The sequence below is a fragment of the Nicotiana tomentosiformis genome, chromosome 2 (assembly GCF_000390325.3).
Source record: "Nicotiana tomentosiformis chromosome 2, ASM39032v3, whole genome shotgun sequence".
In the NCBI taxonomy this organism is placed as follows: Eukaryota; Viridiplantae; Streptophyta; class Magnoliopsida; order Solanales; family Solanaceae; genus Nicotiana; species Nicotiana tomentosiformis.
The window spans coordinates 30,241,417-30,313,262 of record NC_090813.1 but is presented as its reverse complement, the minus strand read 5'-3'; the positions used below and the strand labels follow the sequence as shown (position 1 = coordinate 30,313,262).

The window sequence follows — 71,846 nt, the reverse complement described above, 5'->3', positions numbered from 1 at the left end:
AAGTGAATATATCATGTCCCCTATTATTATCTCTCTTTCTATTTATAGAGAACATGTTCCTAGAAACCCTAATAGATCTATGTGCTATTTATCGTAATAGATCTATTGCTATTCATCGTAACCTTCGGAATAGATCTATGTGCTATTTATCATAATACCGAGAATTTCGTCTTTAGAATATTATTATTAACCAAGATTAACCCTTATTTGCATAAATTTAATTAGTTGAACCAAGATCTATATTTTTGGTCAAACAATTTGGCGTCGTCTGTGGGGATCTCTTAGTTAATATTTTAGTTTCCTTTAGATCTACAGCTAACGCAAGTTACTAACCTCACAAACCCCAAGATATTCTTCTTTTTTCGTACGTACAAAAACCTACATGGCAGGTAACCAAGGAGAGAGGACCAACCTCATGAATGCTATCAACGAGAGCTGTGAAACCCTAGGCGAAGACGTGACACCCACTGCCTCCCCTAGGCGCGAGAGGTCGCCTCCTCCCCATTGTAGCATAACAAAACCCGACGGAAAAGGGGCATCCACATCCACAGAAGAAGGGACGCCGCCAGCTGTGCATGGCTGACCGATATGCTAGTAAGCGTACTCAACAAGCCCGTTCCATGCACAACTGCAGAAATAGCAAGAACTTGCATAGTAAAACAAGCAGACGAACAGAGCGACCGACCAGACCCTCCAACACCAGGTATAACTCACAATGTTACTAACCATGCAGATGATAGCGCCCTCGCCGATGTTCTAAAGAGCATGGAGGAAGCGGAGAATGAAAATAAAGCACTCAGAGATCAAATAAAAAACACCAAGAGCGAGTCGACAAGATACAAGGAGATCCTAAGCTATTGCCAAAGAGGGACGCATGCAGATTCGTAGAACAGCTGTATAGCGAAGAAGCAGCCCTGCATGCCATACCAAAGACCTTCAAAGTGCCGCCTTACCTTAGAATATACGACGGAACGACTGATCCTAAAGATCATGTGACTCATTACGTCACCACTGTAAAAAGCAATGACCTCACCAAGGAACAATTGTCCTCTATTTTGCTGAAGAAATTTGGCGAAACCCTCATAGGAGGGGCATTAATATGGCACTCGCAGCTACCAGCCCGCTCCATAGAAACTTCTAAAAATATGGCCGATAAGTTTGTAAAGGCACATGTCGGAGCCAAGAAGGCCGAAACAAGGGTAAATGATATATTCGCCATCAAGAAGTCCTTAGGAGAAGGACTGAGGGCCTTCCTCGTCCGATTCAACATGGTAAGAATGACTCTACCGAACGTATCCGAGAGGATGGCGGTCGCGGCCTTTCAAAACGGGTTCAGTAGTGATGGTTCGAGAGCAACTAGAAAATTATTGAGCCGATTGATGAGGATGACCTTGACGGAATGACCCATCGGTTCATCTCGCCACAAGCTGATCCTAGAAAAGAACGAAGAGAAAACATCAGGAGAGATCACCCGGTCTCACGACCTGACAGAGAACGACACCAGCCATATGTCAGGGCCCACGCCCCACCTTCCCTCCCCTATGAGGAAGGCCCATCCAAGCCGAGGACATGGACTCACCGGAACGAGAGAGGTATGCCCCTTTATTATAAGCTCACAATTTTTGCGTATCACCTACAAAAATAGTCTACGCTCTGGAAAAGCTCGGAACAAAGGTAAAGTGGCTGCCAAAGATGAGGTCCCACCCGAGCACCATAAAATCTGACGCCCTATGTGAGTTTCACCAAGAACGAGGGCACAAAATAGAAGATTGCATCGCCCTCAGATAAGATGTTGTGAACATGTTGCGGCAGGGACACATCAAAGAGCTACTAAGCGACAAGGGGAGAAATAATTTTGCCACAGGTTGTGAACACCAAGGTCCGCCGAAGCCGCTATCACCAGCTCATACTATCAACATGATCATCGGAGGCAGTGACGATGCCTTTATCAAAGGTGTGAAATTCACCACCACTCACAAGCTCAAGCGATCTATCACCCATGAACGACACGACGGACTCGAATAAAGTATCATCTTCGACGAGTCAAATGCCAACGGTTTGACTTTCCCTCATAATGATGCCCTCGTCATTACTTTACGCATTTTATATATTGATGCCAAACGTATCATGGTGGACGATGGAAGCGGAGCGTGCATTATCCATCCCCGAGTCCTCACCAAAATGAGACTCGAGGACAAGATAGTGCCATACTGCATCACGCTAACCGGTTTTAATAATGCAGTTGAGCGGATATCAGGAGAAATTACATTCCCCGTCTTGGCCGGTGGAGTGACGCTGGAGATGACATTCTACATCATGGACCAGGCTACCGCATACAATGCCATAGTGGGACGACCGTAGATACATCCCATAAGAGCCATCCCCTCCAGCCTATACCGAGTAATCAAATTCCCAACACCTTGGGGAATATTCAGCATACGCGGAGAACAACGTACATCCCGGGAGTGCTACCGCATTGCCTTAGATTGCACGACAACCCAATAGAAAAAAGACAAAGCAAATGAGGCATAACAATCAATAGGGCCGAGGTCGACACAAGATAAGACCGAGGACGTCATCATGGATCCCGAAATGGTCGAGGCTGCGGACTCGACCATAGAAGACCTCGACCCCATTCAATTAGACCCTAATGTCTATAGCAAAAAGGCCTACATCGGCTGCAAACTTCGAGAGCCATGTAAATTCCGTCAATTCTTAATAACTAATGCAGATTTGTTTACCTTCAACCATGCAGATATGCCGGGCATCCCCAAGGAGATCTCTACACAAATTAAATATCGACCGTTCTACCCCCCAATAAGGCAGGTCAGACGTAAATTCAATCCCGCCATTAACGATGCCGTCCGCGATGAGGTGAGAAAACTATTAGAAAATGGTTCCATCAGAGAGTCAATGTACCCCAAATGGATTGCCAACGTAGAAATGGTCAAAAAGAAAAATAGGGAATGGCAGATGTGCGTGGATTTCACAGACTTAAACAAAACATGCCCGAAGGACTCGTTCTCGTTGCCACTCATCGACACAATGGTCGAACACGAGCTACTGAGTTTCTTGGATGCGTACTCAAGTTTTAACCATATACTTATGGAAGAAGAGGAACGGGAGAAAACTACGTTCATCACCCACCAAGGAACATACTGATATATGGTCATGCCATTTGGCTGAAGAACGCAGGAGCCACATATCAAAGATTGGTCACGAATATGTTCAAATACCATCTCGGCAAGATCATGGAAGTATATATAGATGACTTGTTGGTCAAGTCCGTAAAGGCAGCGGATCATATCGATCATTTGAATGAAGCTTTTGACATACTAAGACGGTACGGAATGAAACTAAATCCAGAGAAATGTGTGTTTGGCGTAGCCTCTAGAAAGTTCTTGGGTTTTGGTGTCACAACGAGGGATCGAGGTCAACCCAGACCAAATCAAAGCTATCGATGGGATACCGGAACTCTTGTCTACCAAGAAGCAAGTCCAAAGGTTGACTGGTCGAATCGCCATTTTATCGAGATTCATCTCGCAGTCGTCTGATAGATGTCACAAATTTTTTGGCGTGCTCAAAAAAGACAACAGTCTCAAATGGACACCCGAGTGCGTCCAAGCTCTACGAGAACTAAAGGCATATCTATCATCGCCACCTCTGCTTTCAAAGCCCAAACCTTAAGATCACCTCATCGTCTATCTAGCCGTCTCCGAAGAAGCAGTAAATGTAGTCCTGATCCGCGAAAGCAAAGGTACACAATCTCTCATCTATTACATTAGCAAAATACTCGTTGATGCCGAGACGAGGTACCCGTACCTCGAAAAACTGGTTGTGGCATTAGTCAAAGATGTACGAAAGATTAGACCTTATTTCCAGTGCCACCCTATCTCGGTCGTTATAACCTTTCCCCTGAGAAGCATTTTGCATAAACCTGATCTATAGAGGAGACTGGCCAAGTGATCCATCGAGCTAAGTGAGCAATATATCATATACCAGTCGTGAACGACGATAAAGTCGCAAGTGCTCACTGACTTTGTCGCAGACTTCAGTGCAAAGATAATGCCTGAAGTTGAGAAGGAAGTCGTCCAAGCTTCCCTCCAAACACAAGACCTCTAGGTCCTATATACCGATAGCACATCCAACACTATAGGGTCCCACTGGTACTCGTACTCGAGGTCCCTACAGGCAAAGTAATCCGTTAGTCCATAAAGTGCCCGGATATGACTAACAACAAGGCCGAGTATGAGGCCGTAACTGCAGGATTGAGGCTAGCACTCAAGTATAGGGCAAAGCGACTGAAACTCCAATGTGATTCCCAACTCGTGGTTAACCAAGTTATAGGGACTTTCCAAATCAAAGAACAAAGATTGCAAAAATACCAGACCGAGATTTGTAGGTTGTTGCCCAAGTTCGACGAATGCCAGCTCGACCAGATCTCACCTGCGTAGAATGCCGAAGCAGACAACCTCCCCAAGTTCACCGCAACTACCAAGAGCATCAGGACCAGAGATAAAAGTGTAGTCCACATCCTCAACTCATCACTAGACCAAATCGAGGTAAGAATCGTAAGCTCAACTTGGGATTGGCGCAATCATATTATCGCCTATTTGCAGGACGACACACTCCCACATGACAAAAAAGAAGCCAAGAAACTAAGAATGAAAGCAGCCAGATACATTTTCCTCTATAGCGACCTATACAAGAGGACTTACGGCAGCCCTCTAGAAAATGCTTGGGACTAAACAAGTCCCAGCGCATCCTCGAAGAAGTCTATGAAGGCCATTGTGGTGCTCACTCCGGCAATCAAGCACTCGTCAAATACCTCATACGGGCAGGATACTATTGGCCCACCATAAAAAAAGATGCCTCAGACTTCGAAAGGAAATGCAAACTATGCCAAAAGTATGCCCCAATGATTCACCAAGCAGGCGAACACCTCCACTCGGTCACCTCCTCGTGGCTTTTCATCAAATGGGGAATGGACAGCGTGGGCTCCCTCCCAGCATAGCGAGGTAATGTACGATTTATTTTGGTTTTAACTGACTATTTTTCTAAATGGGTGGAAGCATTAACATTGGCCAAATATGGGAACAAGAGCTAATCACCTTTATACGGAGGAACATCATCTACCGATTCGATCTAACTAAAGAGACCAGCTACGACAACGGACCCCAGTTCACAGGAAAGAAAACCACTGAATTCTTCAAGAAATAGCACACCAGGAGGATACTATCGACCCCATATCACCCAGCGGGTTATGGACAAGCAGAGTCGTCCAACAAGTCCATATTAAACATTATGAAGAAAAAGCTCGAAGACGCCAAGGGACTTTGGCCGGAGATACTTTCAGAAGTATTATGGGCGTATAGAACTACCCCGAAGACGAGCAAATGAGAGTCGCCTTACTCTTTAGTCTATGGGACTGAAGCAATTATACCAGTAGAAGTAGGGGAGCGTAGCCTAAGATACTCCTACGAAAGCGGTACAAGTAATGATGAGAGTAGAAGGCAGGAACATGATGAAATTGAGGAACGAAGAGATATGGCGTACATAAGGATGGAAGCCCAAAATCAACAAGCAGAACGTTATTACAACAAGAAAGCAAAGGTCCGACCGCTCAAAGTCGGGGACTGCATACTCAAGGCTAAAACTCAAGCGAGCAAAGACTGACGAGAAGGCAAGCTGGGAACAAACTGGGACGGTCCGTATAAAATCACAGCCAAAGCAAACAAGGGTTCATTCCAATAAAAGGATAAGTTAGACCAAGTTTGAACAACACCCACCATTCTTCGGTCGAGATTAATAAAAGATAAGTTCGATCAAGTACGAACAACACTTACCAGCCCTCGACCACGATTCAAAGAAGTAAAGATTTAACCAAGTTCAAATAATGCCTATTAATCCTCGGCCTCGTTCCGATAAACTTTGATATATACAAGGACAACGACAAAAGCATGAAGGAGAAAAACGTGCAAAGTACAGAAACAAACCACAACAAATAAGAAAGGTGCAAATAAAAGCAAAGGCCAACTCTTATATTATAAGTAAAGGATTCTTACAAAGGCTCATAAAGATGCCAACAAAAATACACAAAAACTCCAGAAAAAGCAAAAAAACAACAGCCGATAACTACCATCACGACTTGTGACACCCTCATCGGTCTGACCCTTAACGCCCTCTCCATCCTTGCTAGAAGGGTATATGGAATCATACCAGGCCTCATCCTCAAGGTGATCTATAGCATCATCATCGTCCTCATCTTCCTCACCAGGACAAGCATCAGTCAGATCATAGCCACAAGCAATCCGAGCCTCGCGAGCCTTGACACGAGCATCCTCAAAGTCTGCGGCAGGAACGGAGCCCGCTACTTGCAACTCACGAAGCACATCCAATCGGGCCTCGGCGTGAATCCACTATTCGTAAAACTCGCAAGGAATGTTGGGGAAGCCAGAAGCCGCATATGAAGAAGGCAGTTCAAGTAGTTTGAACTTCTCGGCCTCCAGAGCAGCAACCCGATCATAAAGGTCAGAGGTCTCTTTCTCCAACTCCCCAATCTTTTCATCAAGCCGCTCTTCTGTAAGCCTTGCCATCGACAAGTCATTTTCTCGCTCGGAACGAAGAGTTCGGTTCGCCACTTCAAGGGACTCCGCCTTCCTCAGAGTTTTCGACCGAGCGGACTCCGCCTTCTCTAGCTCCTCTTGCTTCTCGGTGACCTCACCACTAAGAGCCTCCGCCCTGAACTGACACTCTTCGAGTTGGCCTCGCAGCATGACCACTTGGGCTTAGAGATCACTGCATTGGGCTTCTACGCCCCTGCTAAGCTCGAGCTCCTCCTCTTTTCCCCTCAACGTCCCTTCCAAGATGCTGCATTTATCCACGACCCGCATTAACTCCTCATCCTTTTCCACGACCCGCATTAACTCCTCCCTCAGCTGGCGCACATCGCCGACACCGGAGCTGCTGATACTTCTCAAGACATTTAAAATACTTGTCTTTCAACTTCAGGTAAATATATTTATGTTTTTTCTCCCAGCGAGCACTCTCGATCTCCAAAATAACTGTCTGCAAAATGAAGAAAAGAAATTAGAGCTTAGGAAAGAAAGAAAAACATAAAGAAAAGAACGAACGACAATTATACTTACTCGAAGAGCAAGGCCAGCAATGTTATTAAACAAAGTTCTATCATCTATCGTCTCGAGGGTCGTATCCTCAATTTTAGAACAAAGAGGACCAAGGGCAGGGATTATTTCCTCGGTGTTTACAAGTAGGTTACGATCCATCAGGATCGGAATAGTCCTTGAACCCCCTTCCAACCACACTTCGAGTTGAGTGAGTCCCTCATCGATCATCCTCAACTCGTCTATATCCATGTCGGAGTCAGATCCAACATCCTCCTCAGCGATGACCTTCCCTCTACCATCATTCAAAGAAGGGACGTCCGCCGCGACCCCGGAAGATGAGGCCTCCTCGCGCCTCGGAAGTGTAGGGCCGTCATTATGGACCTCGCCATCGATCGTGTCCCCCATAGGATGCATGCTCGTTTCCTCCAAGTAAGGGGCCTCGGGGCTCTCTCAAATATACAATGTAGTTATTTCTCAAAGAACAAAGCCATAATCTCCCACATCAATGACTGTCGGCCTCTCTCCCCCCGTATCCACGATTCTTCTCTCACGGGGCATTAGACCACCATCATCAGGAAAGGCGTCGTCCTCATAAACTAGTGAAAAGAGTTGGGTAGCAAAAGTTGCAGATGGAACAGAGATGGGATCTCGAACTACGGTAGCTAAGGTTGAGACCGATACGGAAGATGTAGTAGTCACAACAGGAGCAGAAGCCGAAAATGCATCATCCGTCCTTCAGAAAGAGGGCACTGGTGCCCGACTCCTCCGAGAAGATCCCTTGCCTGAGAAAAAGACAACATCAAGTTAGCAAAACGAATCCATACACAATAGTAAATTCTCCTGGCCACGATCAAAGAAAAGAAATTACCAGTCGAAGGGAGAGCATGCTTGAATTTCTTGAAAAAGCCTAGCCAATCACGGATCCCTACGATGTGAGGGAGGAGTCGCTCGACCCGGTCAGAGATATGAGCGACCAGAGAAGGAAGCTGGCCATTGGCTGCAAAAGAGAAAAGTAAAAAAATCAAAACCCGGAACCAAAAATGAACACAGAAAGAAACAGAGCACTCACAAGTGTAGTTCCAAGATTTCGGAAAGTCGTTGACATTGGCCATGACGTCCTCGGTCCTGATTGAAGAAGAAGTTAAGTTAGAACTGATGATTGTCTTTGTCGTCTATCTTCACCACCAAACATTTGCCTTCTCGATGGCGAAGGTTCAGCATCGCCCCCTATAAAAGTCAGGGGTGAATAGATATATCAAGTGTCGCAGCGTTAGCTCGACCCCGACCAGATCAGCGAATTTGGTCAGCATCTTAATCACCTTGTAGACGTATGGTGCAAGCTGGGCCGGGCAGATGCCGTAATGACGAAAAAATTCCTCCACTAGTGGGAGGAGGGGGAAAGAGTAACCGATGAGGAAGTGGTAGGCATAAAGAGCGTTATACCCAGGACGATAGACCTGTACTACATCCCCCTCAGCCGGGATCAGCTCAACATGGTTTGGAAGGCCGAGTTTGGCCTTAAGTTCCGCCAATTCCTTAGGCGTCATCGTTGATTTAAAGACACCAGGCGCGGAGTCCGGTACTTTGGTAAGGTCAGACCTGGATTCGGGATTACGTGGAATTATTTCCTCCACCAACGGGAAGGTTTCATCCTCAACAATGGCGAAAACACTCTCCCGCGGTCGGGGGAGGGGGAACACCACTGCCAAGGGAGCAACACGACTCCCCTCACTAGCATCAGAAGATACGTTAGACATGATTCAACGTAGTGGAGGAGAGTAACAAACGAGAGGGAATGAAGAACAATATAGGTGTCAATGAAACAAGAGGAAAGAAATTCGGAGAAGAAGAGAGCAAGAGAAAGATATGGTGTTTCGGAACGTTAGAGGGTTTAAACTCCAAAATCAAGTTCAAGGATCTCTATTTATAAAAGTCATGGCACCAAAACCAAAAACGGTTCATCATGATTGGCACAGGAACCGAAGCGGCAGGTCTAATCAAAGGTCACATGCGAAACGAAGCGACATATCGAGAATATGCATCATAATGATGCATGACATCATGACATCATCCTAACCCATGGACAACATAACTCCAGCAAATCATCTAGGAAATTCGAAGCATTTGAAATGTGCGGCCCACAAAGGGCCACGTTGCATGCTCACCGCAACCACGACTCGTGTAGTCCGCTTGATTAGTTTGACCACCAACAACATGATCCGCTCATCGAACCTGCCTGCGAAGTCGGCCTCAATAAGCGGAGAAACTAATTATATAGGTCAAAATCTATCTCTAAAATACTTAAGTTAGGATAGCACTGGCGAAACATTCCCAGGCTGCCACGTGTCGAAGTGGTTTAAGGAACAATGAAAGCCGTGGTCGAAGAGTTAGCAAGGACTGAGGATGAGGAGTCATCAAAGATCGAGGCCGAGGTCGAATACCCTTGACAGAGTTAGAACGACTAGTTTCAAGATAGGACATTAAGAGGAAATATTCTAATGGATATTCTCTGGACTTGTAAAACTAGGGTTTCAAGGAACATTTAGAAAGAGACACCATGTCACTTGTAAAATATACTTTGACTTTATAAAGAGAATCTTGTCTTATTACATGCATACAAAAATAATATTTTTACTAAGATTCTTGTGCACATTTTTCACTAGATCCGAGAATAACTCGAATATTCAAAGGCTTAACCATCATTCATCATTGTTAGAAAGAACATCCATTGATTTCATCCTTTCTGGAGTGACTCATTCGTTTTATTTACATAAATGTCATTTATTACTATTCATCACTGTTTAATGCTACATTACTTCTGTTTGGGTCCTTGAATATTGTCATTATTGTACACCATCGTAACCTTCAGAATAGATCTACGTGCTATTTATTATATTACCTAGAATTTCGTCTTTAGAATATTATTATTAACCAAGATTAACTCTTATTTACATAAATCTAATAAATTGAACCAAGATCTATATTTTTGGTCAAACAACAATGACATTGAGTTTGCAAATGGATTGGATGCTCCTACTCTATAAAATTGTACGTCTTCTGCAATTTTCTTTACTTTGTCATTTAATATCATAATGAAAAACAAATTGTGGGATGCGTTTGCTAAAATTTCAAACTTGGTAGGTTCTCTACTACTTGCTAAAACTTCAAACTTCGTATTACGAAAATCTGCCGAAAATCTTTTACACATGGGATCATTCCTACATACAGGGGCGGATCCACATGGTGTCAAGAGGGTTCAGTTGAACCCGCTTCGTTGAAAAATTATACTATGCATATTGAAAAATTATATTTAGACAGATAGCATTTATATAGAAAGTAATAAATTGAACCCTCTTTAAACAAATATCTTCTTTGTCGAGGTGGTTCAAAATGTTTGGAGGGTACCAAGTTCGAATCCCATTTCGTCCATCATCCAATTAATTCTTTTATTCTCCCACACTGGGAAGTAGTGTATGCAACCAATAGCCAAGATTGTATTTGAGATTAACCCCTTCTAATATTACTCTTATGTCCACTCATATATTATTTTACTATGTTATTTTATCTTTCTTTTTTGCCAGAATACAATAAAAATTATTCTATAGTTTAATTTGCTCAAAAAACCAAACCTACCTACAAAGTGAAATTGGTTCGTTGTTTCTTAAAATTTGATAAAAAGCAAATATATTTGTTGAAATTATTTATAATTAGTTAGTTTTATTTTGTTTAGTGACGTTTATTTATTTTATACTGAATTTTCTAGTTTGGTATATAGCTCCAAAAAGTTGTTACTTGAATTAGTTTAGTATTTATAGATTTATTCTCTCCGCTCTTTAGATAACAACTTCTTATTAGGAACAAAGAAAACTCTAGATTTATTTAAATATTTTAGAGTTAACAAATTTTTGTTCCATTGAATTTCTGAAAGTAAAATTTGTTAAATTACTAATTATATTTCTACAAGCAGAGATAGATAAATTTGTTTGTACCTTTCGAAAAATATTTTTAATTTTGTTAAAACTATAGAGTGCCAACTTTAGAATAACTTCATTTTGAGATTGTGTTAAGTCCAATAAATAAATAAATGATCAAATCTTGGTTGTCATACCTAACACCATTTATACTAGCTCGTCTTTGACTGAACTCGCTTGTGCAAAATTTAGATTCGCCACTGCCTACTTACATGCGATAATTATTCTCTTACTATTTTCTGAGTTTGAGCTGGTGTCTGGGGATGAAATTTATTTCAAGATAAAAAACACATTACAACAACGACATACCTAATGTAATCCCATAAGTAGAATTTGAGAGGGTAGTGAGTATGCAGCCTTATATCTTATGCAAGTAGAGGCTATTTCCGATGTACCGACAAATCAAAGTAAGTATGCATAACTACAACAGTATAGAGAAATAAATGCAGTAGAAAATAAAAACACATTATGCTTGAGAAATATAAATAGCAGGAATAGTTTTTGCACTGCATAATCACAAAGTCACAACAAGATATACATAAAATATCTTAGTACAGAAATGGAATAACAGCTTTTCTATTCTTAGGATAATCTTCCCCAAATTTCTCCAAATACCACTTATGATTCGAAAGTGCTCGCGGAACCAAGTTAGAGCAAGTGTAAACGAAAAACGCAAGCCCAGCCCAAGACCAAGTCATCAAAGCCCAGCCCAACCATTCTATCACTTCCCCCAAATAATTTGGGCTGCTCACACACTCAAAAAGCCCACTTCTTGGAATCTTATATCCACCACCTTGACTTTTCAGGCCCATTAACACACCATCGGCCCAAATATTCATCATCATACCAATTGCAAACACAACAATCCCACCAACAAATCTTAGCCAAAACAACTCATCAACCTCATAATTAGCATAATGAGACACCCATCTAGTTTGTATATAAGCATTCAAAATATTATAAACAAAACCTGTCAAAGCAATATTCAATGGAAAATTACCATTAGTGGTTTTTTGGGAGAGTTTAATTGGATAAATAATTGTACGATTGATGTAATGTAAAAGGAAAGGAGAAATGAGAAAATAGGCTAAAGGGTTTGTATGATTTTTGCCAAAAGGAAAGAGGAGAAGTGTAAGCCAAAGTGTTGGGCTTTCCATTAGAAACCATGCAAAGGGTGGTGAAATTGCGGTTCCTGAATTTGAACGGTAGTGTTTGCCATAGGGAGAAGTTAGGAATTGGCTTAAGATGAAAGTGGGTATTGACATAAGGAGAATAAAGAAGATGATGAATTGAAACAGATTTTGATCTGAGAACATTGTTACTCTCGTAAAACTGCACTGTTCACTTTGGAGTTGCCGTAGCTGAAGTGGTTTTTTGTCGGTCTAAAATGGGATAAAGCCTCTTTTAAAGGGTTGTGATGAGCGTGGTCGCCGCTCATATAAAGTTAGGCACCTATCTTTTTTTTTTTTCTTCGGTGTCCGGTGCTCGTATTGGATTCGATAAATTCTACTTTCTCTGTTTCAAATTTATTAATTCGTTCAAAAAAAATGATATATTTTTATAATTGGAAATAATTCAATTTTAAACTTTTTATTTTATTAATTTTACCCTTAATTAGAAGTTTTTATAACCACACAAATATTATGTCTCACAAAATTTTTACCCCTTAAACTTTTAAGAGCACAAGTTTTAAAAGTTTTTTTTTTCTTAAACTTCGTGCTGAGTCAAACTACCCCATCTAAATTAAAACGGAGGGAGTAACTCGCACCGAAAAATACCACATTGGGACATTGATGAAGCCAGAAATTCCGCGAAGGGCGTTCAAAATTTAATATACACATATAAAAAAAGAAATTTTGACCTACATACATAATATAAGTTTCTATATACATAATATAATTTACGATAAAGAATGTTCGGTTGATCATCCTACAATGCATGTGGCTACTATACGCCAATGATCGGAGGTAAAGAATTTCCAAACAAAGATAACTTTATACTCATACGTCGAATTTGACCTCTGATTAAGAATGAATGATTACTTACCACTACACCACAACTCTGATTGGCCAAGCAATTATCGTTATTAATAGTTTGGCCCTACTTTTCTTGTTAGGGAGCTACATTATTAGCTATAGATTCAGACGAACCTAGTAGTTTTTGTTAAAATTTTATATTTTTATTAAAAAATTATTAAATATATATAAAATACTTAATTATGAATCCAACAAATAAAACGAGTTATAAATTTAATCACATAAAGTTCAAATTATGGCTCTATTTTGGGTGATAATTAAGAAGGATTCTTTTTAAACTCATGTTTTCCTTTTCTATTTCCAATTTAAAAACAATTAACTGCACGTCTGTCATGTTCAAACTTAAAAAGGACTTTTTTATGAGTTCCGGAAGGGATGTTTGTCCTCTTTTTCAGTATTTTTCGAAAACCAACACTTAAAACATACTAGAAAATATCACAGGTATCTAAGCATCTACCTGACTTAGGGGTGTTTCTCGGTTAGTGCGATATATATTTTGATTCGGTATTTTTAAATTTTAATTTTTTAAAATGCTATACAAATACCATACTTAATTAAATTCGGTATAATTTGATTTTTTTACTTTTGATTTCGATTTATTCTGTCCGATCATTTCGATTTATGCAGCTCGAATATTAATTAGTCCATTGAGATAAACTGTAATATTCTTAAATACGATACTCACAAATATAAAAATAAAAATACAATAAGCTCACTGCTGATAAAATCTTTGTTCAAAACCAAAGTATTAACCTATAGAGAGAAAAAATATACATAAATTTGATTATTAAAAATATTTGTTACTTTCTTAGAATTATTGTTAAATTTATAGAATACAACAAGAACTAATCCAATGCAATAACAATATACAAGTAAGAAAATATTAAAGAGTAAGACTCAGAATCTGCCGCCTACGTTATTCCTCCATTTTTGCTGCCAGCCGCAACATAAATGCCAAGGAAAATAGTAGTCTAAAGGCTAAAAAGCTCTGCATAGAAATCTCATAATGAGCAAGATCGAGTTATGTAGATTACCCAAGCTCTCAAACCAAGCTAAATAAAAAATACAACTACTAAAATACGAAATTATTTTTAGCAAGTGTTCCCATAAAAAAGTTCTCATAATAAATATTTTTAAGCAATTCTATCTAATTGCTTTAGCATTCCATATCTGTTGAAGAAAGCGAGAAGAAAAGAAATGAAAGAGAAATGATTTAAAAAGTACAATATATTTTAAAATGAATGAAAGAAAGTTTGAAAATTCGAAAATTACTTTACAATTCTACTGTGTAATTATCATCAATTTTCGCTTCTTGACAACTAAAGAGTGTAATTGTTCTCCCTTAATTACACTAAATTCTATTTTGACAAAGTATTTCGCTTAACAGACACACCAAAACTATATAATTATATCTAGTCTAATTTTAAAATGATTTTCCAAACAAACCCTTAAAAACAAATCCGCTTCCCTCCCGATAATTTCAAGCACTCTTTGACTCTCTTTTCAAAGTCCTTTTTATCTTTCCCTCGCGGTACTTGTTCGTTATCGGTCTCTCGCCCGTATTTAGCCTTGGATGGAATTCACAACCCGATTTGGGCTGCATTCCCAAACAACCCGACTCGTAGACATCGCCTCGTGGTGCGACAGGGTCCAGGCACAACGGGGCTCTCGCCCTCTCTGGCGCCCCCTTCCGAGGGACTTGGCCCGGTCCACCGCAGAGGACGCTTCTCCAGACTACAATTCGGATGACAAAATCGCCCGATTCTAAGGCACGCCAAGAGTAATGCCAGCACGAGGCACGCCCTGCCCTACCATGCCCGACGTCGTGCCATGGCCGCGTCCGACATCGTGCCATGGCCGCGTCCGATGTCATACCATGGCCGCGTCTGACGTCGTGCCATGGCCAGACCCTGCCACGTCCGACGTTGTGCCATGGCCGCATCCTGCCTGGTGCCATATCCTATGTTGTGCCATAGCCAAGTCCTGCCATGTCCTGCGTCGTGGCATGGCCATGTCCTGCCACGTCCGATGTCGTTCCATGGCCGAGTTTGACGTCGTGCCATGATCATGCCCTGCCACGTCCGACATCGTGTCATGTCCTGTGTCGTTCCATGGCTATGTCCTACCATGTTCTGCGTCGTGTCATGGACATGTCCTTCCATGTCCTGCGTCCTGCCATGTTCGATGTCGTGCCATGGCCGCGTCCGATGTCGTGCCATGGCCACACCCTGCCACGTCTAACGTTGTGCCATGGCCATGTCTTGCTTCATGCCATATCCTGCGTCGTGCCATGGTCATGTCCTATGTCGTGCCATGGCCATGTCCTACCATGTCCGACGTCGTGTCATGTCCTGCGTCCTGCCTCGTGCCATGTCCTGACACGGCACGAGGCAGGACGTGGCCATGGCACGACGTTGGACGCGGCCATGGCACGAGGTCGAACGTGGCAGGGCGTGGCTATGGCACGACGTCGGGCGTGGCCATGGCACGACGTCGGACGTGGCAGGGCGTGGTCGTACAATTAATAAAATGATAAGTCGAGTGTCGAGCATACAGAGACTTGTATCAACTACCCACTAAATTCTCCAAGATTATTATTCAGTCAAGCTAAATTCGAGTTCAAGAATGTGATTATACTAAACTATAATTCTAAGTAGTAACTAAATTATCAAGTAGCAAAATAATTGTGGTGTATTCAGTAGAGACAGATATTCCAGGGTTGTGATCGATTCACCGATTCTATTGTGTTCTAGTTAACTATCCATTTCATACAATTCACTCATGGTTTCTAATTAATCGATAATTGCTCTCATAGCCTTTTTCCGAAGTACTAATCGCCTATTTAAAATATATTAACGCCTATATTCCTATAAAATCAATCTATTAAGAACGCATTAAGACTGCGATATTTAATTAAGTACAGTTACTAGGTATATTCCTATCCTAACCACAAATTCGCCCCCCTAAAGAGTTAAGATCATGCTCTCTTTAATTCTTCTCTAATCTAAACATGGCTTTCCCAAGCATAGCATAGATAGTAAATAGAACCTAACTGCTGGCCAGACAAATAAGCAATTAATCACAGAATTGAAGAAATAATCATATATTAGTAAATTATAATCAAGGTTAAGTCAACGTTAAACAACAATATTCATGGCTAAATCACAACCCCAGAACTATGGGTTTTAGCCACTCATGATAATAGCAAACAATTTCATAAGTGTTGGATAATTGAAAATACTAAGAAAAGATGAAGAAAATTGAGATCTCTTCACTCCTGAATTTTTCTCGTGTGTCTTCCCCCTTCCAAGTGGCGTCTCCCCTCTAAAAATAAGCTTAGTCTTACTTTTATACGTGTTGGGTAGGTCTAGGGCCAAAATAATCTTATCCCGGGCAAAGTTGGACAAAATTCACGCCACCAGCGCCCATCCCAGCGCTAGGCGCCATTCCTGGCGCTGACAATTTTCCAACACTGCCTCTGGCGCCACAGGTAGCCTGTGGCGCTGAAAATGCCATTTTTGCTTTTCTCGTCCGTTTTGGCTCTAATCTCGCACCTTTCGCCCCCAATTGTTCCCAGATCATTCCTACACATCACAACACCTCAAATTAATATAAATCAACATTTTACATCCTAAATTCACGAAACAAGAGTAAAACATGAGGCGATATACATATAAATATATATACTTTAAACTAAACATCAACACCCCACACTTAGACTCTTGCTCGTCCTCGAGCAATGGGCCTATCAAATATACCCCCAACTACGTACAAGTCTCAACTATAGAGGAGCACTTCAACTTTTAACCATACACTCTACCCTTGACTATGATCAATGCCGGCACACAAGCATGAGCATACAAAATTTCACATTCTTCCCGTTTAAGTATGCCCAAGTATAACATTTCAATTCAATCAATTCCAACAACCTATTTGTAACCACCTAACCTCAAAATCCGACTTGTTACCACTAAGCATCCTTAACTCGAGTACTCACCCACGAAGAAAGTTTACAATATTACCAATCATTCATGAGATCATGTGCCCGCACCAACACACAAAAGAGTGAATATAGACTTAGTCCACACATTCAAATATGCTTTTGAATATAAATTAAGGACATCACATAATTGAACAAAATTCGCTCACTCTCACAAAGAATTCATATGCATCCCGTGGTCGTACCATAAGCTTGCCCGTAGTGTACATCTTTACTAACTTAAGCTAGCCAAATCTAGGATCAATTAGGACTTTAAGGTTGTAATGTAGGCTAAGGGACGAGTATGATACATTTAGAAATAGTGACTAACCCTTCTAAGTACTTTAATACACTACGCTCACAAATCAAGCACATCTTCTTCTCAACTAATTCACTTGCCACAAACCATATGCACATAGCCCTCTTTTCAATTAAGCACTTCTATATTCCCACTAGCACAAATCAGTAAGATTGGAAGGTGTGTATTTTTCTACATTATTTGAACTATCATATTTTTTTTCTTTTTTTCTTGCAATTTATTTTTCACATACTTCATACATTAAAGTTCATCGGCTAGTGACTTTGATCTCAATTTTTGTGCACCAAAGGGCCCTTCCATTGTTCCACTCGAAAGCTACCCCCCAATCTCTCACTTTATTTCTTTTAGCGACTAAGTGCCTTAGGAGGTAAAGGTTCAACAATCTCAAATTAAGAACAAAATAGGGGTATGGCTTGTAATGTGGGTGCCAAAGAAAAGGTCTATAGGCTCAAAGGGGCTAGCAATAGAATTTTTATTTTTTGTGTGACAAGCACATCTATGATCAAGCAAGAAATGCCTACGTCATCTCCTCTATTAGCACAACTTACAATTTCGCTTCGATTAACACACGGGGCAAGTTATAAACTACACAGGATAGCACAGAAGATTACAAATCCTCACACACACATTGCACATGACTCAATCACGACAGTTTTGTTCAACTCTCAAGTCAAGCAAGCACACATAATTGAGAAAAAATAAGCAATATTGCACTATGTAGCATACAAGTCAAACAACTGAGAAAAGGCATCACAAAATAGGCTATTTACTTTACTTAGACGTCACAATTCAAACCAAATACACGGGATGATAGAATGTATGTCATAGTCTAATGTGCTAGCATCAAACATGTCACTAGGTAGCTCGAGCAACTCAGTTTCTTCCTATACTACTCCTAAAAAAAATAGAGTACCCGGTTCGAGCTACAACTTTGGAAAAGAACCGGCGCCCAAAGAAAAACCAAGGGATACTACCTAACTATCCTAAAAAAAAAAAAACTTTTTGGTGTTTTTAATCGGACTTTATCCCTCAAGAAAATTATCCAACTGATCCATCGTCGGGAAAGGTTCGAGCTTTTTCTAATTTTTTTTCTTTATTTGTATTTTTTTTCTTTTCTAAAACAAACTAAACTAAAACTAGACTAAATAAAACTAATAAAAGAAATGAATTAAAACAAATTGTTACAAGATATATAAACATCACAAGTAGTATTCCTCCCACCCCACACTTGGTCTATGCATAGTCCCCAATGCATATAAAAATATAAAACAGAGTAGGGTGAAAAGAAAACTCCCTATTAGTCGGAGTCCTCCTCCTCAGCGTGCCTTCCATTAGCAGCTCCGGGCATATCATCATCAGGTCCTAGAGGCACCAAAGCCATGGGCCCCGTAATATCATCACCAACCTCATCCTCTGTGTCTGAGCCCTTGACACTGTTTACGTCCTCCGACGAGTCAACGGGGCTGCCAGGTGCAATCCCCAACATCTCCTTGGATGAGCTCGACAAGTCATTGCATAAATGCATACGCTTCTCGTCTGAAATACCAGTCCTCCTCATGAGCAAATTTAAAGAGTTATAGAGGTACCTGTTGAAGTTCTCGTCTCGTTCGTTTCGTGCTGCCTGAGTGAGCTTAGACGATGTCTCCAACAAGGATGTGATGTCCAACATTCCTGTAGGCGCCTCCACCACCTCATCATACCCTGGATACTCTGGCACCCCTCGAAAAACATATATTGCATGAGCAAGTTGCCTAAGAAGAACCTCCTAATTTGCTGCCCAAATCACGTGCGGGCCATCTCACCGAGCATGATCTCACCCACATTAATGGGTCTGCCAGTCATCAAAAAGAATATGACACACACTCGAGCTCGAGTGCAGTCGCTATTGTGCTCCACGGGCATGAGTCTGGCTTGCACAAAATTCTGCCATACTTTGGCAATCTTGTTAAGATCAGAGCGAACCATGTGATTGTGAATATCGCCTTGCTTCCTGGTCCACTTGGCATTTGAATCCATGCCAAAAAGAGTGTGACGTATCAATGTGTATTTTGGGCTTCTGACAAATTTCTGGAGCCTCCTCGGGTCAGTATTCTCAACCCCCAAAAATGCACATAAAGATCGTCTATCCAGTGGCACGTCCTTCCCATGTACATGTGACCTGAAGAAGCTTGTATCCCAGTTGGCGTACAGTTCCCGAACCATGCTTAAATTTGCATGTCCGGGGCATTCTATGAGTTTGTCCATGTTCAGTGCACCCAACCGGCCAAGTACATGTGGGAAGTTCCTCTCTAACGTTTGTACATTAATCCCCATTTCCGAAATGTACCGCCCAGAGGGTACGGAATCTATATGCCATGCAATAGCCGCATCAGTACTTAAATTCAAGCGAGGTCGCGGTCACAGTGGTGCCTGCTGTGATCCCTCGACTACTTGTTTTCCTTTAGCTTGCCTTGAGGATCCTTCTCCTTGCTTGCGCTTTTTGGCCGCGGGGGCAGTGGTAGAGGACTTGCCTATTTCCTTGCCTTTGCTAGAACTATCACGAGCCATAATATCCTGTAACACAAATAAGCATGAATGTGAGAACTCATCAAGAAATATGCCTAAGGTTTTCGCGCAAGTAATAAATGACCCCACTCTTACAACTGAAGGCGCAATGTACAATACTTCACAACTTTGATCTAAAATGCTCAAGTGTTGCACTCCAAAGCTATGGGTACTCAAGACTTTCCCATGCTACACAATAGATAAAAGGCACTAATGATGCCACAAAAACAAGTAAGTGATCATGGCTAAGTAAATTCACCTTAATGCAAGCAAGTGGCATATGGTATTTTAATGTCCACAACTATTACAACTACACTAATTTAGATCACTCTACAACGTTCTATAACATACATCATATAGGATACATGGTGTGGGCAATATATGTGCATTGAAACCAAACTCCCAAGCATGTAAAATCATCCCCACATACCCCACACTCAACCCAATATTATATACAAATGCACTTGGTTACTCAGACTTCACCGGTGCACAAAATACTCATTTAAACATTTTAGCAAATACCCTGCGGGCATGAAGTGTGTGCATTCTAGTTGAACAATGGTAGAACATGGTGACCCTCCCAAATTTCAACGAAGTAGAGAGAATTCTAGTTTACTACTTCGTATACAAAATAACCACACAATATTCGACCAATCCGGACCACCCACCATAAAAAATTCTTAAGAAACTACATAGTGGAAAATTTGGGGATTAGGGCAATTGGGGGGATGGGAAACTCATGGTTATTGACCTATTAGAATACAAAAAGAAGAAGAATAAGAAGATAAATAAGAACATACCTGTAGCGTTTAGGAGGAGATCAAAAGAAGAACTTGAGAAATTTTTGAGAGAGGGATGAAGAAGCTCGACAGAAGCAGGAGCTAGAGAGAGAGAGATGCGTTTTAGTTTTTGGGTGGAGAGTGTTTTAGTTATGTTTTTAATTTGTTATGGGTGGGTATGGGTTATAAGATGGGTTTTAGTATGAGAGCATATGGGTAGATGGGTTGGGTTAGTGGGTATGGGAATTACGTTAATAATCAAAATTGAAAAAGAAAAGAAAAAAGAATTACATGGTCCCCCTCAGCCCAGCGCTCCGCGCTATGCCTGGCGCTGGGGGTTTGGAACATTCTGCCTTCAGCGCCCCAGGCAGCATGAAGCGTTGACCTGGGCACTGTTTCGATGATTTTATTATTATTATTATTATTATTTTTTATTTTTTTTATTTTTTTTTATAACTTCTCAATCCCCCAAACCTTTTATATATCCAATTTATATATCCATACCATTCTACCTATAATTTCTATGCCTACAAAGAAAATGCAAACTTTAGTCTACTCTAACTAAAATAATTAGAAAGCTAAGCTATGAAAGCAATAAAAATTGGGTTGCCTCCCAATAAGCGCCTGATTTAACGTCACGACATGACACAAGGCCTCGCATACTCGTCAGCGAGTACAACTTTGGTCTTCTCACGATCAATTATTCCTCCCCAATAGTGCTTTACCTTATGTCCATTCACGACAAAATTTCTTTCACCATTTAACACACGCAGCTCAATTGCACCATAAGGAGTGACTCTTACCACCTTAAAAGGGCCTGACCATCTCGACTTTAACTTCCCAGGAAATAACTTGAGCCTAGAATTGAGCAATAATACTTGTTGGCCTGGCTCGAAGTGACGTGTCTTGATACACTTGTCATGCCATCTTTTAGTCCTCTCTTTATATAGCTTAGCATTTTCATAAGAGTACAGCCTGAACTCATCTAATTCATTCAACTGCAAGAGTCTTTTCTCACCAGCGGCTTCAAGGTTCATATTCAACTTTTTGATGGCCCAGTACGTTTTGTGTTCAAGTTCAACCGGCAAGTGACATGCCTTCCCATAAACAAGCTTATACGACGATGCCCCAATTGGTGTTTTATATGCAGTTCTATATGCCCACAAGGCATCATCTAACTTTGCAGCCCAATCCTTCCTATTTACGTTCACCGTCTTCTTTAAAATTTACTTTATTTCTCTGTTCGACACCTCAGCTTGCCCACTTGTTTGAGGATGATATGTTGTCGCAACTCTATGGCGGACTCCATATTTAGCTAGAAGGCTATTCAATAACCGATTGCAAAAGTGTGTCCCTTCATCACTTATCAAAGCACGTGGAGTTCCAAACCTCGAAAATATGTTCTTTTTCACAAACGCAGCTACCACTATGGCATCATTTGTTGGCAATGCGATCGCCTCTACCCATTTTGACACGTAGTCAACTGCTAGCAAAATGTATTTTTTTCCTCTGGACAATGGGAATGGTCCCATAAAATCTATCTCCCATACATTAAAAATCTCAACCTCTAGGATATTATTCAAAGGCATCTCATGCCTCCTAGTGATTGTTCCTATTCTCTAACATTGGTCACACTTCTTAACAAATGCATGGGCATCCTTGAATAAAGTTGGCCAAAAGAAACCGGATTGTAATACCTTTGCAGCTATTCTATCTCCTCCATGATGGCCCCCATAAGGTGATGCATGACAATCATATAACACTAACTCTACCTCCTTTTCTGGAATGCATCTCCTCATTACCTAATCAGCATATTGCTTGTACAAATATGGCTCATCCCAATAGTAGAAGTTCACATCATGTAAAAACCTCTTTCTAGCTTCAGATTCAATTTCACGAGGAAGTACCCCACTCATGAGATAATTCACATAGTCTGCGTACCATGGGGGAGGGTCTTGGGTGATAGCAAAGAGTTGCTCATCAGGAAATACTTCTTTAATTTGGCCACCCTCCTCCACGTGGTCGTGATTTTTTAGCCTTGATAGATGGTCAGCTACTTGGTTCTCTGTGCCCTTTCGATCTCATATTTCTACATCAAATTCCCGCAACAACAAAACCCAGTACATCAATCTAGCCTTGAATTTTTTTTTTTGTAAATAAATACCTGATTGCTGCATGATCGGTATGGACTATGACTTTTGTTCCCACCAAGTATGCCCGAAATTTCTCAAAGGCCCACACAACGACTAATAACTCCTTTTCAGTGGTGGTGTAATTCAGTTGTGCATCATCAAGAGTCTTACTCACATAGTAAATGGAATAAAACACCTTGTCTTTCCTATGGCCTAGTATTGCCCCAATAGCATGGTCACTCGCATCACACATAAGTTCAATTGGTAAGGACCAATCTGGTACTACAATAATGGGAGCAGCCGCCAACTTCTTTTTGGTTCTTCAAATGCCTTGAGGCAGGAATCATCAAAATTGAAAGTTACATCTTTTCAAGTAACCTGCACAAAGGAGTAGCAATTTTAGAAAAATCTTTAATAAATCGTCGATAGAATCCCGTGTGTCCTAAGAAACTCCGGACACCCTTCACAGAAATAGGTGGAGGTAATTTTTCAACTGCCTCCACCTTCATCTTATCAACTTCAATGCCGCTCCTAGACACTCTGTGACCCAACACGATGCCTTCTTGCACCATAAAATGGCACTTTTTCTAATTCAATACCAGATTTGTTTCTTCATAACGGGCAAACACCTTGCTCAAATTCTTCAAACAATCATCATAAGAAGACCCAAAGACTAAAAAATCATCCATAAAATCTTCCACAAATTTTTTCACCATATCGGTGAAAATAGCCATCATGCATCTCTGGAAAGTAGGTGGTGCATTACAAAGACCAAACGACATTTGTTTGAAGGCGAAAGTGCCATAAGGACAAGTAAAAGTGGTCTTCTTCTGATCCTATGGGCATATGACTATCTGATTATATCTCGAATAACCATCAAGGAAACAATAATATTCATTCCCCGGTAATCTGTCCAACATTTGGTCAATGAATGGAAGTGGAAAGTGGTCCTTGTGGGTTGCTTTGTTGAGCCTTCTATAATCAATGCAAACTCTCCACCCCGTCACAATGCGAGTAGGAATTAGCTCATTTTTCTCATTCTCAATCACAGTCATCCCCCCCTTTTTGGGCACACATTGAACTGGGCTTACCCAGTTGCTGTCATAAATAGGAAAGATGATACCTGCATCGAGCAACTTGATTACTTCCTTCTTCACGACCTCCTTCATAATTGGATTTAACCTCCTTTGCTTCTCAATGCTAGGGCGGTGTCCATCTTCCAAGAAGATTTTATGCATGCAAAATGATTGATTGATTCACTTGATGCCAGCAATTGTCCACCCAATAGCCTTTTTATGCTCGCGAAGTACTCTGAGCAAATTTTCTTCTTGTGTCTTAGTCAAGCTGGATGAGATAATCACGGGCAATGTCTCAGAGTTCCCCAAATAAGCATAGCGCAGATGCGCTGGTAGGGGCTTAAGTTCTAGCTTTGGAGCTTCTTCAACAGATGGCTTAGGAGGGGTCAGAGTGACAGGCCTGTCCAACTCCTCAAATTTTCCAAACCCATGGACATAACTGCAGGACATATCAAGTACTTGCTCAATTTCTCCCATCATTTCATCTTTGATGTCTTCTTCATCCCCAATCAAATCTCGTTCAAGAGGATCTATAGGGCTCATATAAGGTACTAATGATGTAGCATCACTTTCCACCACAGAAATCATGGATAGCTCTTCATAGTGGGCTGGCAATATGAGTGCTTTATATACATTGAATACCTCCACTCGATCGCCTACTCTCATCGTTATCTTTCCTTCGTAAACATCAATAATAGCTCGGTCAGTGGCTAAAAATGGATGCCCCAAAATTAATGGGACTTCCTGATCAGGCTCGTAGTCCAAGATAATGAAATCACCAGGGAATATGAAAGAATCCACTTAAACTAACACATCTTCAATCACTCCTTCAGGAAGAGCAAGGGAGTGATCAACCAACTACAAGATTACCATTATTGGGTGTGGCTCACCCAACCCCAACTGTTTGAACACAGACAGCAGCATCAAATTAATGCTCGCTCCAAGATCACATAAGGCTCGCCCGACTGTATGCTTACCAATCAAGATTTGGATAGTGAAACTACCCGGATCCTTCAATTTCTGAGGTAGCTTGCTTTGAATTCTTGAGCTACATTCCTCAGTGAGTGCCACGGTCTCGAACTCGGTCAACCTCCTTTTATTTGCCACTATGTCCTTGATGTATTTTGCATATTTGGGCATTTCTTGCAAGATGTCTACCAAAGGAATATTAATTTGCACCTACTTAAAAATATCAAGAAACTTCTTATACGCGGCATTATCTTTCACCTTCTGCAATCTTTGAGGGAATGGAAGTGGTGGCCTCACAACAAATGGTGGAGGTTGCTTAGCCACCGCCTCTTCAGCTGGCTTCTCAGATTCCTTTGATTTTTTTGATTCTGACTCTATAGTGGCTGACCTCTCATTAAAAGTCACATGTTTTCTCTTTTTCGATTGGACTTCTTCTAATTGTCTCCCATTTCTAAATGACATGGCATTAATGGATGCCTTAAGATTAGCTTCAGTGTCACTTGGAAGAGCTCAACTGGTCTAGTATTTTGGGCACTGGCAAGTTAACCCACTTGGCGCTCCAAATTTCTCATTGTTGTGGCTTGGGCTTGCTGATCAGCCATTAATTTCTTTATCATTTCCTCAAGGTAACTTGTTGAGTTTGCCTGTTGTTCAGCATGAGGTGGTCTATATTGTTATTGAGGTGCTTGTGGTCGGTATTGATTCCGAGCACCTTGATTTCCACCCCAAGAGAAGTTTGGGTGGTTCCTCCAGTTAGGATAGTAAGTGTTCCCATATTAGTTTGTCTGGCCCCTATTTACATTACGCACAAAGCAAACAGACTCTGGATTAACTGGGCATAAGTCGTTCGTGTGACCCTCTCCACATACTTCACAAAACACTTGAACCTGTTGCACTGGTTGAGCTTGTTGATTATTAATAACCATGGTCATCTGATTGACTTGGTTGGTCAATGTAGAAATCTGTGCTGATAATGCCGAGACGACATCTAACTCGAAAACCCCTACAGATTTTTGTACCATGTGTCTGCCCATTTCTCCTTGCCAATCCGGATTGCTTTTGGAGAATTTGTTCAATAATGCATATATCTCGTCAAAGCTTTTCTCCAACACTTGACCTCCAACTGCAACATCTACCACAATTTTTGTTTCAGGATGGAGCCCTTCTATGAAAGTGTGAGCTAATACTTCGTTTGTCTGATTGTGATAAGGACAGTCTCTGAGTAGCCCCTTGAACCTCTCCCAAGCTGAGTATAAAGACTCCCCCGCTTTCTGTTTGAAGGCGACTATCTTACTTCTGATCTTTGCAGTTTTGCCTGAAGGAAAGAACCTTGCCAGAAATTTCCTTGCCAGATCATTCCATGATGTAATAGAATTAGCTGGTTCTCCCTTCAGCCATCGCTTTACTTCGCCCAACAGAGAGAATGAAAAAAGTGTGAGCCTTAGATAGTCTGGAGTGACCCCGTTAGTGATATAAGTATCACTAATTTCCAAGAAGTTCAGGATATGCTGTTGTGGATCCTCGTGTGGAAGACCCATAAACTGCCCATTCGTATGAAGTAGCTGGATCATGCTCTATTTCAGCTCAAAGTGCCCAGTGATCCTGGGCTTCACAATGCTGGAGGTGACATTAGCAATGCTGGGCATTGCCACCTCCTGAACAACCATATGTTCCTCTGCCATGTTCACAGGAAATTGAACAAGTGCCTGAATATTATTCGTGTCCCTTGCTTCCCTCAACCTCCTATGAAATATTCTCTCAGGTTCGGGGTCAAAGCCTTGAAGTCGGTCATGGCTTTTGACCCTGCACATTCAATCAAAGTTTCTGAGATCAGAGCAACAGTCAAGTAACGTTAGACTTGACGAAATAAACAATTAAAGTAGAAATTAGAAAGTAGTCAATATTCAAGTCCCCGGCAACGACGCCAAAAACTTGTTGCTCCCAAACGCACACGCAAGTATACGTGGTCGTACAAGTAATAAAATAATAAGTCGAGTGTCGAGCCCACAGATACTTGTATCAACTACCCACTAAATTCACCAAGATTGTTATTTAGTCAAGCCAAATTCGAGTTCAAGAATGTGATTATACTAAACTATAATTTTAAGTAGTAACTAAATTATCAAGTAGCAAAATAATTATGGTGTATTCAATAGAGACAGATATTCCAGGGTTGTGACCGATTCACTAATTATATTGTGTTCTAGTTAACTCTCCCTTTCATACAATTTACTCATGGTTGCTAATTAATCGATAATTGCTCTCATAGCCTTCTCCCGAAGTACTACTCGCCTATTCAAAATAGATTAACGCCTATATTCCTATGAAATCAATCTATTAAGAACGCATTAAGATTATGATATTTAATTAAGCACGGTGACTAGGTATATTCCTATCCTAACCACAAATCTGCCCCCCCTAAGATTTAAGATCATGCTCTCTTCAATTCTTCTCTAATCTAAATATGGCTTTCCCAAGCATAGCATAGATAGTAAATAGAACCTAACTGCTGGCCAGACAATTAAGCAATTAATCACAGAATTGAAGAAATAACCATATATTAGTGAATTGTAATCAAGGTTAAGTCAACGTTAAATAACAATATTCATAGCTAAATCACAACCCCAGAACTATGGGTTTTAGCCACTCATGATAATAGCAAACAATTTCATAAGTGTTGGATAATTGAAAATACTAAGAAAAGATGAAGAAAACTGAGATCTCTTCACTCCTGAATGTTTCTCGTGTGTCTTCCCCCTTCCAAGTGGCGTCTCCCCTCTAAAAATAAGCTTAGTCTTGCTTTTATACGTGTTGGGTAGGTCTAGGGCCGAAATAACCTTATCCCGGGTAAAGTTGGACAAAATTCACGCCACCAGCGCCTTGCCCAGCCCAGCGCTAGGCGCCGTTCCTGGCGCTGACAATTTGCCAACACTGCCTCTGGCGCCACAAGTAGCGTGGGGCGCTGCCTGTGGCGCTGAAAATGCCATCTTTGCCTTTCTCGTCCGTTTTGGCTCTAATCTCGCACATTTCACTTTTAATTGCTCCCGAATCATTCATACACATCACAACACCTCAAATTAATATAAATCAATACATTTTACATCCTAAAGTCACGAAACAAGAGTAAAACATGAGGCGATATACATATAAATATATATATATATACTTTAAACTAAATATCTGTGGCCATGGCCCGACGTCGGACACGGCCATGGCACGATGTCGGACGTGGCGGGGTGTGGCCATGGCACGACGTCGTACCAAGTCGCTCCACGTCGCACCATGTCTAGTTGAAGGTCGTGTTGTTGTTGTGGGTTGTGCCCGGTTGTTGCATCGCTCGTGACAGCTGCTGGCTTTTGGCAACAGAACGGTGAGGCCTCGTGCAAGTAGCGCCGCAAGGTGCCGTGCGCATGGGGATGAGTTTAGTACATGTTGAAGGTCGGCATTGCTCGTGTTCCTATAAAAAAAAGTTCTCATAATAAATATTTTTAAGCAATTCTATCTAATTGCTTTAGCATTCCATATCTGTTGAAGAAAGCGAGAAGAAAAGAAATGAAAGAGAAATGATTTAAAAAGTACAATATATTTTAGAATGAATGAAAGAAAGTTTGAAAATTAGAAAATTGCTTTGCAATTACACTGTGTAACTATCATCAATTTTTGCTTCTTGACAACTAAAGAATGTAATTGTTCTCACTCAATTCTATTTTGACCAAGTATTTCGCTAAATAGACACACCAAAACTGTATAATTATATCTAATCTAATTTTAAAATGACTTTCCAAACAAACCCTTTAAAAACAAACACCTAGCTCCAAACTTAGACTATCAAATGCATTATTTCATCGATAATATAACTGAAAGATACAAAGAGAAGCAGGGCATAAGACCAAATATAATTCATTAATTAAGACAAAACCAGGAAACTTGTGCCACTTCAATTCCCTAAGGTAATGTAGATTAAGAAAAGTTGTTCCAGGTTTGGTGGGTATCTATACTATAAATTCAAAATTCAATATTTATTAAATTTTATAATTTTTTATATGCAAATTCAAGTTTCATGTAAAAAAATTCGATTCATTGAAAGCTCAGCTCAAAAGCTATATCCGTCAGTCCAGTTTTCATTAATTGCAACTAGGTCCCTTCTTTAACCCTTATATAAATACATATATAATTAGCGTAATATCTATGTGGTAGTTGTCCCATTGGCGTCGCCATATAAGAGCAAGGGTAATAAAGAGGACGACCTTGAGTCTTTCATCAATTCACAGTATGGCTCAAAGAGGTACACTATCACCCTTGCTAATCTAAATTATATTATATGCTGATATCATGTTTGATCTTGAGTTATATCGTGTAAATATTTTTACACAAGGAACATGGTGTCGTTACGCTAATGATGATTACAAGTGGTTCTTGATTACGATTTTGCAGTTGCATTGATGGTGAATGTGTAGGCTGATGAAATGCTGGTGGGTCTGAAGATTCCAAGAGGTGGGCTATTTGAATATGTGTGCTGCCCAAATTATTTGGGGAAGATAATGTAGAAATGGCACCAATTGTAGCTGATTTGAAGAGCACCATTGAAAATATTTTAAGGTTTTAAAACTTATTTAGAATTTAGCTAGATTTGACATGCTTCAGACTTCTCCCGTTCCTCTTTCTTCTTCAGACTTTTGAGTTTGAAGTTTTAAACTACCAAAATCAAACTTCTGACGTTTGATTTTGACAGTTTAAACTTTAGACCTACATCGGCTATTTTTGCACTTTGTTCGAAGACAATGGAGTAATTGTGCTTGGCTTTGATTACATGGTCTTAGTTGGGTTTGCTTCTTTCTTATTCACTTGAACCAATTTGGTTCCTAGAGCTTGTTCAACTCATAATTCATTACATGGTCTTATTATGTTTTTCTTATTGAGATTTTATTGAGTTGTGATTATGTAAGGTGTTAAGACTGAACATGAGAACTCAACCCAAAAATACTAATCTATTAGCAATGGCGGAGCCAGGATTTTCACTAAGAGGTGTCAAAATATAAGAAATTAAATACACCAAAAAAATCAAGGGGGAGATAACTTATAGTAAATATACACAAAATAAAAAAAATTTATATAACAATACAGTGTAATTTTAACACCCCTTGGTTGAATGTATTAGATGAGAGAGTCCATTTAGCCTATAAACTCATCACAAATACTCTTTTTAATTAATAAGAGACTCAACTGATTCGTAACAATTACACCCGTTTAAGGACCAACGAACTTGTTGGTTCACAACAAGAACTTTTCTTATTAGCTGAGGAGTGGTTTACATGTTTACAAGCTGATAATGAAACGCCATATATCTAATTAATAGATTCAAGTGTCTTATGGTTGTTCCTAAGATCACTTAATAACAAAAAAAAAAACTCATAGTTAGACCTTTCATAATTTTCTTAATTGTTGTAATAAAACGAAACAGAAAGCTTGTAACAAAAGAAAAAAAGACACCATTATTACCTTGAGAATGAAGAGAGGAAAAATGTCAGCTATAAGTCTATAACTTAGATCGATCAAGCCAAGAAACTTAGCCAGCTGGCTATATTTGTCCTGTAAACGTGGCACCCAATATTATTTCCCAGTTGGCATGCTGTTTTCTCCTCTAAATTAATCATTTTTTTTGTTTTCATTTGGCCCCATAATATATATTTTTTCTCAAGTTGGCCCTTTTGACTTTAACTCGTACGTACTATTTTATTCAAACACCACACGCTTTAGCTTACCTTAGCCTTAAGCTAGATAAACTTCCACAAATTAAGAGATGCTAAAATACCCAATGTCAACGCCTTTCCCCTATCCTCACCTCCATTGAAATCACACGGCGATCTACAATTTAAGTTTTATAAGTTTAATCTTTAAAATTTATTATATTTTTAAATTATGATTTCAGCTTACAAGTCGTCACTTATAATTTTAATAAATTCTTACATATTATTTTATACTCTACGTTGAAAGTACTTTTTTAGATGAACCAACCGTACAATGTTGTATTTGCCTATGCTTGAACATCAGACAAATTAAATATTTATAAAATAAATAATAATAAAAAGGAAAATAGTGAACTGCCACCCAAAGGGGCATCGAATAAGTAATAAGTACAATAACGTAATATTCTTAATTTTCATGTATCCAAAGTCAACTCCCCCATACTTTTTGGTTCTCTGTCTCTTTACTTTTTTCCTCTTCATATTTATGAATTTAAATGCTAAAGCTTCATCAATAACCACCTGCTATAAACATTCAAATTTCAATCTTGATATTCCTCTCTTCTTTTCTCATGGACTTACAGCTTTATTCTCTCCCTAATTATTCACTTTGAAATAGTATTATCTCCATAAAAATCTTATGCAGCAAAAAGATGTCCTTCTCAACATGTTAAGCCCGAGCAATTAGCTGCTGCAAGATTGGACGTCTATCTATTTCACTGCAATCCTAAGTCGAAGACCAATCAGAAGTGCTTCTTACTTGAATATTCATCAAATTTGCTTGATATTTTTAACTTATCAAATAAAGGATGGGAAACGGAATTGGAAAGTTGAAGCAGTGTTTTGCAGGAGATGTTGGAGAAATCTCAAAACGACGCCATGATATTGGCGTAGACCTCTTTGATACTCTTGACAGAGGATTAGGCCATTCTTTTTGCTACATCTTGCATGATTCATCATCCAAGAATCACCCTTTTTCAGAAGACTCCTCTTCTTCCACCACTACCACTATCTCCAGTGCCAGCAGCAGCAGCCAAACGACGGCGTTTCGCACCATCTCCGGCGCCTCTATCTCCGCCAACGCCTCCACGCCTCTGTCCACTGCCCTCGTCGACGTTTGCCCTTCAAAAACCAATACTTATATAGAGAAGTCGTCAGCTTTTGAAAGCTCACAGTGGTTTTCTTCTTTCCCTCTTCAGCCAATTCCCAGGAGATCAATTTGTTCGGGCCCTATTCCCCGAGTTTCTACCTTGGGCCCGGTCGATAGGGGATTCCTCTCCGGTCCAATAGAGCGGAGTTTCAACTCCGGTCCATTGGACAATCAGTATGATCAGCTCCAAAGGTACAAACCTGAGTCTAGTAAATGGCATTTAGTTAGGAATTTAAAGAAAGTTTTATCAAGCTCTCTTTTGGGGTTTCAAGAAATGAATTTGGCAGAGGAGAAAAATGCGATTAAAGACCCATTGATTAATAGTTTGAGTAGTGAAAACAGTTTGGCTGATGAAGATGAGGAAAATGAATTATTTAGAAGTCAAAATGTGCAGTGGGCAGAGGGAAAAGCAGGGGAAGACAGAGTACATGTAGTGATTTCTGAAGAACATGGTTGGGTTTTTGTTGGGATTTATGATGGATTTAATGGACCTGATGCTACTGATTTTCTACTGAAGAATCTTTATTCAAATGTATTCAAGGAACTCAAGGGACTGCTATGGAATGACAAGTTAGATACCTCCGAAAATTTCATGTGTAACGAGACAGTTATCGTTCAGAATCAAGAATTAGATCAATCAAAATCGAACAATTCAGGACCTGACACAGTTGCTAGTATTAACCATTTAGACGTGTTGAAGGCGTTATCAGAGGCGCTGAGAAGAACCGAGGCATCATATTTGGAGATCACAGATATGATGGTGAACGAGAACCCCGAATTGGCCTTAATGGGATCTTGTGTTTTAGTTATGATGATGAGAGGAAAAGATGTTTATTTGATGAATGTTGGAGATAGCAGAGCTGTTTTAGCTCAAAATCCTGAATCCGATCGTTCCATTTGTAATTTGGATCGGATAAATGAGGAGAGTCTAAATAACATTGATGCACAACTCTACAGAACTGATTCAGATCGAAAGCACAATCTAACTTCTTGTCAACTTACTATGGATCATAGCACATCTGTTAAAGAGGTACCAATTCTAGTCTATTCTACTTAAGTCGATGTATGAAAATATCAGTCTTCACTGTCTCAAAGGGGAGCTTCATCATAACTGGTAAAGTTGCTGCCATGTGATCGGGAGGTCACGGGTTCGAGCCGTGAAAACAGCCTCGTGCAGAAATGCAGAGTAAGGCTGCATACAATAGATCCTTGTGGTCCGGCCCTTCCCTGAACCGTTTAGTGCACCGGGTTGCCCTTTTACTGTTTCATAGACTAATTCTTATGTTTGTCTGATAAATTTTTGCAGGAAGTTGTTAGGATTAGAAGTGAGCATCCTGACGACGCTTCTGCTATAAAAAAAGATAGAGTAAAAGGTTCTTTAAACGTTACTCGAGCTTTCGGAGCAGGTTATCTCAAGCAGGTACACATAACCTTTGAGAAATATGATTTCTTGAAATTTAACTAGAATTATTCCTGGTGTTAACTTCATTTACTTGTTTGATTTTATAGCCCAAATGGAACAATGCACTTCTAAAGGTTTTCAGAATAGACTACGTTGGAAATTCGCCTTATATCAACTGTTTACCATCGCTTTACCACCACAGACTTAGCCCAAAAGACAGATTTCTGATCTTATCATCTGACGGACTTTACCAATATTTCAACAATGAAGAAGCAGTTGCTGAAGTTGAGACCTTTATGTCTATATTTCCCGAGGGAGATCCCGCGCAACATCTTGTTGAAGAAGTGTTATTTAGAGCTGCAAAGAAAGCTGGTAAATACTCATATACTCAATCTGTACTAGAGAAATTTCTAAGTACTAATTTCTCATATAAATCTAACTCTAGAAAACTTTGTTTTCTGATATTCTAGGTATGGACTTCCATGAGTTACTTGATATACCACAAGGGGATCGTAGGAAGTACCACGATGATGTCTCGATTATCATCATATCGTTCGAAGGAAGGATATGGAGATCATCTGTGTAAATCAGGGCAGTCCGGTGCACTAAGCTCCCGCTATGCATGGGGTCCGGAGAAGGGCCAGACCACAAGGATCTATTGTACGCAGTCTTACCCTACATTTCTACAAAAGGTTGTTTCCATGACTCGAACTCTTGACCTCCTAGTCACATGACAACAACTTTACTAGTTACGCCAAGACTCCCTTCCATATGTGTAAATCAGCAGAAAAGAATATAAAGATCAAACTAATTTTGCTTATTAACTTTTGTTACTCCATTTTAGTGGAAGTGTTTATAGTAGTACACAACTTAGGGTGCTATACAAGATAAGAGAGGCTGATGTTTTCTTGTTAAGGGGATTGTAAAGGTGCCAATGAAATTGCCCCTTTTTCCCTTCCAAATATAATAGGATAATTTGTAACAGATTGTGCTCTTTGTATATATATTCCTAGTCCTAGGTGTCCACTACACAAACTGATGCCTAAATAGACTCGACCAATTGGTCGAAATTTATTTTGTTTGTTTCATACTTTTGTTCTAGTATCAGATTACTCAAATCTCGTACTTACTTTTTGAGTAGTTGTAAGTGCAAAACCAACACTTAATATAACTTATCCAACAAGAATCTGCTAAAGGAATAAGGATATTAGAATAATGGATGGCATAATGTTAAAAGCAAATGAAATGACAAAGAGGGAATGGTTGGGACTAGAAGTGCTCGTGGAATTTTTTTCCTTTCCATTATCCATATTTATTAGGGTATTAAAATGTTAAAATAAAGAATTAATTGTTGGTGGAAACTTGAACTACACTGCTGATTTTGTTTAATCATGAATGATCCTAGTGATTTTGGTAATCACCAATGATCATGAGGCGGGTGAAAACTATTAGTGGTTTGGTTACCGGGATAAGGATATTAATTCTTGTATAAAATTTGAGATTATATCTATTCCATGTTTGGTTATGGGAATTAGCTAAAAACGGAATAAATTACTAAAATCTTAGTATCTATCGCGATTATAATCCAATGATAACAGAGAGAGACAAACACTTTGGTGCTTTCTTTTCATTTGCCTAAGCTTTGGCAGGCAGAATTATGTGGTACTCGTTCTTGGCGGGTAATATAAGATATACAGTGAAATAGTTGAGGTGTGCTTAAACTGGCATGGACAGAAAAAAGAAAAAAAAAGGGTATTGGTCATGACTAGTGGTTCCAAAATGGATTAAAAACAGTTATATATCCATATTATCCACTAAAAAAGGGTTGAATAATGAATTTTTTTAAAAATGAGTTAAATATGGATAAGAACCATATTATCCACTTAAAAATGGATAACCAATGAGTTTAACTTTTACATTTACGAAGAGTCAAATGGGGTGCCTCAAGTTTGGGACTAAGAATTCCCCCAAAAGTGGTTATATTCAAGAAGCAATGGATAATATGGATATTCATGTTATTCGCCGGTTAAATCATTTTCTATCCGTATTAAATATGGGTCGGATTGAATATTTTACCGGTTTGCCGCCAGTGGTCATGACCAATCTGGTTAGTTTGTGTGGAACTTTCAATTGAATTAATTGCGAAAAGACAATGTGATACCACAGTTCACTAATTTGTTTATTATCGAAAGGCCTCGAAAGATCACTAGAATAAATGCTCATGAAATTCAACTTCTTGCGTCTGAAAAGATCCTCGAAGTATCTTGTAGTAGGATTTAGTGTATGAAATGGACAAGAACCCAATTTTCAAGATCCGTTGGAATTCTCCAGTTGAAGAAGACTTTTAGTACTTAATCCTCTGTTGCTCCCTAAATGGAAAGTAGTTGGCCATAAATGTAGATAGTCAATTAAGCTGATCATGATTTTCAATAAATATAGTCAATTAAGTTCATGATTTGCAATAAACCTAATCGTTTTCTTTGCTAATCCAATCCACTAAGTGAGAGAGCCATATAAGTCATGGTTGTGATGTGACTCACGAAATATTGAGAAAGGAGTTGCGTATTGGTCTAGTTAGAAAAAACAGTAGCACCTGACCTGTTTGTAAATTACTACTACTACTATTATTATTATTATTATTACTATTATTATTATTATTATGCAGTATGGAGCATGACTTGTTAATACAAAACTAAGAAACAAACAACATGGAAGTGGTTGACTCTAAGCGAACAGACAAAAAGCTTACATTATAAGCCAAGGTTGCTTTTAAAATTTTTTATTGAGATGGTTCGTCAGCTTATAATAATATATAAAGGGAAAAACCATCCGGATTTATGGTTAGTAGGGGTGTACAAAAAAAATTGATAAATCACACCAAACCGATAATTCAAATTAAACCGGAAAAAAATCCGATGTGGTTTGGTTTGATTTGGTTTGGTATTGGAAAATAAAACCGGACCATAATTGGTTTGGTTTGATTTTAACTAAAAAAAGTCAAACCGAAACCAAACCAACCCGATAATACATTTATATAATTTTAAAAAATATTTTATACATATAAATATTTATTGTAATGTAATTTATAAATATTTCTTAAACTTTTTCACAATTTTATCTTTTAACGTATTATTTCAAGTTTAGACTTAACATTCTTGAATGGTAAATAAATTTTAAAGCCCATAAATGTAGTAACTCAAACAAAGTTCAAATCAATACTAATGCTAACAAAAGAAATTCAATTCAATACTGGGAATGACGATAGTGTTGAATAATTATTTTAGTTTTACATTGGTTTATAATGAAAATGCATAACGTAGTTTATCTTTTTCTTTAGTGCTTAATTATGTAATTAATATTAGTACTTATTAGCTATACTTATTTTAGCATGACCTATATAGTATTTTTAGATTATGTTAATTTTTATTATGGCTTATTAATTAGCAATATTTATTTTATGTAATTTTATTATTTTATCTTTGTTATTAAATATTTTAGTATAATACTATGACTTATCTCATATTATTGTGTTAGTTTCTTGGAAAATACATTATATAGTTGTATTTTACTAGGACTTAAGAAATATTTGGAGCACAAGTTGCATATTTTATGCTATGAAGACTTTACCGGAAAAAACCTCGAAAAACCCGAGAAAAATCGAGATTGAAAAACCCGACTTTATTGGTTTGGTTTGATTTATAAATTTAAAAATCCAACACCATTGATTTGGTTTGATAATTAAAAAATCCGAACCAACCCAACCTATGTACACCCCTAGTGGTGACATAGTTGAAATTTCTTCATCGTTAATCAGATGTCTCAGGTTCGAATAATTGAAATATAAAATCTTTTGGTAAAAAATGTTTTATGCTCTTAGCATGCTTACTTGCAGGGGTGTATCTACCTTAAGGGATATTCACGTGAACTCATACTCCTTTCTTTAAATCATGTATAACAATGTTACTTATATTTCTTTAAAATTACTTAAATATACGTGTGTGCACCTATACTTAAAAGACTCCTATGGTGTAATAATTATTGGGTGCACTTCTACAAGCAAAATTGACGGTTCAAATTCTACTTCGGACGGTCTTATTTTTGCACGGAGTATAGATATATATGTGAAAATTACTAAAATAAATTCAAAAAGAATATAATTTTGAACCTATAATTTCAAAAGTATAGTGAATTCATGGTAAGAGACTAAAGTTAAACTCGTCAAATGTAAATTCTAGATCCACCTTTTCACAATAGTACACCCATCATCTTGAAATCTTGGATCTGTCTCTACTTACTTGACATGAATTTGGATTATTGGAACTAATGAATTTCAAAATATCAAATACCTAAAGCAAAATAAATAATTTGAATAAATAAATAAAGGGAAGAAAAATAAAACAAAGAAAAAAGAGGAGCTGCTTAGGTTTTTCATGCCAAACAAGTATGAGAACGTTGCAATGACATGCATGAACGTGGAGGGGAAAATTAAAATTCAGCTACGTGAAAGCTAAAGATTATTGGACAGTTGCTTGTAGTTTTGGCATCTCGAAAATCTCGTGAACTTATTTATAAATATTATAAAGTCTTAAAAGTTAATGAAAATGAAAAACTGAAAATAAATAAATGTTCAAATTACAGAGGAGTTGGTTTTGATTTTTGGACTATCACTATCACACACACGAACCATCATAGAGATGGTGATGGTTTCACTAAAAAATAGTCAAAAGAAGAAATTGTTTTTAGAAATCTTACAAATTATATGTTTTCTAAAGTATTTCCAAGTGTTACCTATAAGGCTATAACTGATCCCAAATTTTTTGGTTGACGATTGAAAAAATGAAAATTCTGAAATCTTTGAAGTTGAAATTTGCAGATAAAGAGAAAAGGATAATTCCTATGAGGGAAAACAGACCTTTAGAAATATCGATCAAAGAAATTATTACAATTTACTTTTATTTTTATTTTCATAGTTTTCAAAAAAGTGATGAAGTACAAAGTCTACCATTATTAATAAACGAATTACATCAAACGATAGATGAGATATAGAGCATGTTTAATCGATCACAGATTAAACTTCAAACTTTAAATTACAACTTGTGCATATAAGATAAAGATAAAATCAAAATCCATCCTGCTATCGAGAAGAGTTAAATACAATACTTAAATTTATTAAGATTTCATTTGAGCTAAATTTATTGGCATGAATTGTACAAAATGGCCGCCACCATCAAGTGATTGTTTATAAAATAACGTAAAGGTACTCTTTTACAATGAAACTATAGAAAATTTTATTCTCACTTTGAGATTCTCCAAAATGAAAATGATTTAATCTTCTTCTATCCAAGATGGTCTTAATTTGGTTTATACATTAATGAATCAAATAAAAAGAGCCACTCGGTGCACAAGGCATCTCGTGATCAGATTGAGTCCAGGAAAAGGTACGTACCCAAGGGGTAAAATGTCGACAGCCTACCCTCATTAGTGGTTGCTTCCACGGCTCGAACTCGTGACATATAGGTCATATAGAGACAACTCTACCGTTGCTCTTCAACATTAGTGAATCAAATCGTAATGATAATTTCTTGGATAAAGGATCCTAGTTGGATTATTTAGGATTTGTTCGGTACAAATTGCAAAGTCAAACTACATTAATCGATGGATATACACAGATATTTTATGTTTAGGAAACTCCTAATTGGTTTAATTTAAAAGTTGGAAGAACCCAATCTGGCATCCACTTTCTAGAAGATCAAAATGACTCCTAAAATATTAGCACTTGCTGCCTTAGCATTTATACTCTTATGTAGTTTAATAAAATTGATAACTTTTCATGTAAACATCATCCAATACTAAATGAAAAGTTTTGGTGTAGACCAACTCGATTTATAAGGTTTTAATTAAAATTTATTTTTTCCTACAAACATAAATAAGTTAGTTGTTTTGGATGTACGCGTGAATCAATTTTAAGGATGATTACTGAACTATGAGTATATTGCAATAAAATCATAATTAAATTATGTAACAAAAAATACATCAATTTTCCTCATATTCGTTGGAAATTCATCAACCTAGAGTCAGAAACTACAAATAACTTGCCACTTAGGATACAATTATCAAATAAGCACCTTTCACGTTATCAATTTAAATCAGCTTATAAACAGTTCGTCGTTCAACAAAACAAAAGACAAAAGAAATAGTTATAGTTAATTATAACAAGTAATATCTGAATAGACTTTTATTTTACTACCCATTTATCAAATATGCATATGGAGTATTAGGCAGGCATGTTGGTTTACTATTCCGCGGGGTAGTTTTGAATGTCCAAGAAAAAGAATAGAAAATTTTTATCCACCAAAGGACGCAAATACATTATTTTTACAGAAAAAAACCCGTTCACATTTTGGGAATTCAATCCTTTTATCTAGCTTGACCAGAAATGAAAATATAACTATAGTTGAGATTATAGGGTACTACTCTATTTACAAGAGGCGAATCAAAAGTTAATTAGTCACTTGTCATATGATTGAAATTTTGCTTTTTAAAAGTTGATTTTGTCTGTTTTAGATAAAATAGTAAGAAAATTAATATGGAAAAGTTAAAACTGTATTGCCTGTCTTTCTCTAAGATCTTATAAATGTTTTATTATCTTTAACAATTTTATTGACTTTATTCAGGTTAAGTATGATTAAATAAATTCATACAAAATAAAATACGTCATGCGTTTCTAGTTTAGTGCATACACCAGGTGCATCTAAGCCTTTTTTGGACACCACCAAAATATTTAACAAGGGGTCAATTGATTTTATTGTCCATTACAAACTATTTTTAGTTTATCTCAAATCTCTCGAAAATCTTTATTTTTAGGGAAAATTTCACATAAGAACAACTAGGCTACCTACTTTTCAATTTTATAGCCCATATTTCAATTTATAACCAACTAGCCCAAGATTCAATATTCAACTCCAATAGGTTCTCGAAATTACTATTTAATTTTTTAAAAAAAATTGCTAAAGCTTTTAAGTTAATTTTCGAATCAGTAACTGTAACTCAAATATTAGTTCAACAAACCAAATCCATTAGGGTGGTGAAAATTAGATTTTTAACAAGCTTAAATATGTGGGTTTAAATTTCGAATTTGATTTTGTGAGAAATTTGGAGTGGGCATTATTTAGACTTGTTAGAAATAGTATAAGGGGGTTGTATATAAAATTTGAAGTCATTTAATGGAGATTTGGACTGATTTTGAACAAGAATTGCAACTGAAAATCGTGAAAGAAGCTAGTCTATAGACGCTTGTATAAAGGTGCATAATAGAGTATAAGATGTGTTTATACTCTCATATACACTATTATACAAGATTATACATAATTATACAAAAAACTGACTTCGTTTTCTTCCTTGCATCTTTTCTAAAATTTAACCCAAATCTTGCTCAAATCTACTCCAAAACACTTCAAATTTAATTTGAACTCCTTTTGATATTTTCAATCAATTGGAACAACACCCAATCCAAACAACTAACAAACTCAAAAAATCCTATTTTCGAAAGCAAAGCTTTGAATGAACTTCAATGGTGGACTTCTACTCTTCAATTTTCTTACATTGCAACCAGGTGATACAGGGGAAGAAGCAATAATGGTGGACGGCCCCTTGAAGCATATGTAAAAGATATGAGAAGAGAGAATGAAAGCAATGGTTGTGAGAACACAAATTTAACTCCATAGCTTTTAGAAGCAATGGTTGTAAGAACACAAATTTTGAATTTGCTAGTGCTTTCAAAATCCCAGACCCCACTGGTGGGATTTTACTGGGTTGTTGTTATTCTAGTGCTTTCAAAATATGTACAATATGGGCTAGGTTGGGTAAAACTTAAAAACACATGCCATTTTTTATTACGGTGTGAAGTCACATGTATTTTCTTGTAATTCTTTCTTATTTTTACATGCAAGTGATCTTTACAGAGTCATTTTCTTCTATTCAAACGGTTATGTTGAACCATTGACTCAGAAAAAGAATCACGCTACCTTACAGAACATTGTGTTTTTAAAGAACATTGGAGAAGTTTGATGTTGAATTTACAAAAAGAAAGGGTAAAAACCTACAATCTGAAACAATATAACGAACTCTAGCAAAAAAAGAAACTATAGGAACAACACAATGAAATGAAGTTCTTGATTTTTAAAAAAAAGCACAGATGTAAACTCCACACTAAACTTATGGTAGGTGAGTTTCACTATTACCCGTTGATTCCAGCATGCTCACTATGGAGAGAAAACAAGAATACTCTAATGCATACCTTCAAGTTAGGGAAAAATGAGAGCAAGTAGGGTTGCATGGAAAAGGACAATCGATATATTTTGCAGCTTTCCGGTTGAAGTACCACTCGCCTACAGCCTCTGCAATTGTCTGTTCAATGGTCGAAAAAATGATCATCAGTAACTGTTTGTTCAATCTATTGCAATAGACTCAGAAATGACTGCTGAATTAGCACGTCCTTTAAACGGGTGTCCAAATAATGTGAGATCATCAAATTTGGAGGAAATATAGCTCAAGCTGTGTGTGTATTAACACATGGTTTCAAGCTGGGAGTGCTCAATGTATTTGCATCCTCCAGCTTGAGGGGGAGTGTTCACTGTTCACAGTGCAGTTACACTGGTCACTGTAGTATAATTAAGTAGCTCTATTTGTTAGAAATTTGATAGAATTTGTGTTGACTAGGGAAGTTAATGAGGACATGTGCGTATATAGTCACAGTACCCAATGTTGATTGACCAGATCCTATATGTACCTTACACCCATACTAGTGTCAGTGTAGTGTCGACACCATTGCGGCACCACAAATGAAGAGTCCGCACAACTTAGAGTAAAATACAGCAGAACTGATCTCGAGAAAGATCTTACTTAAGCTTTAAGGGTCGAACTGCACATTAGGTTAGATGTTCATTAACTATTCGAGTGTTTCTTACTTTGGCTCCTAACAATTTTAATTTTCACAGACCATGATGTCTTCACTGTTGGTGAATAGGTAAAGGGTGCATCACAGATGGGTACAGTTAATAATTACCTTACCCATCTACCAACCACTTATGCTAACTGTTGGGTGCCTGGTGTACATATGCCAGTACTTATCCTCTTACTACAGGACATTTACCTAGCCAACGCTTAGATCCGGCTCTACCCAAACTTTTCTGGTTCACCCCAACATTCCCCATGTTGCTGAGCCATTTTTGGTAAGTTGATAAAATTTGAACCACATTCACACCATAAATAGAATAAAGGGAAAACTTACTTTGTTATTGATTTTTGGAGAATAAGAAGCATGCCATGTCCCAGTCATCCATGTCTGGCAATGTGCAAAGCAAGAAATTATGAACATGCCCCCTTCTGGATTTTGCTGAAATCCTTCGAGCTTTCTGAGCAAAGACTTCCGGAAATCTGTGGATAATGAATAATTAATAAGGTGAAACTGGGTATTCGCAACAGCTATTGCTCACTTTTTAAATCAAGAACAGGTCCAAGATATTGTCAGAAAAGAACAATACAAGCTCAAAGACTTAGACTTCAGAGATCGGTTCAGGATTATTCCCTGATATCATCCCACTAAACATAGCAAGCACGCAAGCATCATAATTCTGGACTCCTCAAATGAAAGCCTAGTCGTGATAACTACAATTGCTGTTTTCAGATGTAAGTATTCACCTTCCAGGACTTCAAGCTGCTTGGAATTACAGTTAGTGATATTTAGCTTGCATCTGAGCCAACTTCCATGCGGATCCGATGAATCAGGTATCAAGATGTTTTGTATCTGGAAATATAAACAGTAAGTTAAGAGAGCATTTGGAAGGAAAAAAAATTCTATTAGCTAGAAGCTGAAACAACATGGAGCAAAAACTTACTTGCCAAAAATCATATCCCGGGTTAACAAGGAAAACAGGGGTCTTTATGTTGCTTATAAATTCTTCAGGGAAAAAACACTGAGATTGAGGCCAACAGAAAGTCACAGTAGAGAAAAGGTGAATTACAAAAGCAGAAACAATATCAGTAGTCCCACTATAAATGGCAAAATCGCACCTTATAAGGTTCCAATCTTGATGTGCAATCCTTCTTTAAACTTTTTGCCGCACCCTGGGAAGGATCAAATTGCAGTCAGGTTTAGGTGAGAAATTAGAACAGCTGCAATCAAGAAACAGGGTCTACACGGATAAAAAGTTGATAACTACAATAGTTGGATAATGGAATCAAGAAACCAGGTACACAGGTAGATAATTCATATTTCATAAACATTGTGATTTGTTCAAACAGCACTTTAGAAATTATGCCACTGATTAGTAACAAGATTTTGTTGATCAAGCAGTGTAAATTCAGCAGCAATATCGTTCCTTCACATCTATAGATAACCAACCTCTCAAAAGTAAAATCTTAAATCATTGATTCCCACTTAATAAATGTTTTGCAGTCTTTTCCTTTTCTCGGATTTCTATCGGTTCACAAGCAGAAATTGAGTAACATCAGGTTTCAATCTGCATTAGTTTATTGCGTGCCAGTCTTAGGACCTTCGTAGTCCATGTACAAAAATTATCACATACATTACACACAGTAAGTACGACAACTAATTGAGTTAGTTACAGACTTTTCTCATATAGATCTCTCCAGATTCCTGTTCAACAATATCCATTTTGCACATAAAAAATGCAGAAATATCACATAAAAGGGCAGCCCGGTGCACTAAGCTCCCGCTATGCGCGGGGTCCGGGGAAGGGCCGGACCACAAGGGTCTATTGTACGCAGCCTTACCCTACATTTCTGCAAGAGGCTGTTTCCACGGCTTGAACCCGTGACCTCCTTTATCACATCTGATTTTCTATTCCATGATTCCTTTTTTTATTGGTCATATGCACCACAAGTTATCAAATGAAATAGTATCATCTATTCCATCCCACGTTGAATTATTTTTTCCTCATATCTTTTACATCAATAATTTCTCCATCAACATGCATTTAATAACATCCATTTAATTAACTACTTCGGAATATGACCAGATTTTAAAAGGAAGAAGGAATAAATATATCGAGACAGCCCATCACAAGCAGAGAAGGAACAAAAGCGCTCACAAAAAAAGAAGAACGTAAAGCAGAAAATTAGGTTCTGAATTATTAGAAAAAACCTGGAGGTTAACAACATCTTCATAAAATCGCTCAAAGGTGGGAATTCCAGCAATATCCTTTCTGAAATAGTGAAGGCAATAACAGACTTACAGTTGATTCAAGGTTTCACTACATGCTCAAGAACTTAACAGTTCTTAAAATGTGTACACCTCTACTTTCTTGGGAATGAAATTGTCACTCTCATTCTACAAAACTTAATGCAAATGTTTAGACAAAAAGAATCATCATCAATATTTGATTAGTCTGAAATCTCAAAATTTAAAGGAAACGGTGCCCCTTTTGTACAAAATGATTAACATACCAAGATGCTCAATAGTTTCCTCCTGCCCCAGTGTGTCATGCATTTCTCTTAATTGAAATTTTGTCAACTATTGCAGTTGGAGGTTCCGATCTATTATTGTGAGCCAGTCCTCACCTATTATTAAGTTTTTAGCATGAGACTTTGCACCATCAGTTAAGTTTTTTCAGTTGTGAGCGCATTAGCTCATTCAGTAATTCACACCCCACCCTTTCCGGACTATCTTTACTCCCTCTGTCCCGATTTTATGTGAAGGGGTTAAGGGTTAGGAGTACAAGGTGAAAGCACCAAATTTTCTGTGTGAATTCGGGGATAGATTCTTCACTTTTAAGAAAATAAAATTTACATATTCGAATACTAAAGAAAAATACTACACGTCAACATAGTTAACAATTCAAAACATTTAGAAAGACTTTACGAAGATCGCAGTAAAACAAATTGTTTGACTCATCAAATAGTAACACCTTCACACAAATGTGACTGAGTGAATGCTATTTAAAAGCTTAAACCATGTGCATATCTATTTACATAATTTTTGCTTATTTTTTCCCAAATGCAGGTATCTAGCTCATTCATTATATAACACTTCATTACTTCCTGGCTATCTTTTACAGTGTATAACTAAAGAATTGAACCTACCATCAAGTTGCTTCCGATAACTTACTCCTACATATTCAGATTATATTCCAAAATGACATTCTAACTTTGAAAATATACCTGCTTCCAAGAACAAGTATATTAATCATGTTTGATAGCCAAGATCCAGAAATAGATATATTAGTGCATCTTTCAGATGCATAGTGATATCTAGAAGACATACTCATTGAGGAAAAAACCTGCATCGCTAAGGCACTTGACATTGGCATCCTTGGGTAACATCTCTCGGAAATCATCACAGTGTATGAGAGTTGCCAGACCTCCAGCCGAGCACCCCGAAAGAAGAGCCTGCAAAGTTAGGCAATAAAACGCTGCAACTCTTGGACTTCTAGGTTCATTACTTCAATAAAAGCAATAACAACATTTTTTCCTGACGAAGGAAAAGCAGTAACCACCTCTTAGTGCACTTAGAAAGATATGGTATATTGATTAGAATCTTCAGAATGATGTACACTTTTTTTCTTATTCTTTTTCTTTTTTTCCCTTTTTGAATGTTGAATCGAGTATCTGTTAGTTTGTAGAATATATACTTCAGAACTAAAGAAAGAAATTCACTGAGAAAATGAAGAAAACAAAGCAAAATGTTTTATCTAACAGAAAAGTGAAACAACTAAAAAGTCAATGAGATAAAAGAGAAAGAATACCTGTTTAGCATTAGAAAGTCCTAATGACAAAAGTTCATTCATTATTGCTTCCCAAATAAGCTGGCCTCTGAAGAAGAGTCCCGTTCCATTCTGCCACAGATGAATCGACAATATAGGCACTCAATGCTTCTTTGCCTTCTTCTACTCACCTCCTTGATGAGCGTCAGAAAATGCACAACAATTTCATAGTCTTTAATAATAAACCTTCGAAACTTACTTTAAATTCACTCTCTGGGTGTCCAGTAAAGGATCCACCATCGCAATAGCGTATCTTGACTTTGTTCCATTCAAAGAAGTCTGAAGAAAGTGAAATTGGCCGAACAAGTGCGTAAGAACCCTTAACAAAGCAAATTTGCATATTAAAGAAAAACAAGCCAAATAGGAATACCTAGTTTTTGTCAAAAGTGACACTTGTTCTCATCAACAAACACGAAAAGAAAAACTGTGTTAATTATTGAGATTCAAAAAGAAAAGAATTCAAGTAAGTTCCTATTATTCCTCTGAGTCTTGACAAACATGAATTTTTGGAGATGGTTAATTCATCGGCAACAGAAAAATATAAAATGATCATGAGCTATCTATGTGTACTTGTAAACTTGATGTCTTCTTCTTGTAGATACAAATATTGGAGGATCCAAACTTTAAGCATAATGAAATTTGTAGCAAGATTATAATGATAACAATCATTTAACACAATATATCAAGAAGTCAATTTTTTTGGTTTACTTATTTATTTATAAAGATTAAGGAGTTATTTCCTAAACCATCATCGTTGTTAGTTACCCGGATTTAGTGATGGGTCAGAGCCCAAAATTCCATGAAAAACATCAGGCTCCATGAACTTTGAAGAGCCCAATTTTGTTGTCTGGCGAACAGAACATGTTTTTATTGAGTTACACCAGCCTCCGCCCTGCAAGATCAATAAAAACACAGTCAACAAAGAAGAAAGGAAAGAGCAAAGCAGAATATTGACATATCACATCTGCAGGCTAATGTTGTGTGCTTGGCTACAATTTCTCCCTTAACCAAGCCCATAACAACAACAAAAGTTAGAGGAATCGTGCTGCACTGCGGAAGCAAAAAATACTAGGTGATTTCTTCCAATATGTCCAAGCCTATGGAGTTATCGTATATTTGATAGGAGGTAGCAGGTACCCCGATGAAATAGTAAAAGTGAGGTAACAGGTACGTGGTGAAATAGTAAAAGTGTGCGGAAGCTGGCCCAAACACTACTATCACTAAAAAAAAAAAAATAGAGAAACCGTCCCCTCACCTGTGGCTGGATTTCTTTTTGTAACTTTTTTGTTAATGGGAACTCGAATCTAATACCTCTACCTAGGGGCGGAATTGGGGGATTGGATTTGCCGGAAAATTACATTGCGTATATAAGGTATGTGTGTGTGTGTGTATATATATATATATATATATATATATATATATATATATACATATTAAATGTTGAACTCCTTGGCTTCTTCTTTTCTTCTCGTGTTTACTATTTTTATCTTTTTGAATCCCCTGCTCGTGTTTAAATTTTTTATTTTTCTTACTTAGATACTATTTTTAAGTGTGTCACCACTCCGTTTAAGAATTTAAGAATTGCAAGGGACAATTTCTAGTGAGCAACATCATGAAGCTAATTAAAAATAGAAAGCTGACCTCAACGAGAATAACCCATTTATCAGTCCCAGATCCAAAACCCTTTTGCAAATGATACCCAGGTACGCTTCCATCCAAACAAACTGCAAAAAATTACAAAAAAAAAAAAAAAAAAAAAACTCTACACCTTACTACTTACGTTGATCACCTGTAACCAAATATATAAAAAATAAAACAAAAAAAAAGTATCTCAAAGATTAGAAAATTACAAGCTGATTTTTTCTGGGCATTGCTTAAAGGAGTAAAGGGTACCAAATCGTCGGCAGGGGGCGTTGAATTAATAGAAAATCTGTGAGAGTGAGAAATGAAGGTAAGAGTAAAAATTAGAATAGAGAGTGAGGCAGCTGCAATAGTCCACTCTCTTCGTGTTAATTTTTGCCACCATTTCATGGGTTGAAAAAATCTATGAGTCGCCATTTGTTGGTTTCGCTTTGGTTTTCGGATCAATATATTTTAGCTCTGACTTTACAACTTCGTAGCTTTAGCTGTTATTTGTCTATAAAATTGTCTTTTTGCTTTTTTAACTTTTAAGGTTGGGTAGGTGAAAGTATATGAAATAGGAAACTGATTTGTTAATTGAATTTGGACAATCATCCAACTCTTCTATAATATAGTTTAGTAAAAGATTAAATGGATCAAATCTAATACATTATCATTGTATTTACAGAAGAAAATTGCAATATTCTTTTTTTAAGGTGAAATTACACTAAGCACTTGCAGATACATCATTTCTATTTAAAATTTTAACTTAACCACATTATACTATGGAAATTCAACACAAAAATTATAGTGAAAAGCACAAATATTATTTTTAAGTGTATAGTCTAGAAAAACATGGGGTATATGTACATAGCTTTATCAAATTTAAGAAACATAATAATTTTTTGTTGGAAATTTTTATTCACCTTTTTTTAATAAAAAGGAGAAATGATATTCTTTTTGAAATATATATATATACACACGACTCTCTTAAATTGGAAATGACAACAAATTACTTGATGGAGTAATAATTACTAACCACAAATTACTTAATGGAGTAACGATTACTAATACTAATAACTTTCTTGCATTTTGCCCGTGTAAGCTTTTTGCATTTTTTAAAAACTAAAACATATAATATTCAATATATAGGTGAATATTCCTTTGTGTAGGATTGTCATATGTACGAGTTTAAAGTGTTTAACAAAAAAATTGATTATATTTAATTTTTGTGTAAGATTTTCCTTGCATAGGTGATAAAATGCTGGATTTTAAAATACAAGGGGTCCATCTGTAATTGAATTTATAGGGAAGCTTAGTGTAATTTACCTTTGGAACAAGACACTTTAACTAATTCGTGATATTAGCATATTGTTGAGTTTAGAAAAAGTTAATTTACTTATACACTATAACTTTTGTATTTTGCGTAATATGTATGTGTGTGTGTGTGTTTTGTATTCTTTATTTGTGCATCAAAGCAAAATACAAATATAGTTCTTGACATCCAAACTGCTTGTAAACCTTGCTGCAAAAACAATTAGACCGTGGATAAAATTTAGCTACTTTAATATTTACAGTTCAGTTATTTCAATGAGATATAAATTTTAGAGAGGAAAAAAGATATTCAAACAGAAAAGAAAAGAAAAAGATCATTTTCCTCCTAACTTTCTTCTCTAAAGCAAATAAGAGAAATGAAATCCCTTTGCTATCAAATTCTTCTTCATTTTCACTTCCTTTCTGCACTACCACCATAGTATTACGGTATTACCTGATAACAAAGAACCACAAATACTGGTGTGCTAGTATTTTAATTTCCAATTTCCATTTCTCACTTCACAATACAAGCATTAATGTTTCTCTTATATCCTAAAAGAATATTGGTGTTTACCTCACCAGCAAGGTGGAAGAAAAGGTAGAAGTATATAAATAGAAGCCTGTCACATTTCTGCACAGATAATATACAACCCTATCACAGCTTTAATCATATATAAGAGTTGCTGGAAATTTTGTAGGCTTAAATAAAGAATCTAACCAAAAATTAAGATTAAATGTACAGCCTATGGTCCATCTTCACCATCTCTTATCAAATTACATATATCAGAGCATTCCACCAAACTGCAAGAAACAACATTTAGAAAGAAAGAGAACACAAGTCAGTCAATTTTCATTAGCAAATATCAGTCACTCAGAAAAATTTATATGGCTGGCAATCATCTTCCTCATAAGATGTAGATATTCAAAGTTACAACCTAAAAAATTGAGTGATTTCCAATGGATATTACATGCGAAGGCGGAGCCAGGATTTGAAGGTTATGGTACGGGGTTCTAATCCTTTTAAGTTACTAGGTTCTAAATTAATAACTAGTACATATTCAATAAATTTTATAAGAAAAATACAGAATTTGGACCAAAGCTACTAGGTTCGGCTGAACCCGTAGCTGATGGGGTAGTTCCGCCCCTGATTACGTGGTGAACATCCTCTCTTGCAGTGATTGATGCATTTTTTGTTACAAGATTAGATTGGAGAGCTGTCATTTCTATGCTACAACAGTCCAATTTTTACTACGCTTCCACAGCAAAGCGAGGAATCACATGCAAATGCATAACTAAGCCATTGTTTCATTGACTTAAGATTTGCATAATACCATAAGCACATTCCTAATGCTCTAAAATGTAGCTCAATTCCAACATTTACATAAAATATAGGTTTCGCAATGGCAAGGATCGGGCATTTCAGTTTTGAAATGTATGGCCAATCTCATCTAAAGCTTAAGCAGTTGGAGAGAACACACTTTCAATTACTTAATTATATTTATGTCACAACACACCTCCTCACGTGTGGGTCTGATTCTTTTCATGGACCAAGCACGTGGAAATATTAAGTTGGCAGAGAGATTTGAACCTAGACCTCTTGCCCGCTCTGATACAGTTTTGAAGTGTGTGACCATCTCATTTAAAAACTTAAGTTTTTACAAAACTCAAACTTTTAATTACTTAAATTTAATGTCTCAAAGATCAAAGAATGAGACTAACTTCAATTTTTTTATTTTTTTATTTTGCAAACAATATGGTGCTTTGTAATCTTTTGCTTTAGGAAAATTTAAGGATAAGAAAAAGTAGACTTGGTCTTAAAATTAGAAGAGACGAGAAGAAAAGCAGATAGCTATCATTTTCTCTTTCCTCTTGGTTTCACTTGTCTTTTTGACGACGTTAAGAAAATAACAGTAAATGAAAACTAACTAGTCCTTGGTTTCACTTTTCTTCTTTCTCCTAATTATCTATTCTTCTCTAACTGAACAACTTCTTTAGTTACTTGCTATGGCTACTGACTATACCTTCCAGCGTAGTAAGGATACTGAAGATATATGATTTTAGACAGGTACTGGAAATTAGATGGACAAATGAAAGAGAAGTGAAGACAGATGTTCATTCACCTCTTAGTATGTAAGTAGGAGAAACAAAGACGGAGGCACTTTCAGCAGTCCATGCAAAACTTGTCCGAATTTTGTTTATGTAAACTTGTAGGTTTAGCAACAGTAAAGACCAGAGAATTTAGGGAAGAGCGCAGCTAATTTTAGTTTTTTGCATCTTCTGTTGCAACAACATGATGCTTTCTTTATTTTTACTTCAGGGAAGTTGAAGGATAGAAAGCGTAGGGTTGGTCTTAAAATCTGAAGCCAGTAGAGAAAACGATTGATCTTTTCTGTTTGTATCTCTTTCATGGTTTAACTTTTCTTTTTTCCTTATTTTTGAATTAGGAAATTCCTCTTTATTTGCCTAATTTGGCCTCTAATTGTACTTTCAGTTGAATAAGAATCCTGAAGATATACAATTTATGGTAGACATTGGAATGGACGAATAAATGAAAGAGAAGTGAGCACAGATATCTATTCACTTGTTGTAAGTAAGACAGGAGAAATAAATATTGAGGTAGTTTTCAGTAGTACATGTAAAACTAGTCGGAACTTTGAAAGCGCGAAGAGGAAAAGACCTGGTTAATGCTTGAACATATTTTCTTCTTTAACTAGACAAGACATTATCTTATATTTCTTATACTATAGACCACACTAAGAACAGGAAAAGTTGTAATAGGTGCACATACAAACTGGCGACATACAGTAACTTGTTCAGCATTGCATATTTTAACAAGAGTTTGGTAAGTGATAAGTTGCATCAGTGAGTAGAGCTTAGGAGAACAAATGTAATGTAATAAATGGAGGCTTAAGGAAAATGACATATTTGAAGGAAAAACAATTACCAGTATTGGCGACTGCGAAACCCTTGCTTAAACACCACCAGAGGCCTGTAAACAAACGAGGTAAAAGTGAACCTCTCAAAATGACTTTATCAAACAGTGTCTCTTTGTCTTCATATGTTTACATCCTGGCCACGTTCAATTAATTCTACGGGAAAAAATCTCTTATGTCATGTGCACTTTTTCCTTTCCCTTTTACTTTCTTTCTCTTTTTTTATTTTTTATTTTTGATGGAATTGGGGGGGGGGGGGGGGTTGAGGGAAGAAGGAATATGGTATTTTTTTTAACTAGGTTATCATCTATCAATAGGCATTTAATTAGCCTTCGCTTACCTGCTTATGTTCTCCTGCAAGCATTTCAATTATTATAAAGGAGGCAGGAAAGAAAAACGAACTTCAGAAGATTAAAATAATGGACTAGAAGAAGTTCAATTACATAGTATTAACCAAAATGCACCTTCCATGTAAAAATCACTTCCAATTTTTAGAGCTGAAAATCTCTTCAGATATGAGTACTTGATATCACTTTATCCTTCTATAGAATACATGCTTCACCAATAGTCAACAATGACATAAGTACAACTAAGAGAGCTGTATGGAATTTAAAAGAAGCAATGTCAAACATGAGAGAAATGCTAGATCTAGCTCATGCTTACTATCTAGTTTTCTCAGAGTATCAGTCTCACGATTTCCTGAAACTAAGTTTTAACATATATTTAAGGAACCTCCCCAAGTATGTGTAACGAAATGCCTGTGAACATTCACCTACCTAACAAGCTGATTTCTTGCTTTTTGAAGCTTTAAACTTGACACATTTCTAAATTCAAATCTAGCAGTAAATTAATGAAATCTAAAGACCACATATACTAGGACTGAAGGTATAACTGAATTCTCTTACCCCTTCCCCCTCTCTCTATTACCTTCCTTACTCTTGTTATGTCTCAATTTCAGTCAATCAGACTGCATATCTAATTTTTAGTCGTTGTAGCAGGCTTTATCCAACAACCCTCCCTATGGTAAACTACAAACGCTTGCAAGTGGTTTTGTAAGAAAAGGAGTTCATAATTGAGGTGAGAACTCTATATCTAAAACTTCCTTATTCTAGCTTGAAGTCAGGTTAGAGCAATATCAGAAGCTCACCAGCACTGAATTTGACAAACACTTCGAAATTGATAGAGATACTGAATTGGAGAACAAAAAGGGGTATCAAAAACTCATTGGGAAATGGTTGTACTTGGCAGAGAAAAGGCTAGATATATCATTTTTTTCTATAGACATTAGATCAATTTATGTGTGCTAAAGAAGTCTCATATTGGAGCAACAATTAAAGTAGTGAGATTCATTAAGAACCAAATAGGTTTGGGCTTTCTTTTATTCTTTTTTTTTGATAACTGTGGTGTCCGGGCCAGCTTGGACATACCTCGACTAATTCCACGGGTAATCTGCTACCTCCCACCAGCACAAATACCGAGTAACACTGTCCCAAGACTTATACAGATGAGAAGAAATCACTTAGTCTTTTTGCCTCCACTGGGATTTGAACCTAAGACCTCATGGTTCTCAACCCACTTCATTGACCACTAGGCGACACCCTTGGGTGCTAAGTCGGGCTCTGTCTGCTCATTAGGTTTGTGCTTACTAATGAGCAGCCAGGTGTCAAAGAGCTTACAATATATTGTGATGAAAATTCGGCTTCATGTGTGGTTACAAGAAGATCAGTGACGGGATACTATACTAAAATTAAAAGATTCAAGTATCTTAAAAGTCCAAGAAGCAAGAAACTGCACCTGAAACTGAATATAGAGGTACGGCAATAGCAATGGCAGAATTGGTTGGGACTAGTAAATTGTTAAGTGAGTTACGAGTGAAGGTAGAATTACAAGTTGACCTTAATTCTGATAACAAGGCTGCACTACAAGGAGCAAATGCCATAAATCTTATATGGATAAAGATTCAACAAGGTTTAATCAAAGCAAGTTAAGCAAATGGCAGATTGTTTGACTAAAGTCATCGGTAATCAGTTGCAAGATCACATATCATCCAAGTTTGGGATGGTTAATATTTTTCATAACACAACAAGAGCGGGATTGTAGAAACATCAGGTTGGATGTGTTGATTGAGTTGTACCTATGCTGATTCAACTTGTACATAGTTAGATTAGGTAAGCTAATAGATTAATTATTCCAACTAATTAAATCAGTGGTTAGCTTTTTGTATATACAGAGAATTGCTCAAGTACTCTATATTAGCAATGTAGATATTAATTACAAGTAAAATATAATACCTTCTAACGTTAAGGGGACCTTCACCAGGAGATCCAAGTCCACCACGAATACAAGTATTAACACATTTAACAGTACAAGTCTCAGCTTGCCTTGACTTAGGTCGTTGAATCCTCGCCTTCTTACAATCTTTCTGACCCTCAACACATTCTCCAGATAGCGTTTGCGGTACATTCGAAAAAGTTTCTCCATTTATTTCCTGTTGTGTTAACTGCTCCGCCGCTTCTGCCCCATTCACCGCCATTATCATTGCACATGCTGCAGCTGCCGCCAGTATTGCTGCAGTTATTATTGGCTTCTGCGCTCGCATAGCAGAAAAAAGGCATGTCCGTTTATCCTGACAAACATCATCGCTAGCGACAGTAATTGTGGCAGTTGCTGCTTGCAGTCGTTTGGGACTGCTGCTATACCCATAGCCGAGTCTGACCGTACAGTCTGGATAATCTACTGGAAATCTATAGAGGGATGAACACAAGCAAGAAGTTCCCATTTGTCAAAATCCGATTTTTTGCAATTCCAATTCCATTTTGTGGAAAGGCCTCTACTTTGAATTTGGAAAGTTTACCCACCTCAGGTTTCAATATATACAGTTTGATACACTATTTTCTCTTTCCGTGACACTTCGGCCTCATTAAAGTTTTCATTCTCAATTGGTAAATATGGAATCTAAAATGTGTGAAAGCCTTAGGTCCGTTTGGCCGTAGATTTTGGCTTTATTTTTTCAAAAGAAATTCAAAAACAATATTTGTTTATGAAATATGATCATGTTTTGGGGAAAAAATTCAAAAAATTTCAAGTTCCCAAAAACAGGTTTATGGTAGTTTTTGGGCGAAATTTTTTTTTCACTCACAAAATTTTAACTTTTCTTCAAATAAAATGCATATCCAAACACAACTTCAACTTTCAAAAATTATTTTTCAACACAACTTCAGAAACTATTTTTTCAAGTTTCAATCAAATCTATAACCAAACACTAGCTTAGAGTCAAGTGAAAGGATTTATGATACAAAAATTGTACCAAAACAAATATATAACGGAAAAGGTCCAAAAAATGCCCATATCAAATCCAATTTATTTAAATGAGTACACTCTATTAACCTATTGGCTCGTAAATACTCTCATTGTTATTTTTCATCCCAAATTTGACCTTGCCTCTAACGGTCTACCATACTAGCTTGAGGAGGCTTTTAACTAAAGGGAAAAGGTTCAAATTTAGCTCTGAACTTTATGAAATGGTCTAATTATCTTTGTTAATAGTTGGAGAAAAATGAGGTCCAGCCATTAGCAAAAGAGTTCAAATAGTTGATGAGTTGACCTAGACATAAGAAAGGCTCTTGAATGAGCTATTACTCATGGATGCAAAAAATGTGAAGATTTTATATGACACTAAGAATGTTGTTGATATGATCCAAAAAGAAGTGGCTACTTCATTGGAGATAGTGTTGTGTGAAGAATTTGGAAGCTATCAAGCATACTCGATCACGTGGAATTTCTATATATTCCAAGGAGGTTAAACAAAATAACTCATAGTTTAGCTAGATTTTCTATTTCTTTGTTAAAGGACGTTCTCCTAGGAGAAGTTTTTCCCAAGTTGGGTTGTCCAGGATGTGAAGAGTACATTTGAACTTTGTTGTTCGTTGTTGCAGTAATATGAGGTCCTTCGTTTCGGGAAAAAAACTAGCTTTTGAAAAATCAAGTTGGACAGGTAGTTGCTCAAGATGCATTAGCCTTAGAACATGCCAAAAACCTAAAGCACAGGGAAAGCCAGTGTGTTTCCCTCTGCAAGGAAACCCAAGTGATAGGTTATATGTACCTTGTAATATTTTGATGATCTAACAAACTTAATGACAAGAACCAGATAAGGAACCTGATACAGACCCTCAAGTACGTGGTTCCTCCAAAAAGACAAAGATTGGTGATACCCAGGATGCTGGCAAGGAAAAACTGAAAAATCAAAAGGTGTTGTGGGGCCGTACATTTGCCCCTGATATTCTGGATATGGCTGGCATGCGCCAATTGGTGGAAATCTGTGAATTCCAACAATGGACACACCTGTTCACGAGTGACAGTCCCACAGTTTTTGAGGACGAAGTGGGCAATTTTTATGCCAACCTCTTTATAGTTGAGGATGATCATATTTGTATGATAGTGAATGGTGTTGATTTTGTGATGGACTCTGCTATGTTGGGAACTATTTTGGGAGTGCATGCTGAGGGTTTGTCTTCTATTCAGGGCAACTGCTCTTCGAACTTTAGAAATGTTATCTTGAAGGATAAGGCAGTTCAGCAAGGGGAACGGGTACACAAAAAGGCCCTCTTTCTAGTGTACCAACTGCTGTTTGAATTAGTGAACAAGGTTTTGCTCCCTCGTGCCGAAAGAAGGTCCATTACATCTCGAGTAGACCTGGTTCTCATGGAAGCATTGGATGGATACACAACTATCAACCTACCTGGCATCATGATAGAACACATGCAGAAGGTGGCAGAGTTCAAGGATGGTAATCGTGGGCTGCCTTACGGGTTCCTCCTCACTAAGGTTTTTGAGTTCTTCAAAGTCCCTTTGGGAAAATCTAAAGTGGGTACTCGTAAGAAATCCTTCTCCAAGACCACCCTCGAGGAATTTGAGTGCATTGGTAGGGTTGGAGGAGTTGACAGCACTTCTACTATCTCTCAGTTGATCAACACCCAAAACAGTGCCACTGATGAGATAAGGAAGCTGAAGGCAAGGAAGGCCATTCTTGAGGGTCAGCTTCAGGAGGCACCTAGTTCCCGCAGCTCTCACAACACAGAGGTTGCCCGTCTGACCAAAGAAAATGTCGACCTCAGAAAAGAGGTTGAAGACCTGAAGGAGAAACTACTCAATGAACAGATGTCAGCTAATGCTCGAATGTACATCCTTCTTAAAAGCCTTGCCTCTTCATCTAAGCCTTCCCCTTCCAGTGCTCCATAGAACGTGTTCCCTTTTCAGTATCAAATTTTAGTGTCTGTCCTTTATTTTTTTCTGATGATGTTTATGACTGGTACTTCTGTGTGCTGTTTTTATTTTGTGGATGTGTTGGTAACAATGGAACTGCTCCCTGCTTAATTTCCAAAAATTAATAGAAGTTTCATCCTTTTGCTGTGTATGTCTTGCTCTTTTGCTCTATTTTTAGTCATGATTGTGTGCACACATGTGGCATGAGTTAACCAAGCTAGACTTCTTTTTGCTTATTGCTTGCTACTGATCTTTTTATGATGTCAAAAGGGGGGGAAATAATTGAGGGGGAACAAGCTGGGGAACAAATTCAGGGGGAATACAGGTTATGTGTATGTGCTGGGAACATATTCAGGGGGAATACATGTTATGTGTATGTCATTCTAGTTCTTAGGGAGAACTTCAATTATAAGTTTGTCATCATAAAAAAGGGAAAAATTGATAGGTTATATGTACTTTGTAATGTTTTGATGATCTAACAAACTTAATGACAAGAACGAGATAAGGAACTTGATACACACCCTCAAGTACGTGGGAATAACAAGTCTCAAGCTGGAGATGTAAATCAACTCTTCAGATGACAAAGAAACAACAAGGGGAATAGATGGACATCAGTTCCCCTGGTGACCGTACTCAGTCAACTCCCTACAACTGTAAAGTTGTTGCCTGCACACACAACAGTACAAAAATAGTGCATTAGTCAACTTTATGGGGAATGACCTTTACCTAACTTGCTTACATTATTCAAACGATGTCACAAATAAGTTATTTACATCAACCAAAGGTAAAACAAAATACTTGCACACTCTAGAATTCATCAAGCTTTCTCTCAAGTGTATTGCCAACCTGCAAGTGACCTTCAAGGCATTAAGAAAAAAGAGCAACATAATGAAGGACCGGTTTCCAGCATTGAGTCATCATATGTCCTTGGTTGTGTAGCACCTTTGTCAAAGCAACTTACTTGTAATTCCTACTTAGCCTAGTTAGAAGCATTGTGTAGGAAACCTTTGTAAATCATAAACCTTTGTGTTTGTATCTTGACTAGAGTTAGTCGAGTTGTAAGTCTTTGTAGTAGAGTTATTATAAAGTGGCTTGTAATAGAGTTGTTACAAGTTAGTAAGGGATTAAGAGGTTAATTCCTAGGTTATAACAGGTTGTAATCTAAAGTTTGCTCAGTGTTGAAGTTGAAATCCTACAAGGGTAGGTCGTAGTTTTTAATCCCGTGAGCTGGAAGTTTTCAACGTAAAACCTCTTTGTGTCATTTACTTCTGTAGTGTGCGTGTGTTCTGTGAGAACTAATAGAGAACCTGGTTCTCTATATAGTTTGGTGGACCCTTAAATTCATTCAATTGGTATCAGAGCAGGTTCTTTCTATCAGGCTAACACCTAGAAAGGATCCTCATGGCCGCTCCACCAAACTTTGAAGAAGGTCAATCAACCTACAGACCACCATGATTTAATGGCCAATACTATAGATGGTGGAAGACAATGATGCATGATTTTATCATGGCTGATGGTTCAGAGATCTGGGATGCTATCTGCGATGGTCCCTTCTTTTCTATGAAAACCATTGGAGAACCAGCAGTGACAGTTCCCAAGTCTAGGAAGGAATGCAGCGATGTTGACCGCAAGTCTATAGAGAAGAACCTGGTCCTCAAGATAGACAACAATGAATCAAGTGGTGAGGATGCTGATATGGCTTACTTGACAAAGAGATTTCAGAAGATGGTCCACAAAAATTGAGGTATTCCAAATAAGGGCAGCTCTAGCAAGCCAAGAGGATATGACTTATGTCATAAGTGCGGGAAACCAGGGCACTTCATCAAGGATTGCCCTCTCCTCAAGTAAGACCAGTACAAGCACAACATAGACAAAGCAGCCAACAGGAACCCGCTTCCTGAGAAAGGATTTAAAAGAAAAGAAGTTGCTGATAATGTTATGAAACAAGCTCTTGCTGCATGGGGAGGCTTTTCTAGCAAATCTGGAGAAGATGATACACAAGGTGACACCTCCATGATGGTAGTAGAAAGTGAAGGAGCTGATTATGATTCCATTTTTGCCCTGATGGAAAAATCTGACGATGATGAAGATAATGATGATGATGAGGTAGACTTTCTAGACGTTCAGAGAAATCTGAAGTCTTACTCTCAGAAAAAGCTCATATCCTTGGGAAATATTTTAATTGTCGCTTATCAGAATCTTATAAACGATAAAAATTCCTTAACCATAGAGTTAGGAGAGGTAGAAAATGAGAGAGATGATTTGGTAGTTGTAGTGGCCGACATAAAAGAAACCATCGAGAATCTAGTGAAAGAAAAAAATATTCTGATGAAAAAGGTTGAAAACATAGAAAATGAGAGAGATGACTTGTTAGTAGTCATCATGGACCTAAAAGAAATAATAGAGGAATTAAAAAGAGGAAACAGTTCCGGGACTGTCCAAAAGGGGAAGGAAGTTGCAAGTGAGGCACACATTAAGCTTGAAAATGAACTACAATCTGTGAAATCTAGTATGTGTGCTGAACTTGAAATCTAGATACAATTGTTGCCATATATACAAGCAATGGTGGGAACAGGCAGAGAGTCGGGTTCCAAAGGGAAAAGACTCCCTACAATCCACATAGCAAATATGTTACTGTTCTAATAACTGGCTTTGCACTCACTGTGGCAACACTGGTCACTTTAAAGAAAACTGTAAGGCTAGAATTCAGTCCCAACAGAAAAACAAAGTGTTTCTTGAAAAAGTAACTATCGCTAAGGAACCTGGTCCCTCCGTTAAAAAAATGTATATTGCCTACCTGGACAAAAAGAAGTTTAATTCGACCTTTTCCTCACTACAAGGGACCCAAACTTGTTTGGGTTCCTAAGTCTAACCCTTGATTTTCTTGTGCAGGGAGCAGTGAAAGGAAGCAGCCAAAAACGGTACATAGATAGTGGTTGTTCTAAGCACATGACTGGAAACATCAATGATTTTCTTTCACTCAAAGCCCTGCAAGGAGGGAGTGTATCCTTTGGCAATGGCAAAAAGGGATACATTCTCGGAGTAGAAAGAATTGGGAAGTCACTCACTCACTCAATTGAAAATGTGAACGTCTTAAAATATAGCTTACTGAGTGTTTCCCAAATCTGCGACAAAGGAAACAAAGTCGAGTTTGTGTCAAAAGTCTGCACAGTCACAAACCTTGTGACTAGTGAAGTGGTTCTAGTGGCTAAAAGATACAAACATATCTATGTTGCAGACTTTGAGTCCTTGCAAAATGGGGATCTCACTTGCCTAAGTGTTGTTGATAATAATGTTGAGTTATGACACAAAAGATTGGGTCATACAAGTTTTACATTGCTGAACAAATTGGTTAAGGAGGACCTGGTTCGCGGCCTTCCCAAGTCAAGCTTTAAGGACCACAAGATGTGTATGATGCATGCGCAAAAGAAAAGCAAGTCAGATCCTCCTTCAAGCCTAAAAAGGAAGTGAGTACCTCAAGGCCACTTGATCTCCTCCATATGGATCTGTGTGGACCTATGAGGGTGCCAAGTAGAGGAGGAAAGAAGTAGATCTTTGTTATAGTGGACGATTACTTCATATTCACCTCGACCCTGTTTCTCAGAACCAATGATGAAACCTTTGCAGTATTTGTTGCATTTGTGAAGAAGATCCAAGTGAAAATGGGCCATAATGTGGCGTGTATAAAATCTGATCACGGCACAGAATTTGACAATGTCAAATTCGATGAATTCTGTGCTGAAAATGGCATAAGTCACAAATTTTCAGCTCCCAGAACACCTCAACAAAATGGTGTTGTGGAGAGGAAGAATAGGACTCTTGAAGACATGGCAAGAACAATATTGATTGACAGTGGCATTACGAAGAGTTTCTGGGCAGAAGTAGTCAACACTGCGTGCTACTTGGTGAACAGGTTCATGATCAGGTCCCTCCTGAACAAAACCCCTTATGACCCGCTAAACAGAAGGAAACCCAAGCTAACACATTTGAGGACATTTGGCTGCAAATATTTTGTTCTTAATAATGGTATGAAAGGTTGTCCAAATTTCTTATAGAAAATGGCTTTACAAGGTGAAAAATTGACAACACTTTATTTCTAAAGAAATGGGGGAGGAACCTGCTTATTGTGCAAGTTTATGTCTACGGCATCATCTTTGGTTCAACAAATGATTCTCTGTGTGAAGAGTTTGCAACGCTCATGGGAAGCGAGTTTGAAATGAGCATGATGGGAGAATTGAATTTCTTCTTGGGTTTGCAAGTCAAGCAAACTTCTAAGGGCATAATGATAAGTCAGTAGAAGTACATCAAAGAGCTTATGAAGATTTGAAATGGAAAGCTCAAAAATTATTGATATTCCTATTGCTACTGCCACTCATCTAGATATGGATTAACCCGGTTCCCCTGTGAACGAGACTATGTATAGAGGTATCATTTGATCACTCTTGTATCTCATAGCAAGTAGAACAGGTATCGTTTTAGTGTGGGACTGTGTGCCAGGTGTCAACCTAATCCAAAGGAATCTCATCTGAAGGCTGCCAAAAGAATCCGTAGGTATCTAAAAGGAACGCAGGACATGGTTCTCCACTATCCCTCAGGAGATAACTTTGACTTAATAGGGTATGTTGATGTTGACTATGCTGGTTATCTGGTGGATAGGAGAAGCACTTCTGGTATGACATATTTTCTGGGTTCGTGTCTAATCTCATGGGGCACAAGAAAACAAAACTCAGTGGCCCTTTCAACTGCAGAAGATGAGTATGTGGCAGCTGCCTCTTGCTGTGCTCAACTGCTATGGATCAAGAAGTAGCTAGAAGATTTCAGTGTGTTTTCTTATTGTGTGCCCTTACTATGTGACAACTCTAGTGCTCTCAACATGGAAAACAATCTAGTTCAACATAAGAGAACAAAGCATATTGATGTGTGACATCACTTCCTCAGAAACAATGTTGAGAAAGGGCTCGTCTACCTGAAGTTTTGCAGCACAGAAGATCAAATTGTAGATATCTTCACCAAAGCACTAAGTAGAGAGCACTTTGAAAAGAATCGCCTGGCACTAGGGTTGATGAAATCTAGCTAGGAACCTGGTTCCCTGATGATTGGCTACGAAAGAAATGTACAGGTAAAATAGCTAAAAAGTATTTTCTGGCGCAGTCTAACTCACCTCTATACCGTTACAGGTAGACACACATGACAATTACAGAGCAGACAAGTAGCTAATACATTGCACGTTGGTCAAAGGATAAGGTTTACATTTTCAAACTCTGTCAGGGAACTTGGTTCCTTTGACACAGGTTAGTAACTCCTCTGTACTCTCATGCACAATTTTTTAAATGGCTGAAACGGTGCCACATCATTATATTGTCAGTTTCTTTTTGCTTCTAGAATCAAAGTGTCTCACCCTTTATGAAGCGACCCGACTACCCAAAATTGATACCCAACCTGTCTCTAACTCCTCTCAAATAAATCCATTCACAGTCACTTTCAGAACTGTTCATATCATGAATCCACAATTCCTCTTTTTCCTTCTTCAAACTCTTTTCTTCAACTAACTACACTCCACCATGTCTCACATCAGGAAATACAAAATGTTCCAATTATCGTCTCCACTGTGTCCTCATCTGTTGAAACACCAGTGATAGAGCCCACACTCCATGTGCTGACTAGTCCAAACCCTAAGCTAGAGTCACAACCACTCTCTGCTTCCTCTCCAACCCAGTCGAGTTCTAGTTCTCATCAGAGTCGCAAAACATCAACTCCTAGGAAATTTGTGGTTGTGACGTCTACTTCTGCCTCGCCGGAAAAGATGGTTGATGAAGACATAGTGGATGGAGAAGAAAATCAAGAAATTTTTAGTTTGCCAGTGGAAGAAAATTCTGCTAAAGAACAAGGTGTGGGTCATACCAGTGATGAATCGACAATGGCAGCCCCGGGCTTGGATCCTACAAGTAATGATCCTCTTATGCCTTCTGAAGTTACTTTGGAGTTACAAGAATATGAAGCTATAGAAAATATCCTTTCAATCGCTGCTGAGGGAAGTCTGATTGGAGGTTATGAGGGTGTGTCTGAGTTTCAAGGGGAAGATAATTGTACAGAGGTCGAGGGAAGGAAACTGGTGCCTGTCAAAAATCTGGCACCAGACAGTACTACTGGGGAACTTCCTGATGGACCTGATCCCTCCACACAAGAGGAGCACTATGCTCCTACTTGAGATGAAGCTCCCTATTCTTCTAAAGAACCCCAGGTCAATACTAATCGCGCTCTTTCTCCTCATTTCTATGCTGAGCCATTGGCCATTGTTCCTCCCGAGATGCGATCTCTATCTGAGGAGGAAAATGAAATGATTGAAGATGACTATGACAATGTGGCTCTTGCGAGCTTCATCAGGGCTAGGAGAGGTCAGCCAACTCCCCAAGAGTCAACTTCTAAGAGACCTATCACTAGGTTGCAGAAGAAGGAAGAATTTGAGTCAGTTTTAAGGAAAAACAAAAGGGAAAAGAAGAAGAGGAGATTGGTGAAAGATGGAAAGGTTGTAAATGAGAAGGTGGTGCCTCCTGCGCTAGTCGTTGATGTTGATGATGAGGTAGAAGAGGAACCCGGTTCCTTGGTTCGTAAGTCCTCAAAGAAACTTATTGTTCCAAAGTCCAAAAGGGAGTCATCTATGAGTGAAATGGACTTGAGAAAGGTTGAGGATGAAAAATCTTATGAAAAGGTAGTTGAGGAATTTGGGGAACAAGTGACAGAAGAATCAGTTGAAAAAATGTTGCGAAAAGGGTGTCTGGCAAATCTGCTGAGAAAGGAAAGAATGCTCGCACATCAGTAAAAAGGAAGGGTGATGCCAGTGAGGAACTTGGTTCCTCCAAAAAGACCAAGGTTGATTATACCCAGGATGCTAGCAAGGAAAAACTGAAAAATCAAAAAGGTGCTATGGGGTCGTACATTTGCCCTTGATATTCTCTGATATGGCTGGCATGCGCCAATTGGTGGAAATCTGTGAATTCCAATAGTGGACACACCTGTTCATGAGTGACAGTCCCACAGTTTTTGAGGACGAAGTGAGCAGTTTTTATGCCAACCTCTTTACAGTTGAGGATGATCATATTTGTATGATGGTGAATGTTGTTGATTTTGTGATGGACTCTACTATGCTGGGAACTATTTTGGGAGTGCCTGCTGATGGTTTGTCTTCTTTTTAGGGCATCTGCTCTTCGAACTTTAGAAATGTTATCTTGAAGGATAAGGCAGTTCAGCAAGGGGAACGGGTACACAAGAAGGCCCTCCTTCTAGTGTACCAACTGCTGTTTGAATTGGTGAACAAGGTTTTGCTCCCTCGTGCCGAAAGAAGGTCTATTACATCTCGAGCAGACCTAGTTTCTCATGGAAGAATTGGATGGATACACAACTATCAACCTATCTGGCATCATGATAGAACACATGCAGAAGGTGGTTGAGTTCAAGGATGGTAATCGTGGGCTGCCTTACGGGTTCCTTCTCACTAAGGTTTTTGAGTTCTTCAAAGTCTCTTTAGGAAAATCTAAAACGGGTACTCGTAAACAATCTTCTCTAAGACCACCCTCGAGGAATGTGAGTGCATTGGTAGGATTAGAGGAGTTGGCAGCACTTCTACTATCTCCCAGTTGATCAACGCCCAAAACAGTGCCACTGATGAGATAAGGAAGCTGAAGGCAAGGAATGCTATTCTTGAGGGTCAGCTAAGTCAGCTTCAGGAGGCACCTGGTTCCCGCAGCTCTCACAACACAGAGGTTGCCTGTCTGACCAAAGAAAATGCCGACCTCAGGAAACAGGTTGAAGACCTGAAGGAGAAACTGCTCAATGAGCAGATGTCAGCTAATGCTCGAATGGACATCCTTCTAAAAAACCTTGGCTCTTCATCTAAGCCTTCCCCTTCCAGTGCTCCCTAGAACGTGTTCCCTTTCCTGTATCAAATCCTAGTGTCTGTTCTTTGTTTTAGTTCTGATGATGTTTATGACTGGTACTTCTGTTTTTGTTGTTTTTATTTTGTGGATGTGTTGGTAACAATGGAACTGCTCCCTGCTTAATTTCCAAAAATTAATAGAAGTTTCATCCTTTATTGTGTATGTCTTGCTCTTTTGCTCTGTTTTTAGTCATAATTGCGTGCATACATGTGGCATGAGTTAACCAAGCTAGACTTCTTTTTGTTTATTGCTTGCTACTGATCTTTTTATGATGCCAAAAGGGAGAAAAATAATTGAGGGGGAACAAGCTGGGGAACAGATTCAGGGGGAATACAGGTTATGTGTATGTCATTCTAGTTCTTAGACGGAACTTCAATTATAAGTTTGTCATCATCAAAAAGGAAAAAAATGATAGGTTATATGTACCTTGTAATATTTTGATGATGTAACAAACTTAATGACAAGAACCAGATAAGGAACTTGATACACACCCTCAAGTATGTGAGAATAACAAGTCTCAAGCTGGAGATGTAAATCAACTCTTCAGACGACAAAGAAACAACAAGGGGAACAAATGTACATCAGCTCCCCTGGTGACCGTACTCAGTCAACTCCCTACAGCTGTAAAATTGCTGCCTGCACACGCAACAGTGGAAAAACAGTGCAACAGTCAACTTTATGGGAAATGCCTTTTACCTAACTTGCTTGCATCATTCAAGTGATGTCACAAATGAGTTATTTACATCAAGCAAAGGTAAAACAAAATACTTGCACACTCTAGAATTCATCAAGCTTTCTCTCAAGTGTATTGCCAACCTGCAAGTGACCTTCAAGGCGTCAAGAACAAAGAGCAACATAACGAATGGCCGGTTTCCAGCATTGAGTCATCATATGTCTTTTGTTGTGTAGCACCTTTGTCAAAGCAACTTACCTGTAATTCCTACTTAGCTTAGTTAGAAGCATTGTGTAGGAAACCTTTGTAAATCATAAACCCTTGTGTTTGTGTCTTGACTAGAGATAGTCGAGTTGTAAGTATTTGTAATAGAGTTATTACAAAGTGGCCTGTAATAGAGTTGTTACAAGTTAGTAAGGGATTAAGAGGTCAATTCCTAGGTTACAATAGGTTGTAATCTAAAATTTGCTCAGTGGTGAAGTTGAAATCTTACAAGGGTAGGTCGTGGTTTTTAATCACGTGAGTTGGGAGTTTTCCACGTAAAACTTCTTTGTGTCATTTACTTCTGCAGTGTGCGTGTGTTCTGTGGGATCTAATAGAGAACCTGGTTCTCTATATAGTTTGGTGGACCCTTAAATGCTTTCACCAAGATGTACAGGAGAAAATCTTGGCATTGTCGATCCAACCAACTCCACAAGTAGGAAGCAACTCCCAACCAAAAGAATCGGTACCGAGCTGCACCTACAGACAATAGACGCCAAGCCCAACTAACTTATCAGAACTGAGGTGTGCCACTACCCCGGAAAATAAACTGACAAAGTTCATGGTCCATGTACACAATATCAAGGGCTAGAGTTCACGCATAAAAAAGAGCTTCAAAAGAGGAATTACTTGGCTGACTTCAAAAGAGCCCAATAGTGTCGTATCCTAGGTGGTATTCTTTGCCACTTGTAGAGTACAATGCCTGAATTAATGACTTGCCCTCATATCTGAATGATATGGACTGCCTCAGTTCCGCGACAAAGATTAAAAACCATCAAATACAACACAACTTCTTTGAACAATGCATTAATAAAAAGATCACTTCAAGTACTGAGTTGAACAACTTATTACATTCGTCCTCTTAAAATGTTACTGGAATAGAAACAAAGAGAAAAAAATGAGGACATGGAAATTTGACAACATCATCATTGACAATGAAACAAAACTAGAGACCTGGACACAGTCCAACAACCAATAACTATCTAAATGCTGCTATCCAGAAACAAAACAAGAAGAACATAGGAATAGCTATCAGAAAGACAGATTATCTTTATCTCATTAGAAGCACTTCCTATGCACAATTGAGGAGCCAGACTCATCGAACTCTGCCTTAGCGATCCACATCTACATTTCAAAGAAGACAAATATGTTAAGCATCATCACTAACATAATGACTAGTTAATGAGTAAACTAATTGAAAACTGAAGCAGCCACTGGTGTAGTATAAAATTGAATAAAAGCGCTTACCTGCTGGAAGGTACTGAGGGATGCCAAGATGGAACCTCCAATCCAAACACTATACTTCCTTTCAGGGGGAGCCACCACCTTAATCTTCATGCTGCTAGGTGCTAAGGCAGTGATTTCCTTGCTCATTCTGTCAGCAATACCAGGAAACATAGTGGATCCACCACTAAGTACGATGTTCCCGTAGAGATCCTTCCTGATATCCACATCACACTTCATTATAGAATTGTATGTTGTCTCGTGGATACCAGCAGCTTCCATACCAATAGTGGAAGGCTGGAACAACACCTCTGGGCATCGGAAACGCTCTGCTCCAATGGTAATCACTTGGCCATCTGGCAATTCAAAGTTCTTCTCAACAGAACTGCTTGACTTAACCATATCCAACTCCTGTTCAAAATCAAGAGCAATGTATGCTAGCTTCTCCTTCATGTCCCTAACAATTTCCTTCTCAGCACTGGTGGTGAATGAGTATCCACGCTCGGTGAGGATTTTTGCCAAATGCTCTGTGAGGTCACGGCCAGCAAGGTCAAGACGTAGGATCGCATGCGGAAGTGCATAACCTTCATAGATAGGAACTGTGTGGCTAACACCATCTCCGGAATCCAAAACAATACCTACCAAGAAACCACACAAATTTCAGGCAGACAAGAATCATATGTTACACTCAATATACTTCATATTAACAGTCTGCAGACTTTGAATCTTCTTAACTGTCTGCTGAGATTTGATTTATGTTCATTCATTTACAGATAACGTTCCGTTGAATAAGCTAGATCAATTAATTATTCACTTGTTCCCAAGGAAGTAAAATTCATTCCATAAATTTCCTCATCTTTCTAACATTTCTCCATCCATATTCACAATTAATCAGTAATAAATAATGACATTCACAATCATACTGACATCTCCAATAAAAATCATCAACAAAGGGATCATTACAAGTCGTATAACATCTACTGGCTAACTCCCACACAAGTGATGATACCAATATCCATGAAATCAATTGCTAGTTTGAATGGGTTTTTGATTATAACCAAATCGAACCCGATCGACATCTAAAAAGAAAGTGCTGAATGTGAATATCTTACCAGTAGTACGACCACTAGCATATAAAGACAGAACAGCTTGAATTGCAACATACATTGCAGGGCAATTGAAGGTTTCGAACATTATTTGAGTCATTTTCTCACGATTAGCCTTTGGGTTGAGAGGTGCTTCAGTGAGCAGAACAGGATGCTCTTCTGGAGCCACTCGAAGCTCATTGTAGAAGGTGTGGTGCCAAATCTTCTCCATGTCATCCCAGTTATTCACTATACCATGTTCAATAGGATACTTCAACGACAGAATACCACGTTTTGACTGGGCCTCGTCCCCAACATAGGCATCCTTCTGTCCCATCCCAACCATCACTCCAGTGTGACGAGGACGCCCAACAATGCTTGGAAAAACAGCCCTTGGGGCATCATCTCCAGCAAAACCAGCCTATGAACCACAAAAACTACAGGTGACAACGGAATTTTCGAATTTCTTTGACCATTCATTGCTTCGATTTAAAATAAAAGATAAACAACTAGGATAAATGAGGACATTGAAAGCAAAATGATAACAATCGATAGTCAATTCATTACCTTGACCATACCGGTTCCATTATCACAAACAAGTGGTTGAATGTCATCAACGTCTGCCATTTCTTACAACTGTTAAGGGCATTAACAAGTTAGCAACAAATGTTACCCAGGAGCAATAATATCACTGACAATACATAATCAGATTTTCAGGAAACATATTCCAAAAAATGCTCATGATTAAACTAAAAGATTTCAAATGACATTCCTCACTCGAGCATTATTGATCAATGCATATCACATTAAAAATGAAAAAATAAAGAAAATCAATCTCATTAACCCAGTGCACTAAGCTCCCGCTATAGGAAGGGCCGGACCACAAGGGTCTATTGTTGCAGCCTTAACCTGTATTTCCGCAAGAGGCTGTTTCCGGGACAAACTCATAACCTCCTGATCACATGTCAGCAACTTTACCAGTTACGCCAAGGCTCCCCATCCAAAATCAATCCCATTAACCGATTAATGCAAAATCAATAGGTGTTATATTACGTAAATAAGGATGGGAATGGACAAACGAATGCATAACAGAGGACCCTTAATTTTTTAATACGTAATATAAATGGTCCAAATTTCAGAGAGCAATTACTTACGATACATGCACTAGCTGAATTTCAGCTCTCGAGCAGTAATAGAATGAAAAAAAAGGGAAACCTTATGCAATGAACAAGACGTAAAAATTAATTAAGCAAAGGTCATTTTTCTCACCTTTGCTCCTAGAATTTGCGTACGAGTGAAAGAGAGAAAAACAATACTGCTTCTGAGGAGGAGGAAATGAAGAAAAAGAACAATGGAAACGGCAACTTCGGATCTCGTGGATTATGCGCTGCCCTATACGTGTATAGAAGTGCACATATAAGGGGTAAAGGTTGAGAAATTTTGAAACGGACAGAGATGCATACCCGTGTATTTGGGACTCCATTGATTTTCCTATTAATTCTACACTAAAATTTCAAAAAAAGGTTCAAATAATTAGCTGTAATACTTAGAATTGTTCAAATTGTTGGTATTACCTTATGCATAAGAAATTATTCTATTAACAATACAATGAGAATTAATGCATGCATTAGCTTAGTTAAAGACAAAATCGTCCTTCAAATTTTATGCTTAATTAAAAATATTATTATATTAATACAAGTTTGAAATAATTCAAGAACGTGAGAAATAAAATTATATTCCTAGGAAAGAAATAATACACCCTAGTCCATTTATATTTTAAAGATTAGCAAATGTTTCTATTTTTCACAGCTATTAATAAAGTTCCAATATGAAATAGCTAGTGGATTTCGCATGTCCGAAATTTTCAAAAAACAAATTCAAATTTACTTCTCAACTTATTAATTATACTTTAAAATTACCATCAAGTTGGCGCTTCCTTAGAATCATTGGCCGGAGGTAATATTAAAATAAAAATTTACCGTGGCCGAAGTTAGTAATTTCGAATAGTACAAGGACAAATTTGATTAAGGTTATTTATTTTTACTTAATTGATGTCTAAATATGAATTATTCAATTGCCAACCCATTAAGTACATTTTTTTTTTTTTAGGATCACTTATTACATGTAGTATTTTTTTAAATCATTGTACTATTTATTACAATCACACAATCTTCATAGTTTTCACCACACAACTATATCGTAACTACTAATTGTTAGAAATGACAATGGGGCGGTGCGGGTGCGGATGCGAGGCGGAGCGGGACAGTTTTGATCTTATGCGGGCCGGGATGGGTTTGATCTTAAGCGGGGGCGGGGCGGATACAGGTTTCGTTGCGGGTTTGCGGGTTTAGTACTAACATTTAGCCGGCAGAATGAAAAATAGAGTGTTAGTACTAAATCACTATAGACCATATAAAATAAGAAAAGCAATAAATATAGAGTGGCCAGAGAATTTGACTATGCAATTATTACTGTTAAATATACAAGATATTTACCTATACGTACCAAGGACATTGTTCACTACTGTTATATCATATTTCACTTAAAATATCAACAAACATTATGAGTTTACATATTATATTTATAAACTAGTTATAAATATAAAAATATGATGCATATTTGTTATACGGAAATTTATCAAGTATAAGTTAATACCTAAATTTAGGTATACGATATGCTGATATTATGCTTTTCAAATAATTTATTTTCTAGTTTTTATTCTTTTCAGTTCATTTAGTTCTTATGCATTTTAATTTATTTATTTTCTATTATAATATCTGAAATTAAAAATATAATATTTGGATCCATATGAGGGATTTAAGAAAGTGAAAAAAAATGAAATATTAAACTTGTATTCTTTTAGCAAAAATAACAAAAAGTAAAAAAAAAATTGCGGGGCGGATTGAAAATAGAAAAAACTGCTATGCGGAGCGGGGGTTAAAATTTTGCCAACCTGCCCCTGCACCCGCCCGCCCCATTGCCATTCCTAGTAGTAACTATGGCACAATGGTATTGTCACCGCACGACCATCATCAACCACCTTGTCCCTTAGACTCCACCGTCGATCATGCATCCATCCACCCAATTACTACCAAATACTTTCACCACCAAAGCATCCACCTTTTTCGTTAGTCCCTCCACACAACCATCATAGCAAGTTATCATAATCGCCAGCGCCGCTGTTGCGCAACCATATAGGTTATATATTATGAATCATTTTGGATAATTAAGTACTTTAATAGGTGCAGATGTTTGTTTTTTTTCAACAAGGCTTCGGCTGCTATTGAAGTACGTGAGATTTAATGTATACGCATGTCAAATTTCTAAACAAATTCATTTTATGATTGATATTGTCATGACCCAAAATTCACTATAGGTCGTGAGTGCCTAACGCTGCCGTCAGACAAGCCAACGGTGATTGATCGATTTAATTACTCATTTTATTACTTTGAAATCATAATTTTTATTAATTAAATAGTATGAAATAAAATTTATAGGGTAAATGATAATATTTACACGAACTACAATAG

At 38.0% G+C, this 71,846-nt stretch overlaps 5 protein-coding genes across 7 annotated transcripts; 1 reads left to right on the top strand and 4 right to left on the bottom strand.

Moving 5' to 3' along the window:
• Positions 1 to 11,584: 11,584 nt before the first annotated feature.
• On the bottom strand, positions 11,585 to 12,518 carry LOC104110240 (steroid 5-alpha-reductase DET2-like). The gene has a single exon (XM_009619720.4). The coding sequence runs from the start codon at positions 12,412 to 12,414 to the stop codon at positions 11,647 to 11,649; it is 768 nt and encodes a 255-aa protein (XP_009618015.1). The 5' UTR covers positions 12,415 to 12,518; the 3' UTR covers positions 11,585 to 11,646.
• An 18,597-nt stretch (positions 12,519 to 31,115) lies between these two features.
• Positions 31,116 to 34,316, top strand: LOC104110158 (probable protein phosphatase 2C 23). Its single transcript, XM_009619632.4, has 4 exons — positions 31,116 to 32,856; positions 33,133 to 33,246; positions 33,336 to 33,600; positions 33,699 to 34,316. The coding sequence occupies exons 1-4, from the start codon at positions 31,486 to 31,488 to the stop codon at positions 33,812 to 33,814; spliced, it is 1,866 nt and encodes a 621-aa protein (XP_009617927.1). The 5' UTR covers positions 31,116 to 31,485; the 3' UTR covers positions 33,815 to 34,316.
• A 6,149-nt stretch (positions 34,317 to 40,465) lies between these two features.
• On the bottom strand, positions 40,466 to 48,144 carry LOC104110027 (pectin acetylesterase 5-like). Of its 2 annotated transcripts, XM_009619534.4 has the most exons (13): positions 47,861 to 48,144; positions 47,652 to 47,734; positions 46,776 to 46,902; positions 46,210 to 46,289; positions 45,993 to 46,082; positions 45,512 to 45,636; positions 44,393 to 44,453; positions 43,300 to 43,353; positions 43,125 to 43,202; positions 42,928 to 43,033; positions 42,518 to 42,663; positions 41,525 to 41,634; positions 40,466 to 40,877 (listed from the first exon to the last, which is right to left on the bottom strand). In XM_009619534.4, the coding sequence occupies exons 1-12, from the start codon at positions 48,066 to 48,068 to the stop codon at positions 41,527 to 41,529; spliced, it is 1,266 nt and encodes a 421-aa protein (XP_009617829.1). In that variant the 5' UTR covers positions 48,069 to 48,144; the 3' UTR covers positions 40,466 to 40,877; positions 41,525 to 41,526. The 2 variants fall into 2 exon arrangements, with proteins under 2 accessions (XP_009617829.1, XP_009617766.1); XM_009619471.4 differs by lacking the exon at positions 40,466 to 40,877 and having other exon boundaries at positions 41,232 to 41,634.
• A 1,283-nt stretch (positions 48,145 to 49,427) lies between these two features.
• On the bottom strand, positions 49,428 to 54,679 carry LOC104109945 (uncharacterized). The gene is made up of 3 exons (XM_009619378.4): positions 54,169 to 54,679; positions 51,889 to 51,933; positions 49,428 to 49,745 (listed from the first exon to the last, which is right to left on the bottom strand). The coding sequence occupies exons 1-3, from the start codon at positions 54,654 to 54,656 to the stop codon at positions 49,688 to 49,690; spliced, it is 591 nt and encodes a 196-aa protein (XP_009617673.1). The 5' UTR covers positions 54,657 to 54,679; the 3' UTR covers positions 49,428 to 49,687.
• A 12,119-nt stretch (positions 54,680 to 66,798) lies between these two features.
• On the bottom strand, positions 66,799 to 69,674 carry LOC104109815 (actin). Of its 2 annotated transcripts, none has more exons than XM_070195123.1 (5): positions 69,586 to 69,674; positions 68,884 to 68,952; positions 68,344 to 68,737; positions 67,256 to 67,869; positions 66,799 to 67,132 (listed from the first exon to the last, which is right to left on the bottom strand). In XM_070195123.1, exons 2-5 carry the CDS (start codon positions 68,941 to 68,943, stop codon positions 67,067 to 67,069), a joined length of 1,134 nt encoding a protein of 377 aa, XP_070051224.1. In that variant the 5' UTR covers positions 68,944 to 68,952; positions 69,586 to 69,674; the 3' UTR covers positions 66,799 to 67,066. The 2 variants fall into 2 exon arrangements, with proteins under 2 accessions (XP_070051224.1, XP_009617569.1); XM_009619274.4 differs by lacking the exon at positions 69,586 to 69,674 and adding an exon at positions 69,471 to 69,532.
• Positions 69,675 to 71,846: the final 2,172 nt, after the last annotated feature.

Bases quoted from the DNA above. Each gene is read 5' to 3' on its own strand.
- LOC104110240 (XM_009619720.4), bottom strand. From the start codon at position 12,414: ATGTTCTCAGATCAAAATCTGTTTCAATTCATCATCTTCTTTATTCTC.
- LOC104109945 (XM_009619378.4), bottom strand. From the start codon at position 54,656: ATGGGAACTTCTTGCTTGTGTTCATCCCTCTATAGATTTCCAGTAGAT. The intron at 51,934-54,168 runs GTATTATATTTT...GTTTGTTTACAG, and splicing joins GGTCCCCTTAACGTTAGAAG to GCCTCTGGTGGTGTTTAAGC. The intron at 49,746-51,888 runs GTAATTGTTTTT...TGTTTCTTGCAG, and splicing joins TTTCGCAGTCGCCAATACTG to TTTGGTGGAATGCTCTGATA.
- LOC104109815 (XM_070195123.1), bottom strand. From the start codon at position 68,943: ATGGCAGACGTTGATGACATTCAACCACTTGTTTGTGATAATGGAACC. The intron at 68,738-68,883 runs GTAATGAATTGA...TGTGGTTCATAG, and splicing joins ATGGAACCGGTATGGTCAAG to GCTGGTTTTGCTGGAGATGA. The intron at 67,870-68,343 runs GTAAGATATTCA...GTTTCTTGGTAG, and splicing joins TGCTAGTGGTCGTACTACTG to GTATTGTTTTGGATTCCGGA.
- LOC104110027 (XM_009619534.4), bottom strand. From the start codon at position 48,068: ATGGCGACTCATAGATTTTTTCAACCCATGAAATGGTGGCAAAAATTA. The intron at 47,735-47,860 runs GTAATTTTCTAA...AATTTTTTGCAG, and splicing joins TGCCCAGAAAAAATCAGCTT to TTTGTTTGGATGGAAGCGTA. The intron at 41,635-42,517 runs GTAAGTTTTCCC...ACCATTGAACAG, and splicing joins CTCCAAAAATCAATAACAAA to ACAATTGCAGAGGCTGTAGG.
- LOC104110158 (XM_009619632.4), top strand. From the start codon at position 31,486: ATGGGAAACGGAATTGGAAAGTTGAAGCAGTGTTTTGCAGGAGATGTT. The intron at 32,857-33,132 runs GTACCAATTCTA...AAATTTTTGCAG, and splicing joins ATAGCACATCTGTTAAAGAG to GAAGTTGTTAGGATTAGAAG. The intron at 33,601-33,698 runs GTAAATACTCAT...CTGATATTCTAG, and splicing joins TAGAGCTGCAAAGAAAGCTG to GTATGGACTTCCATGAGTTA.